The sequence below is a fragment of the Fundulus heteroclitus genome, chromosome 7 (assembly GCF_011125445.2).
Source record: "Fundulus heteroclitus isolate FHET01 chromosome 7, MU-UCD_Fhet_4.1, whole genome shotgun sequence".
Classification (NCBI taxonomy): Eukaryota; Metazoa; Chordata; class Actinopteri; order Cyprinodontiformes; family Fundulidae; genus Fundulus; species Fundulus heteroclitus.
The window spans coordinates 32,650,277-32,722,365 of record NC_046367.1 but is presented as its reverse complement, the minus strand read 5'-3'; the positions used below and the strand labels follow the sequence as shown (position 1 = coordinate 32,722,365).

Sequence of the window (72,089 nt, the reverse complement as noted above, 5' to 3'; positions counted from 1 at the left end):
CTGTATCATTTATTTTATTTATTCATTTTAATATATGAGACGTGACAGCGGGCTGTATTTTGTCTGTATTTCCTTTTCTTGAAATGAATGCAAAACAGAGTTGCTTATTCAGAGGGAACAAAAGATAATTTGGTAAATCTTGCAAGTTCTGTGTTTGTGTTTTCAACTTTATGCAGGATGGGGATTCTCTAGTAACCAAAGTTTGTAGAGTGCCACGGGTGGTTGGTTGGGTGAAGTTTCCCAGCATACTCAGCACAGTTTGTTTGTTTACGTGAGTTTGGGAGAACTGTTTGAAGTCCGTTGCAGGGTACACACTGTCACAGTTAACCAGCATGCTGTGCATAATATGCTATTTGCTCTCAGCAGTAATTTAGAATAGAACAGAAATACCTTTATTGTCACACAATGGGGAAAATTTGGATGTGACCGTGGCAAAAACATGTAGAAATGATACACCAGACTTACACACTAGATGCGAATCAAAAGCTAAATCCAAAGTTAAGTTGAAAAGCAGAAAAGATCCGAAAGGGAAAAATGCTGTGCAATTATTGATAGATAATATGGCATATTCAGGTAAATTTGTGATGTTTACGTTAAAATAAAAGCCAATAGAAGACAAAATATAAGCATTGAATGAGATCGGGCAGGGCCAGGAAGACAGAGTAAAGATGAGTATCAACAATACACCACAAAGAAAAAAACAAAGAACAGCAAGAAAGTAATAGATTACTGTTTTTCTTTAAGGACGTGTGTATCTGTATATCAGAAGAGCTTCAAACACTGTTTTGTTGACTTCACCTATAATGCAGCATTGCCAATAAGAAAACTATTTTAATTGTAGAGTATAAATTGCTTATAAGAAATCCCCCAGACCAATGACAACTTAGCTTCCAAAATTATGTGGTTTAATGGCAGTCCAAAGGTCAGTACATGGAGAATCAGTTCAAGAGGACAGAGGTATCCAAAAAAATAATAATAAAAACATTTGGCTGACGCAGAGTCAAAGCACAAAATATGTCCAAAAGTGACTAGAGGCTGAAAGCTTGAGAAAAAGTGCTAGAACGATCGCTGGAAGAAACAAAGACAAACTGGCATGGAAGGAAGGGAACAGACTGATTAAATACAGGCAGGGGGAGACGATTAAGAGCAGGTGTGTTCAATCAGGCTGGCTGGGGAAGTGCAGGCAGCAGAGGTGGAGCAAAACAAAGCTGCCACGTCACAACCCAGCCTCACTGAAACACGTGTAATATCCATGTTGGTCCACAGGGGGAAACCTAGTCTCGGCTCTTCAATGTGTCAGGCTTAGGTTTTATTGAGCCTTTTCAATTGGCTTGCATCCAGGTCACGTGACTATCAGGTTTTTCATAGCAAAAAAAAAAAGAACATGGCTGCCTTTGCCTGTGGAAAAGTAAACATTTTAGCAAGACAACTGTGTTTATATGCATTTTGATTACATTTCTAGCGAGAAGTATGTATACTATTTTCATAATCTTCGTTCAGGGAAGGTAGATAACCCTTCCTTTATTAGTTTTGCCGAAGATTTTCTCAGAAAGATGTGAAGAAGTAACGTTTCCTACCTACGTCAGCGAGTGTCACCGAGATTCCCGTACATATAAAAAACAACATGTAAGCAAAACATTTTCAGTTCTATGCATTTTGATGACATCTCTAACGAAAATGATGCATAATATGTTATAAGCTTCATTGAGGGAAGGTAGACAACCTTGGGTTGCAATAAACAGTAGATATACACACATTTTATTTAATATGAAAATGTTACGAAGCAAAGACATTAAACTAAACTTGAACGCATTCAGTTGAAACCAGATATTTAATTTTATTTAATTTCAAAGTTTATTTGGTAGGGACAGACACACATCGACATAGACAAACAACATGACAGCAGTCCCACATTTGCGTCATAGTGCAATAGCTACTGCTAATTCGCAGCACTTGTCCCTAGATGGCCTTTTTTAAAAACTGCCACTACTTATTGAAGTAATAATCATTTAAAATAACTCAACATAATATTGACAACATCTAAAAACATACAGTAAAATATAAAAACATCAGAAATGATTACAGTTCTGTTTTTGGCATAACCAGAGTTTAGTTTGTTTTTTAAACGTACTAAAACTGGTTACAGACTTTAAATCATCAGGAAGTGAGTTCCATATTACAGATGCTCTCACGGACAGAGCACTTTGAGCATTTTATACTATATAGGGAGCATATTTTCCTATATAGTATAAAAAGACAAATACCTTTTGATTAAATCAGAATCCATTTTTACAGTTTTAGATCAAAAACCAAAATTACTTTTACTTCTGAAATGCTAAAATAGCAACATTGATATTTTTTAAAACTTTCTTCAAATTTAGAAGTTTTTATCCACTCATATTATGATGCCTTTAAACAATTTATGACAGTGCAGATGACAATTTCATTGCTCTACTCTTACTGCACAGTACATTAATTAACTGGAGGCATGCCTGTTGAGGTATTTTAAGACGACTCAAACCGACTGCTTCATTGCCTGAGATCATGCAAAAATATATGAAGAAATTAAACAAGATGCCAGAAAGAGATCTGTGTACCTCGACAAATCTAGTTCAATCTAGGATACCACTTCCAGATGCTTGAAGGTGACACATTTACCTGTTCAAACAATTGTATGCACGTATAAACAGCATTTTCGGCAATTACTCCAGCTCTGGAAGGAGATGGGTTGTGTGTTTGAGAGAAGGATGTGTTTTGGTGCAAAACATGATAACTAACCTCAAAAGAAAAGCAAAACTCACTGATGAACAAGGAGTGGTTTGGTCTTCTCTAACAGCCGGGCAATCAAATTGCTGAAGAAGGTAGTACTGCTTTTGTTATAAATGTGTGAGAATGCACCATAAATCATAGCAAAGCTAAGGAGCAGTGAGGGTGGATGTGGTCTCTTTCAGTAAGAAAATCTGCTTGACCAAAAAGCAAAAATGGTTTAGGAATTGCTTGAGGAGCACAATCACAACTTTTAGGTGTTGAATTGAACTTGAAACTCCCCAGATCTCAATCCAATCAAAAATCTGTGGCATGTTCTGGACATCTTACAGGACTTAAAGGACATTTAATATCTCTAAAAGAGAAAATGGGACATTTTTTTTTGTGTGTGAGGCATTAACAGAGTTGGTTATTGGGGAATAGATTAAATGGGGGGAAAAAAAGAAATGGTGAGGTTATCTGGTTTGGCTAGCTAAAGTTCCCACTGTGTATCATGACATGTGTTTTCACTTATGCTTCATTTAGAGCTGTTTCTATACATATATTTATTTATATGAGCCAATTGGAGATGGGAGGAGAACATATGAAGGATGTATGCCAGCTTTTTCTTACAAGAAGCTTTCAGGGGAAAAAAAAGGGCTGAATAGTAAGAGAAATCCTGTTCACAATTGTAGATAAAGATAAAAAGCAAAAAGCTCAAGCTATCTAAGTCTACAATGACACCAAATGAAAGAGAAAAGCTGTCTGTAGTTTCTTCCAAATTAAAAGATAAAAAACAAATTTACCAAGGTGAATTAGGAAGTAAAAGATGGTAAAAAAAATACTTCCCTTGTTCCCTAATAAGAGAACAGAGCCTTCAAGACACAAGCAGATCCTTATCAACAAATTGTGTCCTGTCGCCATAATCACCGAAGATGTGATAACTGAATTATCTGTCTCCTTTGATCGTTCCTTCTGATAGAAAAACTACACTTCCTTCTCTTCAGGGCACAATTCAACTCCGGTAAACTGCCATCCTCTCCCTGCCACACATCTGCATCCCAGCTCCGATCGTATCTGCACAGTTCAGCAAGAGGACCATGTGAGATCACATGGAGTCAATTGCCTGTCATGATACATTGGTTGAGAGCCAGCCGTGAAGGCCGGTGGTTGTAATGTGCATCATGGCTCATAGGCAGCGCACGTTCGGAGTAACTCAGTGGTAAATGGTCTGAGGAGATCAAAGTAGAGACCATGAGAGGCATTAAACATGCTTTCAAGTCATTTCAGTAGATGAACAAAAATACACAAGGAATACTTTTCATGTGTTAACTGAGTCCACAATGTGTGGAAAGAGGCTTAAGCAATAAACAGATTATTATTACAGAGGTTTTCATTGAGTCACTTGAAAAAGTTGCAGTCATGTATACGCTGGCTGACAAAAGTACTCATACTCCTTGTTTGTTCTCTTTTTTTTTTACATTTTGTCACATTACAACTTTAAACTTCATTATCTTTAATACAGTTTTTTTTTTATGTGTGTGCTAGACCAACACAAGGTAATTAGCAGAAATATCAGTTGGAAGTAAGAGGATGGTTCCCAAATCAATTTACAAATAAAAATCTGAAAAGTGTGCCGTACCCATGTATTCAGCTCCCTTTATTCTCAAACCCCTAAAGGAAGTCCAGTGCGACCAGTTGCCTTCAAAAATCACCCAATTTTTAAATAGAGTCCACTTGCGCTTTCTAATAAGCTGACTGGCCAGGAAAAAGAGCACCAAATAGACAAGGCGGCAAAGAGAGTGACGGTAGCTCTGGAAGACCTTCAGTAAGCCGCAGCTCAGGAGGGAGATTTTCTCAAGGCCATAACTATTAGCAATGTATTCTATCAGTCTATCCTTTATTAGAGAGTAGTAAGAAGAAATAAACAGTTGAAAGAAAGGCATAAAAGTCCCATCATGCATGACACAGCAAATATGCTAAAGAAAGTCCTCAGTTATGTTACGGATTATGAGTTTAGAGATTGGGCTGCGAAAGGCAGTTAGTATGGAAACAACAGATAGAAAACAGACATTGGAGACACATAGCCTGACATACTTAGATTGGACAGAATGGCTGATTAGTGGAAGATGTGTCAGCTAGGACACGTCTGCATTATAGTATGATCTTCTCCGCCAATGTGATGAACTGGCCTGCTGATATCATACTGGGCACGCCACTGAATGGGTGTACACAATGGGTCCTACTTCATGTCTGTGTGAAGAATGAACGGGGCTCTCTCTGGCGTCCGGATATCTGCCCGTCGCGTTTGTCGTGTATGAGAGTCCAGTACTGAAGCTGTAAACATCCCTCTGCCTTTTAGATTAAATATGTTAAAATCTAATTTCTTTTTTAAGAGTCTTTTTATTACTACAGAAGTCTACAATAGAAACACCACATTATTCCATAAAAGAACCTGGAGTGACCGCAACCAGGTAAATTCCTTACCAGTTAAGAGAAGATCAGAATTAAACTTTTTGGCTTGCTTGCAAAACGGTGTGTGTGTGGCTGAAAATAATTACATGGCACACCGGCCCACGGTAACACAAGGTGGTGGGAGCGTCATGCTGGGGCGTTGATTTTCTACAGTAGTGACAGTAGTGGACTGGAAGATAGATGGAGCAAAATAAGATAAGATCAGGTAAGATTTTATTAATCCCTCAGTGGGGAAATGTAACATGAATGACAATCCTGGAGAAAAAAAAAACCTGTCTGCAAATGTGGAGAAGGGACTGTATGGTTGAAACTTGAGCATTGTTATCAACAAAGTTTTGTAACAAGACAATACATTATTCTCTCAGTGCATAATGTATAAACTAAATGCTATTGCAAAGACTTAGCTCATAACAACAAGACATAAGTATTTGACATTGTTAAAATTACTTTTAACCAAAACATTAATCAATGAGCTCAATGTTAGTACAGCTGCGACCTTTAATGAACCACTCACTATCAAAGAGATATGTTTCCTTGGAGCAAGAACGAAGAGTCAAATAATTCAAAAGAGAGAAAGAAAGTGACCACTGATTAAATAACCCCTTGAACGAATAGTTGGTGTGTTCTGCCAATCCTCTATTTAATTATGAAAAATTATTTAGAGAAGCCCGTCTGTTGCATTTAGGAGTGAAAATGCTTTCCTTAAGCACTGCAAAGTATCATGCATTGACAGACAATCAAATTTCTGTTTGGCCTTGATAACTTTTAAAGGGATTCCTGCTGCATGTTTTATGTTTTCATCATGTTTTTAGTATTTCTGTAGAAGTGTTGAAAATGTCTAGAAGTCATTCTCCACTTTGTCAAGTCATACACCCCTTTTGTAGAACACGTTCCTACTTTAATTTCAAAAGCAAACAATAGTTTTACACTCCAGCTCTAAATTCTCTTGTTCAATTTTTTTTTTTTTGTTTGATTTGATGGCATGGACGTAATTTGAAAAACTATACTATACTATTATAGAAATACTGACAGCTAATCATCCATTGGTTCAGAAAAAAATAATCTTTTTTCAAAGAGATGTCTTATAAGAATTCTGAGTTTCTGCGTTTCTAATTTCCTCGGACAAGTAGCTGTGCTGCAGTGCTAACACTAGCTTGTAACAAATTAAACAGATGGAGATTCATAATATTTTATTTGTGCTTGTTTTCTTTCTGTAAACAGTTCCATGTTTAATAGTTTTGTTAGCATCACCACTTGTGTAAAAACATGATTTTTTTTTTACTCATCTAAAGTGATCCACGGTGTGGACTGCAACCCTAGCCAGCCATACTTCTAAAGGCTAGATGTCTCACACAAAATAAATGCTAATATAACAACAGGATAAGTTTATCACCATAAAATATTTGTTGTTAAAGCATATCTGTGGTTAAAAGTCATATGGTTATATCATGAGCAACCTATGATCTGCTTTGATCTGGATTTTTATCACATGTTACTGATCTAGGCTAATATAAATGCCAGTCTTGTCTTACAGGAAAATTGATTATCGCCAAATAGACCTCCACCTCAACCCTTTAAAAGAGAGCTGCAAAAATAATAACAAATAGCCAGCTAATGAACCATGGATGATTAAAGAGCCCCATCCAGAGAGGTTGTCAGGCACTGCAGACAGTAAACCTTTCCCTCATCCTTTTTTCTTTGGTCACCCTCTTCACTTTTGGCTGCAGGCAGATGATATACACACACACCACAAAAAACAGGGAAGGAGGGGGGGTGTTGTCCTACGGAATGAACTTGAAGAATACATTAGAAAAAAATAGGATGAAATCAAGTAATGGGCATAATAATGTCTTTTTAACTGTAGTCCATAGGACCTCGGGAACTGATCAGTTCATACAATGCTGTGAAAAATATCAGCCATTACAGATTTATTTCTCACGCTCAAATGTTTCATATCAAATCAATTTTCAAATCAGAAAAAAAAGAGAATCTCAGTAAATACAAGATGATACAAGATACAGGATGCAGTTTTTGAAAGAGGATTTAATTTAACATGGCTGCACCAACCTTGTCTGCAACAACTGCCACCTAAGTGTTTGCAGTAAGTAGCAATGCGTCGTTTAGGGTTAAGTCTGGAGTTTGATGTGGCCACTCTTCATTTTGTTTTGGGTGTTTCTTAGCAATTCCCAAGTGGAGTTTATAGAAGTGCTTTAGATCACTTTCCAAAAGGTTCAACCTTTGTCTGATCAGTCCACAAAATATTTCCCTAAAAGTCTTGGTGATAAGTAGGATGTTTTTTTGGAAGATTTGAGGCAGACATTTGTATTCTTTTCAGTCAGCTGTGCTAATTATCTCTAAGTGCTCCCATGGACCTAAATACCATTCATTTTCTTTCTGTTGAACCATGAATATAAATACCTTAGCTGACAAGTGAGACCTGTAGGGTTTTGGATGTTGTTTTTGGTTCTTTTGTGTCCTCTTAGGCGAGTCATCAATGAACTCTTGGTAGGCCACAAACCCCAAATAAAGGTTCGCCACGGCTCTGTTTTCTCCATTTTTTCGGATTCTAGTCTTAGAAATTACTTTGTAACTATTATTTTTAAGTGTATTTGATGTTGTCAGACAGGTCATATTTAAGTGATTTCTTTATTCCATGTCTGACAGTCCCAAGTCCTGGGTGCGGCTGGTAAAATACATATAAATTTTAAAAAATTTGGTAAGTCATGGGCAATTCATGATTTATTACAGCATGGTAATTGTTTTGTCACATGAGGTCAGGTTGTTTTTAAAGTTGTTGTTTTTTCCCCTTAATAAATAAAATCTCAATTTAAAAGATACTTTTCTCTTTACTCAGGTTATCTTTGGATATTACAATTGTTTATCTGAAACATCCAAGTATGTCAAAGTACAAATAGAAAATATCGGTAAGGGGCAAATACTTTTTCCCCCAGAACTGTACATGAACTTAAAATTATTCAAACCCTCAGCAGATTATCATTTTCGGAACTTCTATGAACTATTAAACCCCAATTTTAAATGTGTCACCCAGAAGAATACACTATTAACCCGGCTGTCTCTTAAACACTCCTCCACTGACTCAGCTGTGCAACCTTTTCCTTTCTTTCATGCCTCCCCACGCAACACTCCTACTCTCCATCTTTCCTTTGATCAAGAACGCTCAGTAAACAGGGGCAGGATTTACATGAGTGACAGCGAGCTGCTCTCATCACTTTCCTTTGGCACAGCTTTTGTAGCAGCAAAACATTTGAAGCAACCAGCATTGAAGAGAATTACATCAGCTCTAGGATTGCAGGTTTTCTGTCAACCAGGCTATGACTGTGTCTCAGCGCTAGTAAATAATCCTTAAGTGCTCCTTATTTGACCTCAGATTGATTTGTTGGAAATAAATCTCGTAGCCGCATGCACAGAAAGTCAAACACCATAATGAAAGTGTGAAAACAGTCTGTTGCTGCATATTAAGTTGGTCTGCACCAACAAATCAAACATGAAAAACATAAGCATGAATCAAACATTAAAACAATGTACCACTCCATACGGCGTTGTCCATGTTTTGTTTTTTTTTCATTTAAGAAATGAATATAATCCTCCAGTGATGCCTAAAGATTTCCTCTCATGTTCCAGATCAAATTGTAAGGCTGCATTTACAGCACATCACGTTGGTGTAATTTAAAGCCTGCTTAATCCCATCAGTGTTTATGATCTTTTTCACTTTGAAAATTCATTAATTATGTAGAGTTGCAGATCAACTTCACAAGCCAGACTGTCTTTATAGACAGCACAGTTTTATGTCTTGTGCAAAATTTGAGCATTTTACCTTTTAAAAGAGTCTTAAGGTTTCAGTTTTGGCTTTCTATTTGTGCGTACAGTCGTTGTTTAGTTGTCATAGAAGCTAACCTGGACTCTCCATCTCTTAATGTTGTCTCTCTTCAAGACATAGCAATTGGCTCAGCTTTTAGCTCTTTCATGCAATATAAACTTGAAAACCGTCTTAGAGCTCATCTGTTCAGCTCCATTTCTTTCTTAGATGAGGCCACTGAAGGAGCTAAAACTGCCATTAACTCTTTGTTATAATTTAACATAGAACTGACTCCTATATCAGTCCTGTGACAAGGGGGAGTTTTCCTTTCCACTGTCGCCACATGCATTCTCATTATGAGGAGCTGCTGCAAAGTAATGACACAATGTAGGCGACCATCCACTGTCATTACATGCTCGTCCAGGAGGAGTGAATGGTGAATTCTGCAAATCAATGACGATGCAATTTGATGGGTATCCTTAGATAGAAAAGTTGGAAAGAAATTTCAGTTATAATCTGAATTCGACTGCATTGCTTGATAACAAGGAGCTTTTTTGAATATACAGTCATATTTAATAAATGAGATTATTGTGAAACTGTAAAATTGTTTCAGTAACCCTGTTAACTAAGGTAAACAGGTATACATTAACTACTCACAGACTGATCTTTTAAAGCCCTTATTTCTGTTAATAACAATGATGTTCTGCTTAGTTATAATGTAAACATCACTTGTAAGATTAGAATATTATATCAAACCAATAAAAAACAATTTTTAATGCGCAGAAATGTGGACTTAATGAAATGTATATTTAATACTTAAAGGTTGTGATTTTCAACTTTAATGTGACAAATGAGCCTTATTGGAACCTATATTCTCATGTATTGAATATGGCTGCATACTTGACTTGGAATCTGTCTATATATCATTGGTTTGAATTGACTGTTTTCTGTAAATTAACTTGTTGTCAACATGTGTTACTTTATAAATAAGATGAATATAATTTCAATAAACAATTTGTTTATACTGTGCCTTGCAAAAGTATTTGTACCCCGTGAACTTTGATGTTTTGTAACAACTTTGGTTTTTCTAAAAATAAAAAAAACTGACTGCCTTTAGATGACATGTGTTCTGAACTGGCACTAAATAAATAAAGTACTTAGAATCATGTGATGAAAAATTATGAGCCTGATGTTGTTCTTTTAATCATTACAGAAGCATCTTTATAAAAAGTTTTACAATATAAAACATTTTACTACACTACCATAATCTTTTTTGAAAATAAATCCAGAGTTCTGGGTCTTGTATCATGATCCCTTGTCTTCAGCTCACCTCGTGGCTTTTCTCTAAAATTTTGAAGAAGGGACTAAGATGGCCATAGAAGAAGATACATTTCCTGTCTGGCAAACCATTTCTTTGTTTTTTTTGGCCCTATATGTTGGATCCTTAAACTGCTGAAAGCTGCACAGCTGACCAATTAGAATTTTCCTGACAAAGGCCACCAGGTTTTTGTTTACGATCTCCTGATATTTCAAAGGGTTTATAATGTGACATACTAACAATTTGCCAAAGGCCTTTGGGAGATAAGGGTCTCAGATCCTTCATTATACTTAACAGCAGGTAGGATGTGCTTTTCCTCATATTTAGACTGTTTTAAAAGAAACCCACCTAACATTTCCCTGACTGAAACACAGGCTTCTGGTTCAGGTCACAGAAGAGTTTCCCAGGCTCCACATTAATGTTGGTGATGTTAGGACGGAAAACACTTTTTCCTGGCATGCTTCCTAAGCAACCTTGTGGTCTAATGGTTGCTATGGTGACTTGGTGCCCCCCCCCCCCTCCAAGATGCCACTCTTCGCTGCAGTACTCTAACATTGAGCTTTGGAGAGGTTTTTGTTACCTCTCTCATCATCCTGCACAATGTGTGTTGTTATAAGATAAATACTAGACAACCTACATCTGGCTCAGATTCTGACAAACTCTGTGATTTTAGAAAGTATACAAGACTTGGATGAGCCACACATTATGATCTCAATAAGTTAAAATCTAATTAGTAACTCCTGTCACTGCTGGTTGAAGGAATTTGCTAAACTGAATGGTTTGTTGCCCCAGCAGAATGACATCAGGCAGATTCAATGGTGATATCACTGCAGCCATGAATGGGCAGCAAATTTGGGGTATTTATCCCACTATCATTAGAGTCTGGAAAAAGGAGGAAAAAGAGACGGCTGAACACAAAAGAGGACAGGAATCCAAACCATTTTTTTTCAAAGGAGCTGATGACCTATGAGATGTTTTATATAGGTCATCTTTGGTTGTGAGAGCGGCTATATTCAGGGGTCAGTGCATGGGTCACAGAGGACGATTCAAGCTGACAGCCAGTGATTTCTTCAGAGTTTTTAGATGTTGTCCAAGACTGCAAATCATCACAAAGAGTTAACCCAGCTTCACCTGATTACTGGGCTCTGTTGTCTTTCCCATTTTGAAGAACGACTAAAAGTAATGGGCCTCTGTGTAATATTATTATTGACTCCCTTGGAAGAACATTATTTGAAACTTAAATAAGCAAGGTATATATCTAAAAAATGTTTAAGATACATATATTATGTTGGAATGGATGTTGGTATTCAACAACCAATCTACTGGTCATTATGTTAAAAAAAAAACGTTGTTTCCTTGGTAAAGGATTAACTTATTATTTTAAAGCTTTGTGCTCATTTTTTACAAACAAATTCCTCTGCTTCTGAAAATGTCACAAGAAAGCTAAAACGTTTTCATAGTAAAACTGCCAGTGTTGCCCAAACAACTTCAACCGAAAGAATAATGCATACTAAATTGTCATTGTCATTGTCAAGTCAAGGATAATTAACAGCTTCTTAATAAGAGTATTTATAGCTATACAACAAAAGAGCTTGTCTCCGAGTTTGAATATTCAATGTTCCCTACTTCATCAGGAATGTTCAGAATGTGCTCCTAGCGGAGCAGATGGTTGCAATTCTGGCCGTACTAACTGGTGCAGAGCGATTATGTGTGATGATAAGTTGCTTCCCAGTTGAAAGCCTACCATTAGAGCTTTAATTAAAGCAGTAGCCACGGCGGGTGACACGTCTGCCACCGATTTCTCGTACCCATGGGAGAAGAAAGAGGGGTGTCTCACACTCACTTTCTTTCTGTCAGGGCCACGTGGTGCACATGTGTGCCACATGAATCTCTTTTTCATTTTTTTTTTTTCTAAGTAGCTTGGAAAAACAGATTAAGCTGTATGAACACACGCACATGGAAATGTCTAAGCTGAGGACAACCAGTGTCGCCCTGTGTGGTCAAACGTCTAGACTACTGTAAGTGGTATTTATAAAGGCGATGTTTGGGGGGGGGGGGACACAGCACAACACAGTCATGTGGACTGAAGCCACTTCTTAGCTTCGATTGGATGCAAGAACCCCTCAGACTGCTTTTATAGTTTTTTTTATGTATCACTGTTGAAAACACCATAATCGCACTGATTTCACACAACAGAAACCTGTGAACCCGTCTCTGGGCCTTTTTCTTACCAGCAGATCTTGTTTGTGACAAAAAACTGAAACCCATATATTTTACTAAAGGATAAAAAACATATAAATTATATCTGTTGAAGGACAAGCCTGTAGACTGAGTCGTTTGTGACTAGCCTAGTTTTGGACGATGCATAAAGATTAATAAAACATGCCTGGGAATCATGCCCTGGACCTGATTGAAGAGTCAGATGAGGACAAAAGCACCCACAGAGACCTTTAACGTTTTGGCTAAAGAGTCCATAAATAAATTGTATCAAACTTTGAGGACTTATTCAGTTTAAGCTTTAGTTTATTTAGTAAATTATTATCACTGTGACAACGTCCAAAATCTGTTTGCCCAGTAATAGAAGCCAAAATCTTAAATTATTTTAAAACTTTGATTGTAGCCTTTGTTGGGTCTCCAAGTCTGCAACAATCACATAAAAAGCTGTGGAAGCACCAGGTATTAGAAAAAAAAATGTTGTAAAAGGAATATTGTGTTGAACTAACAGTGATGTGTGTTTGTGCTTTACATTTAGGAATTTGTTATTTTTGTTAGTTTTAATGGGAATTAATGTGGTAGAACATCCAGAAATCCAGGTGTGTTAGGAAAGGGACGCATCGAATATTCACTGGACAGCAGTTCTCAGGGCTTACAGTTGGAGACCCTTGTGATAAACCAGCAATATCATAAACATTTTACATGGAAAGAAAACAATACAAGGTTTGATTAAAAGTATAACATGCACATAGATTCAGCCCCCACTCTGCTACCCCTAAATAAAATCCACAACAGCTAGCTCCCTTCAGAAGTTAACTATTCAGTAAACGTGTGCGTGATTTAATCTTGGTATGAATACAAGTCGTCTGTTAAGGCCTCGAAGGTTTAAGTGGGGGTTAAGGTAAAGAACGTTATCGCAAAACATTATGTGGAACAAAAAAAAATGAACATATCCCTGAACACACAGCAAAACGTGGCGGTGGAAGCGTGATGGTGGGGATGCTATTCCTCTGCAGGGACGAGGATGTTGGTCAGAGTTAATGTGTGGAAGCGTATAACAGCAAAAGAAAAGTAGAGCTATACAGTATGACGTTAAAACACGACTTTTTGTGATTATATCACAATCTGACTACATACATATTTATGATGTTATTGAAATGTATTATTTATACTGCATGAATGATATGTATTGTCCAAAATCAAAAAGATATTGTTATAACTATATATTTTATTGCTGTGAATATAAAACACTTCACTTTCGGAAATACATAACTACAGGTCATACATATTCTAAACAGCTTCCAGTTTGTCATAGAAGTCAACAAGCTGTCATGGTTTTGGACCATGTTGTGCTTTTGTCCACTCTGCATAAGCTGCAGGACTAGTATCCTTGGCTGAGTGTTGCAGTCATACCTGACTGCCGCCAACTAATCCACCTCTAGATACTTAAGGATGTCCTTTCTTTCCCTGATGTTCAACCAATACTGGAAGTGAGTCAAGCGGAATTAAATTTTCCTTGATAATCCCTGCTTTCTGTTTGTTTATTGTCTCAATGCACTTTACCAATCGGACAAAAAACTTACCTGATCAAACCTCCTCCAGTGATTGCTTTACCAGTTTCCTCCTTTGAGCCAGACTCTCACCCTCTTTAGGCTCCTCTGGAACGTTCATCAGCCTCCTCAGTAGCCACACTCGACTCCGTTCCCCTCAAGTTCTCTGCCTGCCTGTTCTCCAAATGACCACCAGCACTTCCTGGAGCCCTCGTTCTCTGGAGCACGCCAAGCATATCATTTACAAGCTGTGCTTAAGCTTCCCTCCTCATAGCAAACTTTGTCCACAAAAACAGTAAGAAAACTCAATCAGATACATTTTCCAACGTCATTACCACCAATCACTTTCCAGTTGTAATCCCTGTCCTTCCTCTTCCAGATACCGGAGTCCGCCAGTTTCTGTTACAATAAACCTTCTAAAATATTATGGTCTCTGAGGTTTTTTTCTGCATGTTGGTCAGGAAACTGAGACAGGACATTAAGCCACATTAATTCGGGCCAATTTTGTCTTTGCATTATGGTTGCAGATGTATCTGTAAATGTCTCCTGGTACTCTGCCTAACAACACAGCCTGCCTGAATGCAGTTCAGGTGGCGTACTTTCTATCCAGTTGATCAGTGAGAAACACTGCCGCTTCCATCAGATCAGAGTCATTCTTCCTGCTGTCCAAGCTGTTATATAACTGTAAAAAGAAAAGAAAAAAAAAAAAAAAAAAAAAAGACGCCTTCATGGCTCAGTTCAAGCATGAACTAGAACTTGATTTGTTCCTCTGAATGAAACGTTTTCTCTGCCACTTATCTGCACCCTAATGAACGTTATAACGATATTAGGTAAACATATTTTCAAAAGGTTATGTTTTAATGTAAAAGTTGTATTGTTAGAAAATATCATTTTCATGCTTGTACAAAATATTATCATGTTACTACAATATAAATACTGTAAGAATGTGAACAGATTTTTGTTACAATGTCATATCGTGATATACAAGTATGTTACATTAGCATGGTAGTATACTGCACAAATAATAATTCATTTTCTTTTGCCTAGGTGGCAGCTCTACGCATCCTTAGAATCCAGGAGAGTCGTAGGAGAAAACCTGTCAGAACAGAAGTCTAAAAACAGCAGGCCTTGGGCGGCCGGTGTGCTGATTCTTTTAGATTTGTATCTTCTACCACAAAGCCAAATCAACAAGTCATTTGCAAGACTCTGTAAAACATGACCACGCTGAGGAGGTAATTGAGCCATCTGATTCAGGGCTGTCAGACCAGAGATGCATCTCAAAGTTGAAGGACCTTCGAGGACTGGAGTTCGAGAAACAAGCTTAGACACGGCAAAATAATTCACTGGGTTGAAGGTTAGCCTTCAGCAGGTCAACAACCTTAAATATGCAGCCAAAGGGACAAGCATGCTTTAGAGCCTGGTCCAAGATCAAAATCCAAATGAGAATCTGAGACAAGGCTTGCAAGTATTGTCCTTCAGAAACACTCTACATTGAATCTGAGCTTGTGCTCAATACTCTAAATGAAATAAAAGGTGAAGGTATCGAAAGGTCTTCTATGTTTCACAGTCAAGCTCTACTTTGTGTTGGTCGAGCTAATAAAATCCTAATAAATTACACTGTAGTTTATGGATAGTCTATTTTCCCATAGACCTACTAAAATACTGCCCTACCAATTAACACAATTACATGGAAATGTTACGGCTAGAAATAAAGAAAAATACAAAAGGGAATAATTCTAGCTATTATACATTGTTTTTCTTGAACTGCAATTACCTAATTGGAGTTTCCACATAAAATTCAATGGGTCGAGTGTCTCATGATACAGAAAAAAAAAAACCTGTCTGTCCTCCATTCAGTGAAAGGCTGGGAATGTGGTTTTCCCTGAAAGTTAAATCGCAATAAGTGATAACGTAAGTTAACATGATCCCTTATCGAAACAAAGTCTGACTGATGGATGTCATTTCAGACAACCAGGGTGTGTTTAGTTTGACTGGAGTGAGCTATCCAAACACCTCGAGCTGTTTGAATTAATGTTGTATAGCACAATAACCACCAGGAGTAAATGAAGATGGATGAGGGAGCCTTGGAAAACATTCTTCTGTCAGAGGTCACATGTCACCCCACAAGCAGCCTCCGACTCAGACAACCCCGTGTTATAATGCCACGTTAAGTTTAAGGACTTTTTCCACCAGTAATACGATACTGTATGGGACCAGAAGTCAAAGTGTCAAACACAGCTGCACATGTTCAACCTGCGGTTAAACCGTCTTCTGTGCCCCGAAGCCAAAGGACACGTTTATTTGTTTGCATCTCTAGGGAAGTAAGCAAAATATCCAAGAACGGTTTAAATCCCAAAAAAACTTATTGCAGCCATGATTTGTTTCCGGCTGTTTACAGCTGCTACTCCTGAAATGCCTTAGCTATGCTTCAGATGACAGCCTAGAGAGGATCCCAAAGCTTGCGCTTCCCTCTTTATTGATACGCTGAAATAATTCCTCAACATAATCACAAAGGACTGAAAAATCTGTTTTAAAGTGCACTTTTTTTTCCACTGCAAGTCAGTCTCTTGCAAATGTATTCGTATGCCTTGAACCCTTTCAGATTTTCTCACTTGACAAGCTCAAACATGTATGCGTTTTATGTGACTGACCAACACAAAGTAGTATTTCATTGAGAAGTGAAAGGAAACTGATGCATGGCTGATTTTTTTTTTCCAGATAAAAATCTAAAAGGTGCGCCATACCTTTGTATTCAGACATGTACGCCATCTATCCTCCCATCAACTCTGACTGGCTTCCCTGTTTCTGCTGGAAAAAAGAGAATGCCCCCCAGTATTATACTGCCACCACCATGCTTCATAGTGGGTATGAGGGTGTGTTCTCTGCTGGTTTTTAGTATGTAGGATAGAAAGTTACATATTGGTCTCATGTGACCGTTTTTGCTGTTTCCCCTACTTGGCCTTTTTGCAAACTGTAAACAGGACTTCTGTCCTACCAGAATATTGTCATATCTGAGCTGTGGACCTCTGCAGCTCCTTCACACGTACCATGGAGTTGTGATTACTTTACTAAATAATGCTCTCCTTGCCCAGCCTATCAGTTTAGGTGGATGGCCATGTCTTGGTAGGTTGGCTGTTGTGCCCACAGTCTGTTCTTTTTTGGAGCATCATTTCAACAGTGCTCTGTGAGATGTTTAAAGCTTGGAAATTTGTTTTAGAATCTAACCCTGAATCAGACTTCTTCACGACTTTAACTATAACTCCTCTACTGTGTTATGTGGTCTTCAGAAAGATTTGTAATGTTCTCCGACTAGCCTCTAAAGTCTTCACAGAGTCAGACCTTTATATTGAGATTAAAGTGGTTTAAACGAGTCTATATTCTATATAGTTCATTTCATTTGGAGATGTCAGAAGGGAAAGTGCTTAACACAAGGGCACAGTACCCTTTTTGGATTGTTATTTGCTATTTCCACTTCACAATACCTCACTACTCTTTTTATCTATTGCATGAGATCCCAATGAAAGACATTAACGTTTGTGGTTTTAACATTACAACAGCAGTGTTCACTTTTGCTCTTGCAAATCATTATGATTGTCTAGTAATATATTGGCTTATAACACCAAGTTTAGGTTTAGATAAATCAAAACTGCTCAGTTTTGCATGAATGTTGGTTCTTGGTTTGCCCCATTTTAAAAGGCCCTGTTGTTCCTTTTAAACCTGGGTTTATACTGTATGTATCTGTATTTGCTCTTTGATGTCAGCTTCCCTTGAAGGATTTTATAGGGTCATTTTTTTCCCTTTTGGCAAAGAGGAGACTTTTAAAACATGTCTTTATAGTGGAAGCATCACATTTTCCCTCTCTACCTCCACTCACACAGATAAAACTAAATAATTCATATAGGGCACATTTGTATTTAAAGTGTATAATCCTATGAAACGGTCAGTTTACTCTCCAAAGCGACTAAAACGGTTTTGTCAGCACAGCCAGGTTGGACGAGAATTGCTTATGCATGCTCACATAGCTCCACCCGGCAGAGAGCTCCCCCTCTGGAACTAAACAAACGCTCCTCCACGTGTCTGTTCATCATCACAAATGCCTCACCGCCACAAGATCGGGAGCACATTGTGAGGAGCTTGAGTGATGACCTACAGTGCAAATGCAGAAAAAGACAGCGCGCTGCAATGGATATTCAGTGGAAAGAAATAATAACAAAATGGAGACTGTTTTGCTGACACATCTGCAGCGGGTTACACAGGCTGCCAACTGGCAGCTATGACGATGATGACATATTGACAGTGGCTCTGCGGGGAAACTCCCAGCTCCATCACTTTTGCGGAGCTAGGGGCAAGAAATTTCTTCTGTGGGGTTTCGTCGGGGGAAATTTAGACAGTCTTGATGATGCCTGCGGGCCTCTTGGATGAGGATGGATGAGGACATTTGGCTGTCAGTATTGAGGATCCCTATCTGGCTCTGTCAGAAGCCCACGGGGGAATAAGAAAACACCAGAGGCCTGGTCTCAACAGGCATATGTATCCACGCTCTCATGCATTTTTACTCATCCTCCTTATCTTTCATGGGATGTAATTTCTGCTGCTTCTCACGTGTCTGTGAGATGCCTTCTTAATGCACAAATGCTTATATTTTGAGAGAATTTAATCTTCTTCAGTCACTGTTTGTTACTTGAGTGCAGAGGAGCATATGAAAGAACACTCTGTGGAGCTGAAGGGCTCGTAATGAATCAAGCTTCTTTCCCCCCCCCCAGTAGAAGTAAGTGCAAATAGAGGTGCCAAGAGAGCCACTTTAGATGATTGGGAAGAACCTACAAGAGCCATTTTGTGAGACAGCCATTGATTTCACTGTCTTTCTCTCCCTGCCTGCATTGTTCACGGCCTTCAGGCAACTGTCTGGTATCCCACAACAAACATGCTTTGGGGACTGAGCAAGTCACAGCACAATCCACGGGATACTTGATTATCAATCAATATGACCTTCTGAAGCACAACCTTTTTTTTTGTCACTCTCCTGCATCTCTAGGCCTACAGCTTTTTTCTGCCCACTGGGTAATGAAGACTTTAAGCACCCACAGAGCGAAGCAATCTGTGCTCACCATCATGTTGTCCTTTAGAAAAGATCAAACCAGGTAAATGTGGTGCCTTGTAAAAAAGTATTCACAGCCATTGAAATTTTACACATTTTGTCTGACTGCAACCGCAGAAATGCTTTAATTAGGATGTTACGTGACAGACCTACGTTGGACACCGCACAATGGTCTATATTACCTAATCTCAGTTCAAATACAGCTGTTTTGTAAAGGCCTCAGAGATTGGAAGAGGATAAGATCCAGTACGGTGAGGAAATTAATAAACTGAGTCCACCTAAGTAGAATTTAATCTTAATGTAAATGCAGCTGCTCTGTGATGGCCTCAATGGGTTTTCAAAGATGTTGTGCTTAATGTCCTGCATAACCTTATAAGGGATAAGGTTATACAAAAGTTTACAACCAGGCTGAAATCTAAAACAATATCCAAAGCTATAAACCTCCAAGTGAGCCCTGATAAAAAAAAAATAATGATTTGGCACAACTGCAAATCAAGGCTTGTTTTTTTTTTTTTTACCTAAACTGATAGGCTGGACAAAGAAAACATTAATTAGAGAAGTAACCTAAAGTATGTTGTTAACTCTGAACTCACTCAGAGGGGGGACCTGTTGACTGGAAAACTATTAGCGCTCCACAAATCCACCCATACGAAGTTCCATTTGAAGTTTGCTACAAGCCAGGGGACACAGCAAACACATAAATGAATGTGATCTGGTCAGATGAGACCAAAACTGAACTTTGTGGCCAACATGAAAAGTTCTGTGGGTGGTAGAGAAAAAACACAGCAAATCACCCAAAACACACCTTCCACTCGGTGACACATGGCGGTGGGAGCCTTCATGCTGTCACCAGGCATTCCTTCAGCAGAAGGAAACATGTTATAGTCTGCAAAAGATCTAAAACCAGGTTGGCATCCAGTCCAATTGTGAATCTGAGACAGCACTTTAAATTTGGTCTTCACAGATGCTCTCCATCCACCATGAGGGAGCGTCAGCTCTTTTGCAATGAAAATGGGGGACAGAAAATCCATCTTTAGAGGTTTTAAAGCTGGTTGAAATATAACCCCAAAAGACTGGCAACTGCAAAAGGCGGTGATACAAAGTATTGACTCGAGGTGTGAGTGAATACAAATGCATGGCACACTTTTCTGATACTTGCTTGTAAAACACGTTTAAAAGCATTCATCACTTTCCTTCAACTGCAAAATTTATGCAGTTGTTTATCGGTCTTTCACATAAAATCCCAATAAGACATTTAAGGTTGTGGTTGTAAAGTTGCAAAAACTGTATGTATGTATGTATGTATGTAGGTATGTATGTATGTATGTATGTATGTATGTATCTATCTATCTATCTATCTATCTATCTATCTATCTATCTATCTATCTATCTATCTCTCTCTCTCTCTCTCTCTCTATATATATATATATATATATATATTGAGCTGATATGACATGTGAATTTCCAATGTGAGATCAATAAAGCTTATCTTATCTTATATATATATATATATATATATATATATATATATATATATATATATATATATATATATATATATATATATACACACATACAGTTTTGTGTCTTATTGGGATTTTATGTGAAAGACTGATAACCTACTGCATATATATATCCCTGTTACATGTTGATGTGCCCTGGGCAAGGCACTTAACCCAAGTTGTCTACCGGTCTGCGTATCGGTGTACGAATGTGTGTGCGTTAGTGAGTGCGGTTCGGTGACTGTGGCTGTAGTGTACAGTGCTTTGAGTGGTCAGTATGATTGGAAAAGTGCTACATAAGTTCAGTCCATTTACCATTCAGTCCATTTACAATCCTTTAATATGATTCATTGTAACCATATATATGCCTATGTATGCGTAGCCCATTAGTATTCTATTAAGTTCTTGGGTAACTCCTTGGTGAACCACTTAGTTCAGTCCACAAAATCTCAGGAAGTGTGTGAAAAAAAAAAAAAAAAAAAGAATTTGTGTTTAATAAACAATTACTGCCGCCCTGGGAAATTGAGACCGGAATGTTTTCATTTTCTCCAACTCAAGGCCCGCTTCCCTAATTAGGTCACGTGGGCTCAGCAAGGAAGTTGTCAGGCTTCAGAGGCTTTTATGTGTGCCTGGCCGCCACATCACAGTCCAGGGCAGCGACCCTCACAGTGATGCCCCCTCGAGGCCTTTTACGGTACAGCTGTTTGACAACTCAATCCAGAAGCCCCTCTTTCCCAGAGTACCCCAATCGCCGAGGTGAAAAGGTGACAGACGGCAAGGGGCTGCATAGCTGGGAGTTAAGGCAACGTTTTACAGCTCTCTATAGAGCTCCTTAGCGGCTGCCGAGGAGTAGCCATTTGGTATATCGTTTTGAAAATGATTTAAATAAAGACTAACTGATAACAGTGCTGGAGATTAAATGTGCCGTCGTACTGAAACGTGCACCTGCATGCAGCGACATATTATGGAACATGGTTAAGTTATGAGTTTTTGGTAAATTGTGCCTGAGCGGCATGTCCTAATTACCTTGACTGGCTGCACCTGCGAAGGTGTGGATATAAGGCGACGTTTGCAAAGAATTTCACAACTCTGGAGAACTGTGCCCGTGGGTTTTTATAGCATTCCTCACTTTTTAATTATTCAGTACAATCCTTAGGCTTTTGAATTCATATCCACTTGTATGTACCCCATGTGCTGGCGTGTTACAGACATGCATTCCAGCTCTGACTGTTTAAAGTTTCTGCTGGATCTATTTCAGATAAACACGTTGACTCTTGTTAGGTGAAATTATGGAAATGCTGTATCATAAGCTGTTTATGCCACACACACAATAACTTATTGTTAGCATATGAGTTAAAAAAAAACAAAATGTAATGAGGTGAGATTTTTTTTTTCTTCTGTCCTCGCAATATTGAACCCAATATACGAAGTTTATGAGGCCAGGCCACCAGGTCCAGATGTTGGGAGTTTACAGAATGGGCTCCACCTGCTGGGATGCTGATTAATCATGAGTAGCAGCATGGAATGTACAATTCTGGAGGTGTCCAGAATGAAACAGGTATCATGCCCTGCAAAACTATTCATGCACCTTGAGTTACAACGACAAACTCTAACGTTGCTTAGTGATATTTTCTATATCGTCTAACACAGAGTAGAGCATAATTGAGAAGTGAAAGGAGGATTATGCATGATATCCATGGGGTATTCTACCAGCTTGATAAATTTAGTTCATATTTATTTGTAAATTAGCAAGCTCACTTATTTCACTTTTCACTTTTTGTCACCGATTCTTAGCTGTATTTATTTCTGGATGTGGAGTGGGCCATGTTGAGTTGCCATGCTGCAGGGTGAACCTCCACCCCAGTGTCAGGCCTGTTGTAATGTCTAACAGATGATCTTCCAGGATAGTCGTGCGTCTGGTTCCTTGTATCTCTCTATTAACTCTAAACAGGTCCTCCGCCCCTGCTGAAAGGCCTCCACACAGCATGACACTGCCATCATATTTCACTGTGGGGACGGCGTGTTCAGGGTGTGGTAGTCACATCCTGTGGGGCATGTGCTAGTTGTCATTTTTTACCCTTTGAACAGAACTTTTTTTTTAAAATAGCACTCTTTATGCCACTCTTCCATGAAGGCAAAACTAATTGTTGGCCTAATGGCAGACTCTCCCTCCTTTGTTGTTGAGCTCTGCAGCTCCTCCAAAGTTACCAAGGACCTTTTGGCTGCTTCTCTTATTATTGCTCTCTTTGCTAGACCTGCCAGTTAGGGTGGAAGGCCATGTCTTAGTTGCTTTGCATTTGTGCTGTACTGTTTCCATTTTGGATGACTGATTGAACAGTGCTCCGTGAGGTCTTCATAGACATTATGTTATGTCAATTTTTAATATTATGTTAAAGATATCGTTTCACAACCCAACGCTGTTTTAATCTACACCACAACTTTATTCCAGACTTATCTGTTGTATCCCTTGGTCTTCATGATCCTATTTCTTCACTTATGTCCTTAATTTATGTCACTTAACTGTCACGTTCTGGTTTATGTTTAAGGTATTTTGCCCTCCTTCCTTAGGTTCTCTGGTTGCTTTGAGTTTTGTCTTGTCTAGGTTCTTGTTTACTGTTAGTTTATCCTGTTTTGTCATCAGTTTTAGTCTTAGCTTTATTTTCTGTTTTAGGTTTGTATTTCAGGGTTGTTTTGTTCTTTATTAGATCGTGTGTGTGTAGTTTGTTTCTGTCCACTTGTCTTGTCAGCTATTTATATTTGTCTGATCTGTTCTTGTTTTGAGCCTCAGCACTGATGTCTGGTCTAATTACTTATTCTGCACACCTGCCTAACTCCACCCCTGCTGCAATCACTTCTCACCAGTTTCACCTGCTTCCACCTCCATATAAACTGTTGAGACCAGACATCAGTGCCAGGTCGTCTGTTTGAGTATGGGTGAGTCTCCTCCTGCAAGTTTCTGTTTATTGGTTTACTTTTGGATTTTTGATCCCTTGTCCCCAGAGATCTGAGCCACCCTGTTTCTGTCTGTTCCTGCCTTGTCTGCCCAACTGGACTGTTTGTTTCTCTGCCCTTTTTGGATTTTGTTAATAAATATTATTTTACTGAACCTCTGCTGGTCTAGTTGAATTCTGGGTCCTCTGCTCCGATTCATGACATTAACCCTGTGGCCTTGACAAAGAGCAGCTGGATTTATAGCCAATCCAATCTAACTTTATTTCTAAAGCACTTCAAATTACCAAAGAGACCAAGGTGCTGTACAAAATACAAAAAAACAAAAAAAAAACAAAGACACATTTAAAACATTAACACAGTTAAGTGATGATTTGGGGTCACATAATTCTGCTAGTAGTGGTTCACTGGGTTATCTGAATGGTTAATGAATGTACAGAAATGGACATCCTTTCCTGAAGCCTGACATTTCTTTTCAAAATATGTTTTATGGCTGTTGTGTAACATTAAAATTTTCTGAGACACTGAACTTGGGCTTTTATTTGTAAACCCTTATCATTAAAAGTACAAGACATAAAGGCTTTGAATATTTCAATCTATGTGTAACGACTCTATATAAAATGAGTTTCACTTTCTAAAATAGATGTTCTATTTTTTTTCACCGCTGTACCTATACTTTTGCTAAGCAATTAAGCTGTTTGTTCACATAGTTCCTACAATTGGAGGTGATTTTGTGTCCTGTCAGTTGACTGGATTTACTTTTTTACATAAGCAAAGGACAGAAAAATGTGTACAGTAAAACGTGAGTTTTAATTTTCGACATTCGACACCAAATATGCGTCATTTACTAAATATAAGTTGTCACAACTTGCTAACTTAAACTACAATGTAATCGGAATAGGACATTTTGGAAATATTTCAGCAATGAACTTAGAGAAGAAAAACGGAAATCACCTTTTCCACTCAGTCAAGCTGCTGTCAACATGTGGATGCAACATCACACAGCTGTAAGTTAGGGGAAAAGGGGTTCCATCTGTTTTCAAACCTCTTTTCTAACCTGCCAGTTTCAGATTCCTCCTCATCGCTCTGCTTTGCAGGTCAAAGTTAACCCTTCTCTTTCTGCTCTTAGCATAGACGCACGCATACGCGAAAGAGCCTCACGGCAGCTCCAGTGGCGGTGGCTTCCAGGGGAATTGAAATTAATGACTGTAATCAGAAGCAAACAGCGAGCCATGCAAGGGCAATTAATACGAGCAAAGTGAGCAGAGCTGGTGGTTCGGTCAGCCAGGCATGGCTGGAGCTGGAGAGATGGAGGATTAAGATGCAACCGCAGACAAATCCCACGGCTTTTTTCTACACGCAGCAGATGTCCGTGGAAGGGAAGGCAGTGGGGGCCTGGCACGGACACGCATCCACCACTCCGGCCACTCGGTCGGCCCGGCCCAATCCGAGCTGACAACCTCCTGGCAGCTCTCAGATAACACCATCTTCACTGTTTAGTTTGAGAGCCAAGGGACGGAACTCACAGGGGCCCCTGCGCTGCATACGAAAGGGACTCATTGCAAGGCTTCACAGTGGAGCCACAATGTGTGAAAGAGAGAGATAGAGGGGTAAATAAAGAGATGAAGAGAAGGGGGGGTTGTGTGGAAGCTCTTCTCAAGTACATCTCAATGTGAGGGACGTTTTTGTAACCCCACGTTGTTGCATCCATGTTTTCCGGCGGAAGCATCCCTGTACGCATGCAGTCCCTATAATACTACTACTACTAATAATAATAATAACTTGATCCAGCTGATCCTCCCAAAAAGAAGGGCTTAGCTTGTTGTTTTCTTAAATTGACACTAAACGAGAGTGTCACCGCCCAGGATCTTTTCAATCAGGCCTGTCTTTGTTGCTTTGAGTGGCGTCCGCTCCCCCGGCAGTCTCGTGTTTCCAGTGTTTACGTGAGATAATGACGCATGTGTAAGGAATACACCGGCAGGCACAGGAGAGGGGAGAGAGGCTGATTTCAGCTGCAGCGGATGCCTCACCGGTCCAAAACAATTTGCATTTAAAGCGGCGCGATGATGTCAGCTCAGACAAAGGGAAGCGTAAGAAAAACAGATGCTGCGGGGTGAGTCTGTGACGCTCGCTCCGTAATGTATGCCCATGCACGGCTGAACCAAGTGACAAGAAGTGGAAACTGTCAAACAAACACAGCATTCTGTCATGACGGCAGCAAACGCTCGATAAAGAGGAAGGGTTTTCTTTTGCCCTCCTTCTGTAGCCAAAAGGCTATTTTTTTTAATAAAATATCCTTCATATGTGGGATGATTGATTTGTGTCGAAGCGCAGCCATGATTAGGTTCAAATAAAGACCTCACAGCATGCCACAGATGTTTGTCAGCCCCACGTTCTGATGAAATACCCAAAGAAAGCAGATAAAGTGTTCGGCCGGGGCAGCTTTAACACCGAACACCGTTGACCTCGTTTCCTCTTCAGTGGAGTTTCACTGCGTACAGGTTTATGAAACACTGCTGGGTTGGAGGGCAAGACGAACAAAATGACAAAACAACTCCGTCAAACTTTGATTGAATTGTCCTATAACGCTTTTTTTTTTTCCTGGCAGGAGAAATATCACAACCTATACTGACTGAACTGCTTCCCACCTATAAATCCCGCTCTTTGTTGTCCAGATAATGCAGCGTCTGGAGAATGTTGTGCAGAAGCTGCCTCTCACACCCTCGGCAACGCAGATAAATTACTGACACTTTGGTAACTTGTGAAATGCGCACTCTCTTGCTTACGGAAGCCAACAGTTTAACATGTCCCTCTTTAAGAACTCCCATTACTTTAATGGAGGACAATTCAAGCATGAAAAATTTACAGTTTTCCTCACAGACGTGGCCGGATGGAAATTGCCTGCTAACATCAGCTCACCGAGATCCCTCTTATAAATTGATGGGTTTCCTCAATAGTGTTAAAAGGTTTTTCTTTTTTTTTCTGTCTCTTTTTTCTTCATGAAAAGGGATCAACCAAGTTGCCGTCTATGGTGCAGCTTGTCTGCCCTCTCCTGGTGTCATGTTGTCAAATGGTCACACCATGCTTACTCACAATTAAAAAGACACTGAAATAAAACATGTATGTCTGTTTTCTTAACGTTACACATCACATTGTTAACATTAGATTAATTGTGTAAATGTCTATACAAGAAATAATAGTCAGAAAATCCTATACAGAGATACGGTATCTATCCAAAATTTATACATTTGCCATTATAAGAATACAAGATTTGAAATAGACTCAATCTATGAAATCTGTTAAATTATGACTGAGTTGAGGATTGCCTAATTCAACGTAATTAGTTAAAATGCTCACATAAATTAGTTTGGTTCTAGCGATTCTGTTTTATGTTGACTTAAACGGTCTATCTATCTATCTATCTATCTATTTTTATTTTATTTTTATTTTTATTTTATGTAAAAAAAAAAAATTATCTACAGCAGCTTTTGAACAAAGAATTTGACAAATGAACCAAGTGTTGTATTGCAGACTAGACTTTATGGGATATATGTCCAAAATTAAACTTTAATCTAAAAAGGCTTAAATTCATATTAACACAACTTTGTTATGATTTATTTTTCTGTCTTTCCTTTGATCTCCTATAATGTAATTGGATTGCCTTGTACATGAATGGTGCTGTAGAAGAAAAAAAAACTGTCTTCGCCTTGCATTGTCTATTAATAATAAAAGGAAAGAACAAAATATTTGCCTCGCCAACAGATGAAAAGAACAAAAAAAATCTATTTCTTTTGCGGCTGAGGCATCAAGCATAGAGATAGTCATTAAGTTCTTAAATCAAACAAAGTGGAATGTAATTTTTTCCCCCTGACAAACAGGCAAGAACAAAGTAGGATTTAGAGCCTCCGAGGCCCCTTAAGATCAAGGCCACTGTTACTCACACAATGTTTTTATTACAGGTGCATGCACTAACAATGGGAAACCATGAGACATAAAATCTATCAGATGGTAATCGATGTCATTACCAACAACTAAATAGTCAGCTAATTGAATCAAAGAAGATTCAACGTATTTACAAAGCACTGATACCTTCGTTATACTACTGTGTATCTGTTTTTTTTTAACGAAAAGCTTTTATTTAAAAAAAAACTTCATACGTTTTAATCTGAAATGTTAAAATTATTCCTTTCTTTGTTTTTATTTACTTTTGGAAAAATAACCACTGAGGTTGTGGTTTCACTGCAAAGCTTTTGGTCATTCTGGTTCACCTAAAATGTAAATCTATGCTTCTGGATCGAATAGAACTCTATTCAGATTTGTCTTACTGTATTCACACACATATTCGTGTTTATCTCAGGTCTATGCATTTACTTATTTTGATGTATTTTATTCTAATGTATTTCATCTAGATACATTCATAGCACTCCGTACAAATCAAAGTTCTATCCAAGCATATCATTAAAACTTCAAATAGAAACGAACATGCAGTACTCCACTTCACTTTTCATAAAGAAAAGTGAAGCTGCATGGCAAGCAGATTGCTGCTCTGGCTGTACACTGCAAAAAGGGAACTAAAAGTAAGTAAAGTTTTCTTTGAATTAATGTATTTGTCATTGATTTGAGGAGGTACGTTTAAGTGATCTGCCAGTGGAAGAAGACTTTTTGCACTTCAAACAGGAACAACTCATCTCCATCATCTTATTTCAAGTGTAGTTTATCTGATTATTTTTATTTCAGGGGTCAAAATACCAATTCCACTGACAGATAATCGTATTTACCTGCTCAAATCAAGGACAAATCTACTAATTTCAAGACATTTTTACTTACTTTTACCTCCTATATTGCGGTGTAGTAGCTGTGCCACATACGTTTGCTTTACCAAGGGAGGCTTGATACCTATAAAGATAGCAACGGACACATGCAAAGAGACAAAAAGAAAAAAACACTCCCGGAGAAGTTAAATAGCGTTCAAATACTCATTAGCAAAAATTCAAATGTTTGTCTTGTTTGTCTGGTTATATTTAGAGTCATGCTAAAATAAAAACAAAGTCAACGCCTTTAAAGGGATTTACAAGTGTCATACCATATTGTATGTATCAGTAATTTTTGGGATGTGCTCTTTTTTTCTTCTTTTTTTTTTTTTTTTTTTTTTTTTACAAACTTTCTTTTACTTAATAGGATTATTTTTTTTGCATGGCTCTGTTCTCTGATACCCCCCAAACTGATTTTTAGAGTATACTTGGAGCCAGACACAAATAGTAGAGGCATTACTTAAACAAAAGTTATAACCTTTTTTCTACAGCTGAAAGACAGATTTTTTTAATTACTGTTCCAGAAAATACATAAAGCTATCAGATTGTCAGCATAAAGTGTTTAATAAAGTCCACCCTGATCACTAATGCAGATTTTTTTTGGGGGGGGGCCCAACCAACATCTGATCAGTCTACAACAAAGTAAAAAGTAGAAAAATATGGATTTTAAAATTAAACCCAGCCCCTATCCACGGTTCAACACCCACAAGGTATTTCACAGAGACATGAGTGTAAGTTTTTAGCATGTTTCTTTATGAGAAACACACTTCCCTATTACAGAGAAGGGGGGGAAAAGGGGGAAAAAAAGTCCTCTGAAGACAAAACCATGACCAGACGCCACTGCCGGGGTATTTTCGTACCCGTGCGTCAGCGCTGTGCCCGTGCTCCAAACCGCTTATTAAAACTCTGAGAAGCCAAGTGCCATGAAGACAGAATGCAAGCAGCATGTTATTCTTCCGAAGAGGTGAACAGGCTGAGATCAATGGCGGCAGCGGTTTCCTCTCACCACAACTATGGTGCTGTAAAGCACAAGGAGGCGTGTGGCTCCAACCCACACAGTCACAGAAATTAACTATTCCAGGGTCCTTTGAATTAGGCTGCCAAGAATAATTTCCCACATGTAACAGTCCCCACAAAAGCCACAGAGTTAAACTGGCACACTGTATTCTCCACTAGACCCTGCATGCCCTCCCTGGGATGACTCAAGAGAATCAATAAAAGTTCAGCCCTGCTACATCAATAAGAAGTGATGATGAAGCTTGTGGAACAAAGATGAGTGTTTTCCTTTGTCACATTTTTGGTGCATTTGTATTGTCTTGCAAAAAGATCAATAAAAAAAATACAGTTTAGTCAACTGCCTTCGGAATTCACCTAAATAATAAATAGACTGCACCTGTGTAATTCAATCTCTGGACCTGTAAATACAGCCTCTCCGTCTGTGAAGACATCCGTCAAACATGGATGTGGCAGCATCATTCTGTGGCGATGCTTTTCTTCTGCAGGAAAAGAGATGCTGGTCGGCATTGATGGGGAGAGGGAAGGAGCTAAACACAGAGCAATCCTGGAAGAAAACAAATCATAGGCACCAAGAGATGTGAGACAAAGGCAGAGGTTTATGTTCCAGTAGGACAACAACACTCAATATAAAACCAGCACTTCAACGGGTGGTATAAGATCAAAACATATTACTGGCATAAAATGTCCCAGGCAAAGTCCAGACCTACTGTAAAAAAAGTCACATGTGACGGCCGCCATAGTCGGACTTTCCCGTCAGAAAGTCGGAAAACTTTTTTAAGACCAATTCTCGAGTCCAACATGTTAATTTTACAAGACACAGTTGTACGAGTGCATCTAAAATCAATGTTACATCTAGCGGTGTCATGATCTCGGCACTGATGCCTGGTTTGATTACTCTTGTCACACACCTGCTTAGCTCCGCCTATTCCTCATCACCTTAGATCTGTTCCACCTGCTCCCACTAGTATATTACCAGCTTTCAAACCAGACATCAGTGCCAGATTATTTCGAGCTTTTGTGAGACTTATTCCAGCGTTTGTTCTGATTACCTGATCCCAACCTATCTGCCTCTCGACTTCTGAGCCTGCCTGTTCCCGTCTGTTTTCTGATTTACCTGATCTGTGTTCCGACTCTGCCTGACCTGACTACCTGGCTGATCTCTGGCCACTGTGTACCGACCGGATTAGTTCCTGACCACCGAGCATGCCTGTCCCTGCATTGTCAAGATCGCCTCCAATAAACCTTATTTAATCATACCTCCTGTTTGTCTGGCTGAATAACTGGGCCCATCTGTCCCCGATTCATGACAAGCGGAACTGAACAAATAAAAACTGGTACTTGCATGTGGAAAGTACATCTTTAAAAGTTAGTAATAATGAACAAAACAACAGCTTTCCTGGCCATCGCTATATTGGAATCCTAACCTTTAGTTTTATTGTTTTCATTTTGGAATCCCGACTTCTCCGACTATATTAACTGGAACGCTTTGGAACGCAACATCAATCCCCTTGGGTATCCAATGTTTAAAAAATGCTTTTCATCTAATTTGACTGTCTTTAAAATACTATTTGGGGAAAACTTAATTTCTAGATGTGCAAAGCTCACCCCCAAAAGTTCTAATCATATGACTGAAGCAAATGTAGGCCATGTTTTGAATGTTTTATTTGAAAAAAAAAAAAAAATACTGTAACACTATCCCTTAACTTTATCAATCATACGCTACAATGGGTTGTCGTAAAATCCTTATAAAACTCATTGAAGTTTCTGGTTGTAATGTAGAAAAATGTGAAAAAGAAAGGGTTGTGCAGTTTTACAAGGTACTGCAAATGTTGTGTGATGCAACAAAATAACAGTAAAAGAGGTGTTATGGGGATAACCTTTTTATTTCCAAAACAAATTGTTTCACCTCAAATCTGGTGATTACTCCTAAAAGTATAACGATGATGCTGAGGCTGAAACATGCCCTGCCTCCTCCACCATCTTTAATCCATTGATATCAGGTTCATGTGCAATGTCTATTGCACCATGTATGTTCACAACTGAATCAACCCAAAATAACAAATTATCATATTGGGATCTCAGTTATTAGCAGCCTCTGCACCAACAGATAATTATGATACCAGGTGTAAAAGGCTTTAATCCTCATATTCCTGATATTTCCCTTAGGTGTGAACATATATGTTATTTCCAGAATTTGTCCAATCTCTACCTGTCTGTAACTGGGCTTCTTTCTTTTATATGGATGTTGCACGGCATTATCTGGGAGAAAGCAGCTTCTCTTCCCAAGCACAGTGATTTAATGCTTTGGTCAATAAAGTTGTCTTGCTTTTACATTAGATGGTCTGCCTAGCAGAAGAAAGTTTTCCAACACAGCGGGGCAGACTGCTCCTGTACTGGCAACTACATTAATTCACAAAGGAAAAAAATTACATTCTAAATAAATTACCTTTGGTCTCAAGACTGTTGCTCATATTCCTTCTGAAAACCATAAACCACGAAAGAAAATTGCCTACTTCTGTAACTGCTTGGGTCCATGAGACCAGACCTGTGCTTTACTCATGAAGAATTAGCAAAACATCTAACTTGAAGCATCTATAGAGATAACCTGTTTAAGGAGAAAAGCTGTTTAAAGGAGGTCCAAAAACAAGACATTTAGAAGAAAAACACGTCTCACACATCTCCTTGACTAAGACTATGGGGTTGAGGAAAGACGGTACCAAGATTATATCTCGGAAAAATACATTGTGCGATAGGAAGTATTCTGACAGATAAGTTAAAGTTCTTAAATAGTCATTATTCTTTCACAAACTTGATATTATTTAACCTGTAGACTCCAGTCACATGTAAATCCTACCCATTGTGGCCATTTCAATGACAAATGTAAACAAAATAAGATGTTTTTGGTTGTCAAAGTTCTCTTTATTTATACAGTGTCTTGCAAATATATTCAAAAACGTTGAACTTCTACACATTTTTTTCATTAAAACAATCTTTTTTATACTGTATATTTTATCTCCATGTTTTTGTGACAGAACAAGGCCAACTAATGCAAAAAAAAAGGTGAGTTAGATGAATATTATACATGATTTTCAAAAAAGTGTGTTGTGCATTTGTATTTAGCCTGCTGATTAAATAGCTTTTACAATCAACCGTTGGCAGGAATTATGGCTGGAAGCCTTTTGGCGGGCATGTTTCTATCAGCTTTGCACATCTGGAGATGGAAATGTATGCCCATTCTTTATTACAAAATGTCTCAAGCACAATCAGACTGAGGAGAGCATCGGTTAAAAGCAATTTTCCAATATTGCAAAAAATAAAAGAAAAAAAAGAAAGAAAATGATCAGCTGTATTTAGATCTAGGCCAGTCCAACACATGAATATGATTTAAAACATTCAGATATAGTTCTGGCCGTATTCTTTGGGTTCTTTTTATGCTTGAGGGTGAACCTCTAACCCTGATCCCAGGCCTTTTGCAGTAGTTGATAGGATTTTTATCCAGTATTATTTTTCTGTATACTGAAAATAGTTGCTCTAAAATTAATGAAATGAATTAAAAATGAATGAATGAATGAATTAAAATAAAAAAACTAAAATTCTTGAAAAAAAAAAGAGTTATTTAAATAATGTAATTCATTAGATGATGCTTTACAGAGCAACACTTGAATAGTTTCCGTTTATGCTTGTCTGCATGTGTGACATACCTACTACATACATTTGAATGGGTGCACTTACTTTATTAGTGTGTTTATAGGTATAATAACACAGGATCGGTATTAATGGGATCCCCTTTGCTCTTCAAAAGAAAGCAGCGGGAACTTTGATTACATTAAAACCAGTTTTATCCAGCATTTTATGGCCTTAGAGACAAAATACCAACCCGATTTCCAAGATCTACTTGTAATTACTGTATAAACAGACACAAGTCAACTCTATATAACACATATTTACAAATGCATTCAGGACTGCATCCACCGAATATATTAGATAAGGCACAAGCTGTCAAAGAACAACATACTTTGCAGCAACGCAACATTTTATTTAGTAAAACTTTCTAAGAGAGGAGCAACCAAACAGCTGCATTTGTAAAATAAAAATATAAAGATATTCAAAAGGTATAAAACAAAATAGCCATGCATCAATTTTCATGAACAGGGCAAAGGTTTGCCTAAACTGAAACACTGTCCCAATGCAGCTTCTGATCTGAACTGTCTTTGTGAAGTGTTTAGGCGTAAATAAAATAGTGTAAAAGATAACCAGCTGTATCTTGGCTGTCATCAGCTGCAAAGAAGCTGCAGTTCACTGGAGTTGTAGCTCAAAGCAGGCGCTGCTACCTCTGTCCCTCCGATGGCATCCTGCCCCTTGATCTTCAGGTTGACAAACTTTATCTTCCAACTGTTTTCATTCAGGGGGGAGCGAATGAGGCCGAAGATTTGCTCGAAGATGCCAAGACAGGTCTGTTCTCTGTGGATGGTCCCGGCCACACCCACCAGCACTAGGCCATGGGGCGAGGCCAGGGCCCTGAGGCCATGAGGATCCAGGTTGGGACTGAAGAGGAGGCGCTCTCCGCTGGTCAAGGCCAAGAGACGGAGGCTGACCAGTTCAGCCCCCAGGAACTCCTCCATCTGCTCCGTCGTAGCTCTGAGAAACACACATTTTCCTTTTAAAACACACCAACTTCCTTTTAAAACATAATTTTTTCCCCCCATTGGTTTGATTATCCTACCTGGAGAGAAGGCGTAATCTCACATCTGGCCAGAAATGCTGCGGCCCCCATTCTTGAGGCTGTTGGCCCAGTGAGGGGTTCTGACTGTTCAGTATCTGAAAGAACCACTGGCAGAACTGCTGTCCCAGGACCAGCGGATCGAAGCCAGCCGTGGTTCTTATGTCATTGGAATCAGATGCTGTGGGCTGTTGCTGCTTGGCTTCGTCCACCTTTAATGAGTAACAGAGTTTTGTTACACACACACACACCGAACTTTACGCAACAACGCATCTGTCAGCTGTCTGAGAGTATAAACAGTATAAACATTAAATATCAAAATAGCATTAATAACTTTCTGTGACTATAAGGATTTTTTCAAAATAAAACAGAGTTTCTAATCATATTATAGTTACAATTATTATACAGTAAAACTACTTGTTTATACTTGTATGATTTCACAGGTCACAACTGGTACAGTATGTATCAACAAATCAACAGATAAAATATAAGAATAAACACTTAAAGCGCTTTTTTTTTTCACGACTCTTGTCAGCTTAAGGCGATTGCACAAGTATTCATACCCCTTAAACTTTTTTATCTTGTCACGGTACAACCACAGACTCTACTGTAAATTGTATTTTATTGACTAGACCAGGGGTCTGCAACCTTTACAGTCTGAAGAGCCATTTTTCCTACAGTCCACTTGAATTAAAGTAATTCGGAGCCGCAAATGTTGCCTGGCCTTTTTAAAAAAGACAAGTTATAATTTTTGATAAAGATCTACTGTAGGAAATATGTTGTCATCATTAAAGAAACGCCCTTTTATGTGTATTTTGAGGTTTTTAAAAAAAAAGACGGACGGGATGTTGATATTTGTGGATAATGATGTAAAACAAATCAGTTTCCAACATAATGAAAAAGTATTGATTTGAAATTTAAAAAACTGCATTTATTATCATTATTACATTTAAATACCATAATAAAAATATAATTTGTAGCCAAAGTTATTAAGAGTCACTATGGAAGGTCCAAAGAGCCACTTGCAGCTCCAGAGCCACAGGTTGCAGACCCCTGGACTAGACCAACACAAAGTAGCGCATATTGTACAATGGAAGAAAAAATTTTTTTTAGAATTAAAAATATAAAGATGTGGTGTTAATTTGTATTCTTTACTGTACATTCTCCAAATGTAAAATCTCCACACACACACACACACACACACACACACACACACACACACACACACACACACACACACACACACACACTCTGCTCAAAGGGAGCATTCAGACAAACTAGTGCGATTGATGTATCAGCTGGGGTGGGGGGGCTGTTTGCTTGATGGTGTGCTCTAATTGGAGAATATGAATTAGGTAGAAAGATAAACCGTATTCTGATCTGACCATTTTTGAGCAAAGAAACAAAGCGACCGCCCATGAGCAGGTTCGTTGGTACCCACTCTTGACATTCACATGGCCTCATCAGTGCACAACAGATCATATTATACCCCCAAAACCACTGAAAAATGAAATCTGTTGTTATGGCCCCTTTACAGCAGGGTTAGGTTACAGAAATAAAAAAAAAATATCCTAGCTGTGGATCTCTAATGAAGCCCATTTCAACTCATTAACATTGTGGCACGAATGGAAACCTACCAAGACATGGCTGTCCAACTAAAATGCCAGGCTGGGCAGGGAGAGCATAAATCAGAGAAGGAACCAAAGCCCCAGTTCCACTGGCCTGTAATGGCCGCGCACCGCACGGCTCCGCTCGCTTTTGAGTGTTTCTGGAGCTTTTGAGTTTTTTTCAGGGCCAGCCCAGGTTTTTGTGGCTTTGCTTCAGAGCAGGGTCAAACTGTGCTGGCTCCAGAGGAGTTTTGAGTGAACGCACCTTTTCAATGATTGGCCGTGGGGCAACGAGAAATGAGGTTTGCTCTGAGGAAGTCCCGAAAAACTGAAGAGTAACAACATTAATATTAAGGCCCACTATGAAGAGAGTGGGTCAAACCGAAATATAATTTTAGTATTTTCCAACCATGAACCACACCTGAAGGCTAAAAAATGTGTAATATTTACCAATAGACAGAAGGCAGAAGTTTAACTAAAGTCAGTGATTAAAGAGGGACAAATTCTTGAACACTAATAGAACAGATTTTTTGGTCATCCAGACCAGGAGAGGCAGGGTGCACCCTGGGCAGGTTGATCATATCATCATCATCATCATCATCATCATCATCATCATCATCATCATCATTGGGCAGCACAGACACACAGGACAATAAAATCATGCACACACTCACACCTAAGGGCAATTTGGAGAGAACATTTAACCTAACAACGATGTGTTTGGGGCATGGGAGAAAGGTGAAGTAGCCAGAGAGAACCCAAGCATGCACAGGGAGAACATGCAAACTATGCAAAAAGATCTCAGGCTGGAATTTGAATCTAGAGCCTTCTCGCTGCAAGATCAAGATCTATCTATCTATCTATCTATCTATCTATCTATCTATCTATCTATCTATCTATCTATCTATCTATCTATCTATCTATTTGATACGTGTTTATTGTTGCAACCATAATGATTGTGATAACATTTATTCTTTGCCATTTTTGCAGATCTTAAAAAAAAAATGCCCAATGTGCTGATTGTACAGGATATTAAGCCTTTGTGTTGCTTTGCTCTTTATGGAGTAACACAGATATAACCAGCTGATATTACCTAATTAATTAGTCAGGCTATTTGCGGCTGTAGAAACTGCAGTTGGTCACCCAACATAATGTGCCTGTACCTCACAGCTTGCCAAATTGTGGTTTAGGAACTGCAGTACTCCAGTGGGACTCATGCAGCATTTTCCATTTAGCTTTCGAGCCTCGGTAGTCCATATTGTTTCACAACAATAAAACTTTCCAATTGGATAATTATGTCTGTTCTGTAAGCCAGGTAGAAATGTCAGAGGCTTTTTTTTTTTTTCAGCTAGCTGATCAGTAGCATGTAGCAACAGGTAGGGAACAGGAATCCTATGAATTGATGCGGTCACTCAGGGACTTTCTCTGGCGTTTAATTCGAACAGCTTTAAACCTTATAATAGTATGACAGATGTTCCATCTTGAAACAGCATACTTTACGTGACTCCAAATTCTTTTGATGTTTTTCAGTAATTTCCCTAAAATTCTGGACATATGATTACAACACATTTGCCTTGAAACTGCTTGTATAGCAGGCAAACATCTATTTTATTTATCATTGGGTTTTACAAAGCGATTTTAAGAGCAAAATGAGCACAATGTTTAAAAGCAGATCGGGCTAACTAGTTAAAGCACATCACCGGCTCTGTGTTTTCGCCATCTTTGTTAACCATGGTAACCAGTAACTGTCACATGGTTCCCCAGCCCCTTACCGTCACCGATGACCAGAGCTCCAGGGTCCTCTTCACCAGCTGGTGTTTCTCGCTGGCTGGGGGCATTGTCACCCCTTCTTTGGCCAGGTATTTAAATATGAGGTCACGGTGAACCTTCCGCCTTCTAAGGAGCTCCTCGGCGTTTTTGGAGAAGCTCAGAATCGTTTCAATTGCCTCTGTATGAAAGAATTACGCAAAGCTATTGATTCAATGAATTACATGACAGCAGTAATGATTGTTTTCTTCTTCTCTGGTGTATCGTCATGCTAAAAAAATATATTCTAGCGGTTTAAGTGAAAGTAGGTATTAATTACACCACCTTATGATTTTTTGTTATTATTATTATGGAGACTTTGAAGACATGTTAGCATCGTATAAGAGACTTCCTGTTAAGTACGAAGTCTTACCTGCGACGTTCTCCACAACAATCATCTTGTTTGTAACCGTGTCACAGAGAGACCTTATATCGCCTTCTGTCATTGAGCCCAATATCTTTTTAAAGCCAACACGCTCCGTTTCTGAAAGTCCTGACATATTCTCAAAACAAATATTAAGGGCTTTTCGCCCATCTGTGTCCCGCATGGAAATGCATCCGTCTAGAAACACGTATACGAGCGTAACTGTCCCCCCCTGAACAAATGTTTTTTTTTTTTTTTTTTTTTCTGGGGGGACAGATCTGTACCAGAGTGTCCTTAATCCTAAAACGAAAGAAGAAATGTTTCCCATTTTTACATGCTATGTGAGCGCGGGTGTTATGTGTTGTTTTTGCAAAGACTTTGATAATCTGAGCTCAAGAGAATGCATCACGCAGGTTAATTTGCTTCCCTACCTGGGGAGGTTTTAGCATCTCCCATCTTATTTTATTATCCGATTATCTATATTATTGTCACGTTTTTTATTCAGAATCAACACATAGTAAATATGATAAAACGCATACAGTTACACATTTTATTTGAATCATTCATCGAATTTTTTTTTTTTTTTTTTATTGGCTTGTTGTTACAAAAGAACATTTGCAACCCCATTAACCCGAACAAATCTGTTTGGCTGCGATTAACATTATATTTAGAAGGCAGACGGTAAAACTTAAAAGGGAATGTACAGAAATACCAGTTTTACAACGAGCTTCTGAAGGCATCACCAGAAGGCAGGGGAAAAGGGAAAGGACGAATCCAGCGGGTCCGGTGCGTACGTCACCGCCATATTGTGAGTGTCAAATTTCGTTAAAACAGATGCAAAAAGATTTTGCATTCTCGTATAGTACCTTCTACAGTTTTCAGATAGCAAACTTACATGGGAAATATAGCCATAATCCTTTAAATAGGATCTTGGCGACTTTACTTTCAAAGTCCTTTGTCACCCATATGCATAACGCAGGGCAAACTTATTACTTATTCTTCAGTTGTTTTACAACAACTAAAAAAAATATATATTGTTAATAATACTTGTACTAATTTGTTATTGTTCTTAAAGTGTGTTATGTGTCAACATATTTAGAGCTATATTGCTGGAACTTAAGAGCACTGCTCCAGGGGGAAAAACATTGGCTTTTTTAAAGCCTACATGACTAGTGTACACAATACTTATTTGTGGATTTGCAACAGAGACCTGTAGAACGATCTGGGAGGAAACACATTTGAGTATAAAGATCGAATGATGCTGCAATTTAAGATGGACCAGCGCAAGCCTAATGTTTGCGTTGCGGAGGGTACTGCTAAGTACAGTGGTGTAGATTTATGGTCTACACATAGCCTACAATTAATCAGTTCACCTTTATGCATTGTTGTAACATTGTGAATTAAATGTTTACTTTTTTTCTGTGCACCTAAGTGTTTTGGATGAAATCTGCTTATAATAATAATAATAATAATAATAATAATAATAATAATAATAATAATAATAATAATAATAGATAGATAGATAGGCACCAGCAACCCCCGCGACCCCATGAGGGATTAAGCGGTTTGGAAAATGGATGGATGGATAATAATAATAATAATAATAATAATAATAATAATAATAATAATAATAATAATAATAATTATTATTATTATTATTATTATTATTATTATTGATTTTATTATTGTCATGAAAAATTAATCTTAAAAATAAATGGCCTATCATCAAAGACTTTTTAAGGGTTTTTAATTTGGCCTAAGTAGATATGTACAGTTCATAAGTGGTGTTTCTTTTTTTTCCATAGGTAAATCATGCTACGTCTAAATGCACTTGAATCACATGTTGTGTAGAATTGGCTGTACATTGTCTCTTTTTTCATTAAGAGTTGAACGTAAATATCCCTGGTTATTTTTCTCAGCAAACCCAGTTTCCAATCATCAGTTAAGTTGGCTTCGAGGAGAACATGCCACTCACAATATGGCGCATGCGCTGACGTACTGTTTCCACGGGGCAACGTAGCCAATGCGGCGTCCGCTCGAGAACTAGCAAGCAAATAGCCTGTGCAAAGGGCGATGCGCCGTCCGGGCAGGGAGAAAGCGTCCCAGTTTGCGTTGCGAATACTTTCTACTTAGAATGGTTTAGCTGACGTTGATAAATAAGGAGTATTCATGCAATTTTATATCATACTCCGGTGTCGATCATAGCCGGGAAACCAGACAAGGTAACGCACTTTTCTTGTTTGCTAGTAAGTCATCATGGTTGTCATTCAAAAATGTAACTCAGCAAGTTATAAGCAAAGAACAATTATACAGGCTAGGATTTGAGATTAACATTTTAATTTTGCAATGCAGGTTTTGTAGGTTACATACTAACGCCCACACACTGTAAACCACTGTCACAGTGACTTAATTAAAAAACGATTTTTATATAACGTTACGCCCATCTTTTCACGGTTTTAATATTAGTAATATTTTTTATGTAAACCGTTTATTTTATGTATGCTTCCTCCATTGACGGCTGTTTTTTTTTCAGCGTTGTAACACAACAATTTAGATAATAATTTTTATATATATATATATATATATATATATATATATATATATATATATATATATATATATATATTAATGTGGGTGTTGTTCGTTATTGGTATCCTGGTTTATTTGGACATTGGATACAAAGTCGAATATTTAGCCTGTTTTTCTAAATCAAACATCAGATTTCTTTAACAAACATGGTCTTTGCCAAAATCAATAAGGAACTAGTAAATTGCCTAATAATCTGCAATCTTTGTGAAATCACTTGTTTTGTTGTTTTTTATGAATTTGTAACACTGTCCTGACACAAGGAAGTGTTGAGGAATAAACAGTGAATAAACTGTGCCAATGACTTCCCGTGTAAGAAGCAGTTCCTCAACAAAACAAGCTTTTGCAAAAAATATTTAGGCTTTGTCTCATTAAAACCTCAGTTTGGGGTTTTATTGTAGTAGAGCAACATAATTCTGAAGTGATATATGCTTTTTTTAATTTTTTTGCCAAAAATAACCTTTGCTCATACATCCTCTAAACCTTAAATAAAATCAATAGAAATAAATTGCCTTATGAAGCTAATCTGTAAGTAGACTCCATTTAATTTCTGTATAAATAATGTTCTCTGAAGGTCTCAAGGCTACATTCACAGTAGTGAACTAACAGTATCGTGGAGACCAAGGAACACCGGGGATAAAGTTGTGCAGTTGTGACCTTTTTGTCCTGCACGCACAATGCTATGACTGTTGGGCAAATTATCCAAGCCCACCCTCCCCGCAATGAAACACGGTGGTGGCCCTATCATGCTGGTTACTTTTCTTTAGCTAGGACAGGGGGGAAGCTGGTCAGAGTTGAGCAATTTCACAAGGAAATATGGCAAAAAAAAATGTGAGGCTGCTAGGAGCATATCGCCAAAAGCCTTGCAGCTGTAATTGCAGCAAAAGAAAGTATTGATTGTAGAGCTAATAACATATGCTCAACAAACTTTTCAAATATTGATTTGCAAAAAAAAAAAAAAAAACATGCATCAATTTCCCTCCACATCACAATTATATGCTGCTTTGTTCTGGTCTATCACAAGAAATCCCAATAAAATATAGTGCAGTTTGTTGTTGTGATGCAACAAAAAGTTTAAAACAATTCTTAGATACGTAAAAAGTAACAAAGTTACATGGAGTTTATATGGAATTAAGAAACCACCTTCCTGAATTAGAGCTTTATTTAGGGCCAGATGTGTACATTGTAGATGTTATGTCCTATAAGGAGGCCCTGAATCTTTTACTCTGTGTCCCAGAACTGTACAACAGACAACCAGCATGAACTGCTTTTTGCACCGATCTCTCCAATTGCAAATCTTCCCGTTTCTGCTGCAGATGGGGGAGTTTGAGAGCGCTTCCCTTGGCCGGGTAACGGTGTACTCCATCCAGGGCTGCCCGCATTGTGTGCAGGCCAAAGCTACCCTCAGGGCCTTGGGGGTACCCGTATGCGATGTGGATGTCGGCGTTCACTCAGAGCTAACGGGAAAACTGAAGGAGCTGACCGGACGCAGCACCGTACCTCAAATCTTCTTCAACAGCATCCATGTGGGGGGCAACGAAGAGCTCCAGAAACTGGTAAGTAGAACAAATATCTAGCGGTTCTAAAAGCGAAATCTATGCAACAAAAAAAGTCAAATTTATGTCATTTCATGCGTTTTTTTTTTTTTTTTTTTTTTTTTTTTTTTATAATCTCAGGCTCCTGGAGAGCTACAAAGACTGGTGAGCCTGGTGAAAGAAGAGCCTCTCTCAGGAGACGCTCTGCCGTTACCAGAAGCGAATCCATTTGAGGTTCCAGGTGGGGAGACGGATGGAGGTAAGCAAATTTTTTTTTTTTTTTTTTTGTGTTTTCTTTTTGGATTATCACAAAACCAAAACGACATTCTTCTGCAAGCATTTTTTCTTTCTTAATGCACATCTAAAATGATGTTTCACAATTAAATTTTTTGTCCTCCCTCCCCAGAAGTGTAAAGACCTGGTTTGGGACCAACATATGTTGGGTTTAAAACACGCAGCTAACTGTTTCAGGGGACAGATTTTGCCGAGTCACCTCTGTTTGAGGATGAGTCTAAATCAGCCAGTGGTTATGAAACGGTGCTGGCCGATGTGGACATGGTGGTATCTTTACGTAACAGCAGGAGCGTACGTGTGAGGGCTTTTTTCGGAGGGCAAACTCCTTCTTCTGATTATTGATTACTGAGCCGATGTGACAAGAGAATATCTCCAATGTGAGATCAATAAAGCCTATCTTATCTTATCTTATCTTAAACTGAGCTCTGGTTGCAAGCGGCAGCACAGGGAGGGCGATGCAGGAAATGTGACTCTACAAATGCAGCCCCTGGCTGCTGGAATTAGGGGTCCGACACTGTAAATTGTCTTTTCATTCACCGTCACCACAGTTGCTTTCACAGTAACATTTGTAAATGTTCTAATACCTTCTTTGAAATAGCTTTTTTAACATCTTTTCTTGTCATCTCCTTAGAATTTAAAACCAAACGCGCGACGAATCGACCCAGTTGCGATGGTTTATCTTTCTTACCAACTAAGCTGAGCTCGTTCACAGGAAGCCTGCCGTCTTTACAACATCTAGCTTCAGACATCTGCGACTCTGTGCGTTTGTAAGTGGCTCTGGGATGTCGCCATTCACAGAGCTCAAGTGTGAGAGAGATGAGTGCGCAGACTTGGTAGAGGACCTCAAGCGGGCTGGTGTGATTGGCCGTCAGAGGAAGGGACTGACCGTGCACAAAAAGAGCTTCACAGGCATGCAGCTGGTTGACTGGCTGCAGAAGGAGAAGGGCATGGGTAAGTAGGGCGGTAGAGCTTTCCGACATGAACACTATCAGCGTCGAGTCGAAACACGTGGTCGGCTCGAGCTCTGCCGGCTCTTCACTGTGGACGTGTCTGTGCTAGACAGGGCTGTGGCCTGCAGTACAGGCCAGGCGCTGCTGCAGAGGAAGTACATGGTCAGTGTGCGAGGCAGCGGGCAGAAGGATGGGTGCTTTGGAGAAGGAAAGGAAACCATGGACACGCTGTACAGGCTGCTGGAGGATGACTTCCATTCACCTCTGAATGGAGGACAGACCGCCGCCTGTAGTCCGATACAGGGTAGGTCAGGAGAGGGCCAGGATATCCGAGCATACAACGCTTTGCTTTCCGTGTCGGTGCGCCGTACTGACCCTAAGATTTCCCTAACAATACTCGTTTTTTGCTGCTGGCTTTGGTGAATGATTCCTTTCTTTTTGGGTTTACTTGGCTTTGTGTGCTATGCATTTGATGTTTGAGTAAGGGTCTGCCAGACAAACGATCACCCTGTGACTTTATTCAGCGGTGAAACGGTTTTCGTGAAGCCATGCGAAGATTTGCGGAGCTGTGTAAGACTTTTATGCGACTTTTTTTTTTTTTTTTTTTTTTTTTACAGAACTAGATGGCAAATTAAAAAACACATAAAGATTTAATCACAAATGCCAGCCCAGTAACAACTGCTTTGCTACATGTTGGCAAGTGAAAAAAATACCACTTTGGGATTAATCTTAATTTAATCTTTATTTAAATATAGATTTTTTTTTTGTGACTGTGCAATGAAATGTGGGATTTGGGTGCTGCTTTGTAGTTATTTATGTGTATGTCGCAAGCTTATGGTGTGTTCACGTCAAACGCGATTTTGGCGACAGTATTGCCACTTTTGCATGCGATTGCACAGCGGGCGACAAGCTAGAAACCATGGCGCCATCTAATGACATCTTCACTTAACTGCCATTCCAGTCCCCTCACTCACTTTTCTCCAGGTTTGCTCCTTTCTGGACTCGTCTCGGTAGTAATAATTGGTTGAGTCACACAATTCAATTCCATTTTCAATAAAATTGTATTTATATACCGCCAATTCATTAACCATTTCATTTCAAGGCACTTTACAAAATCTAAATCAATCAGATTATACAAATTGGTCAAAAAATGTCCTATATAAGGGAACCAGTTGATTGCATCAAAGTCCTGACATTCACTTCTGGAGAAGCGTAGAGCTACAGGAAGAGTCGTCTGCATTGTCCATGGCTTTGCAACAATCCCTCATACTGAGTAAGCATAAAGCGACAGTGGGAAAAAAAACTCCCCATTAACGGGAAGGAAAACCTCCAGCAGAACCGGGCTCAGTATGAACGGTCATCTGCCTCGACAACTCAGGCCGACTGCAGACCGCCACTATTAGCCTGTCTTCCTTGTTGAATGAAAAAAGCTTCGTCTCCGCCGCAGTCCTTTTCCCCACGCCACAGCCACATCCATTACCTGATTGGTTGTCGCGGCGCAACAAGACACAAAAGTTCAGATTTTTCAACTCCAGCATCTGTTGCTTCGCATCCATTGCAGGTGTCGCGTCGCTCTGGCTTCACTTTATTCGGCAAAATCGCACCATTTGCATTGCAGGAAACGCGCCTGTTGCCTCGCTTTGCGTCGCATCACTCCTGCGCCGCACCTGCACCTAGTAGGGATATCATGTAAATCTGTCGCTCGGGCCGCCACATTCTCGTTCGGTGTGAACGCACCTTTACAGCTATGGGTTTCTCATGGTGTTCTGCACAGAAAAGATTTTAATCGTGGTGTTGCTGGTTTTTAATAATCTAACCTGTGCCAGACAAAGCCTTGCATGACACCAATCAGTTTGCTGCTAAAACATGGGCTCCAGCTTCTATAAAGTGATGTCTCTTGTTACGCAACACTATATAACTGTTTAGGATAGTTTCGTGACATTATTTAAAACTACTGTTAATCTGAACAGCACGATATTGGCAGTGCAGATTCTTTTATGTTTTAACCAACACCCTTGCCAGTGGTTTTTTTTACTTTGTCCTAAAGGGACAAAGTAAAAAACACGAACATCACAAATTAACAATCTCTCTTCTTCCTTTTGCCTCCTAGCTTCTGAGCTTTCGCTGCTTTTACGAGAGCTGATTCTGAAATTGTTCTCGGAGCATCTCTCTGCTGATGGCAAGGTAATGTTCTCCGTGATCCGAGGCTTTATGCTCGTAATGTGTCGTCATCTGTGCTTTTGGCTGCTTTCTAAATCCCGTGCATGGACCCGTGTCATGCACTGTTACAGCAACATAAACACACCAGATGCTATTGCACACCAATCTATTGTGTATGCGTCATTTTTTTTTAAAACCCTTTTATAGTATATATTTTTTTTTTTTTTTTCAATCGTTCTGAATTTGCATTTGTACTCTGTGTTGCTCCACAGTCCGTGGATTACAAAGGGATGTCTGTGGACCCAGCTTTTGAACGTTACTGTGAGCTGGCCATTCAGCTGCAGAGGGTGGAGCTGCTGTCGCTGAGCCGGGAGGAGAAGCTGGCCTTCTTCATCAACGTCTACAACGCCTTAGTCATCCATGGCTACCTGCGCCTCGGGGCTCCTACCAACATGTGGCAGAGATACAAAGTAGGATTACCCAGATGCACTTAAAGAAAATGTGCCTTAAACCACTACTCCTGTATAAATGTTTTAGATGTTATATTTATTAACACTGTCCCTTTGTTGGTTGTATTCTAACACTGTATCCTGTTTTAATTTTAAGCGTCAGCATCTCTGAGGGTGAGGGAGACGGGAATTTTAAGACTGAAATGTAGAAATGCACTCTTTTTCAGCTTTCATGGAATAATGCAATAAATGTTATGCTTTAACCTGCCAACTGTGCAGATCAGAGGTGTCCAAGTAGCCACAAAAATGACAGTTTGGGGTTTTATTGTTGTAGAGCAACATAATTCAGGGTCGTGCACCAAATTTGTGTCGTTCTGGAATTACTCTGGATACAATATACTTAAAAAAATCCCCAATTAACATTTAAACAAAAAAAATTAAGGTTAATATAAAGGATTGTGCAGTTATTTTTACACAGCATGGTATCCTTTGGTTTTTAAGCTGTACCATGTTAACTTGAGTTACAGGCACTATGCATAAATATATGCCTATTTCCAATTTTATCAGATTTGATTCAGTGTTACAAAGTCTCATATTTAATGCATAAAGCATGAATATTTTTTACTTTGTTTTACAAATTCATAAATACTTGGTGTATTTGTCTATTTTCACATGGCATTACATTTGATGCTAACTGAAATAAACGTTGTTCTTTTTTTTTTATTGATTCGGTAGTTTTTCAACTATGTTAGCTACCTTATTGGAGGCGAGGTCTTCACACTACAGGACATTGAAAACGGCGTCCTTCGGGGGAACAGAAAGGGAGTCGCTCAGCTCCTAAAGCCCTTCTCCAAAACAGATCCTCGCCTGCAGGTCTCCACACACATCCTGTGAAAATCCAGAGTAAAATCTCACTCACGCTCTCACAAGGTATTCATTGGCGTAACCAAATGTCACTCCTGTTGTCATCCACAAGGTGGCGCTTCCAGACGCTGAGCCCCTCATTCACTTTGCTCTGAACTGTGGCGCAAAGGGCTGCCCTCCGATTAAGACGTACACACCCCAGGCACGTAGATCTTGGCTTTTGCTAGTTTCCCTCGCAGTGCGAAGTGATCGTGATCTGCAAGCGTTCTGATGCTGGTGGTGAAATAAGGAAACATTTCTGATCTATTTAATATTTAAACGCAGGATATAGACAGCCAGCTCCTCACCGCCGCCGAGGCCTTCCTGGAGAACGATGACGCCTGCACGGTTGACTCTGGCAAAAACGAAGTGCGTCTCAGTCAGATATTTAAGTGGTATAAGGCTGACTTTGGAGGCACCGACGAAAAGGTACCTACACATACTTTACAGAGACACACGTTTTGCGCCTTGATTTTGTCTTTTTCACATCTACCTTCGCTTACAGCTGCTGAAGTGGGTGCTGGACCATATGGGGGACTCTCCAAAGAAGAGCAGCCTGCAGGACGTTCTTTCTGCCGGGAAAACTAAAGTCAGCTTCCTACCATACGACTGGAGCTCCAACAGCGCCCACTGAGCGTCCCCCGCTCTCCCTGCGCTTCTCTGGATTCTCTATTTTTCTACTCAGCAACACGTGCTTTAATCCACCAGAACGGGGACGGGGAATTTGCACCAAAATAAGATACGGACATTTTAGCTGTAAGAAGGGCACGTTTGCACTGTACATCTGAAGCATACTTACATTGTAGCCCTATTCTAACTTTAAGGTTTTACCGATAGTTCCAACCCTTGATTATAGATGTCCTATAATTATATGCAACGCATTAGGTTGTGTGGGCTAACTCAAAATTTGCACACTCAACACTTTGTACTCCAGCGGGTTCATAATTAGCTGGAATGACACATTAAACACATTTTACCAACATACATCCTTACAGAACAAGGGTTACCTGTCTGCATTGGCAACTCAGGAGTAAAATATTACGACTATGCTGATTCCAGTTTAACACCATTTAAGTTCATAACGTGGCTCATTGATTTAATGCAGATGCTGCCTTGACAAGCCATATCCAGCAACAGTCTTTCTACTGGCAGAGGAGATGGTTTAGGTGTAGCAGGTTCTTAGATTTCTCACACCGTGTTCTGCGTTTAAAGCTATAGATATCAAAATATTTATGCATTTTTTTATGCTTACTTAAAATCGATTCTAATGTTTCCTGCATACAATGGGTACTAGTATAAACCAAGACTGTATTTTTGCAGTCTTGGTTTAAGCTTAATTTAAAAACTTAGCTCAGATGCTGCTGTCAGTTTTTTTTCTTTGATCAGTTGACTGGCTCAAGGTTTGCAGCAAAATGTTTTTTTTTTTTAAAACTCTATCGAGAATAAATAGTGCGTTCAGTTTTTAATCAAAAGTCGGAATTCCTAAACTCGATGTACGAAAAAACCAAGTAGAAGGCCCGTCGAAGTATCTCAGAGGTCAATTTACAAAATGGCCGCTACGTGCCTCAACCGTCGTCAGAGTTGCCGGAATCTTCTTTAAACACTCGGGTTGGACGTTGCCAGCTTGTGTTGCTAATAATCGTTAGCATCTCAACAATCAGCAAACCCCACAGCTTTACCGCTCTTTCCGACTCGCAGCCGGAACACACTCGACTCTAGTACGACATTATTCCTAGATCCGAGTTCTGACTTAGAAGACAAGTCGAACACAACATAATCTTCTTCTTCTCCTCACACACGCCTTTATGAGTAACCTTCTCCTTGATCCAGGTCTTCCTCTGAAAATTGTAAGAGCTACTACTTTGTTTTTTTAACAATAGTGACAGAACTACTGCTGTTTGGAATGCACTCTGACACTTTGCATGTGAATTGCTAACGTTCTATGCCGTTAAGATGTGTTTGCTATTTTTCCACAAAGCTGATTAAGTGATTTTTCTGCACGAGAATATTTAGCCCTTTTTTTTTTAATATATATATTTTTGCTGAAACACCAACATTGTCGGTAAAACTTCCAATACAGCTTTTGATCTTAAGTTGGTGTGTACAGATTTATTTTCAGTAATTTGAGTTTTTAGATTATTTATTCTGCAAACTTGCCACATTAAGATTTAATGTATTTTCTCTCACATTACTTTTCGTAAACTTTTGTGTCATAGTTAATTTTTTTCAGTGGTACATGCAGACAGTTGTGTTCAAAATGGTAGCAGTTTGTTTAAAGAAGTAGGTCAAGTTCGAAGCTGTTAAAATAACTTATTTCATGAACACAAATGCAAATTCTAAACATCTACTTGGTATCTTGGTTCTCTTTTGATCCAAATATATTGGTACTACTCAATTCTTCCACATTTTTAAGCATTTTAGATAATTTTGGCTAAATAGCCTCTATTTTTATGCACTTTTTTGTTTTCCCTTCGCTAACTTTTTAGTCAAAGTGTAGCGTTCTATTGAACAATATCTGGAACAGCTTCTTTTATTCTGATTTTGGAGTGGAATACAGTAACATCCAGCTGTTTGCATTCTTTTTGCACCGGTTTAAACTCCACATTGCTTTTATTTTGCACACGTTGCTTAATTATTGACTCATTTACTCAGAATCAGCAGGATGCTTGTCACCACTACTGGATCTGTAGTTTTTTTTTTATTTTTTATTATTGTTCTACTTCAACTACTACTGCATCTGCTACTTTGCCTTGGAGAAACATAATTTCTTCCAAAACCAGCGATCAATCTGGTTGGTGATGTTGGACTATTATGAACACAACTGTATTGTACAGATGTTAAGTTTCGTGATTTTATTTATCCGTGTATTTAATTCCTTGAAGGTTAAAAAACACCAAAGCTCAAACTGTATGTGGGCTATCATTAGTGCAACTAATGCTGCTTGTGTTAGTCTTAAGTCATCTCAGTTTCTCTTGGTTTTCAGAGTGTCTGTAACACAAAAAAGTAATGTTTGTTACTCTTTTTTTTATTATTATTTGGAACAGTAAGCAGAGCCAAAGAAAATGGTTATTATTGCATGTTTCAGATCTGGAATGCCTTTATTGCATGGGATAATGAAAACCCCTCTGATCTTAAACGTTGGCTCACGGCAGAACTGCTTCTGATTTGTTGACAGCCTGTCTGCTCAACACCAAAAAGTTGTGTTCCTCTGATATCAGATAAAATATTGAACCTGTCCATCAATGTTAAAGTTGTCACTATCAACCTGGTTGATGGATAATTCTTGAGGAATAAGCAGATCTAAGGACTTCGGGGACAAAGTGGACCTCTGGTCACCGAGGCTACAGGCTGCTTACAGAGCACACGACATTTGGCAAAGGCAACAAGACAAGAGTGTTTTTTTTTGTTTGTTTTTTTTTCCCTCTTTCTCTTAAAATTACCTCATATGTACCAGGACAATGCGATGCAAAAAATCTTTTTAAGTAATCTTAATTAAACAAAAATAAAAAAATAAATCTTCCTTTGGTAACTTTTTTCCAAGCAATATGTTCAAATATGCAATGCTGAATTAAAAATGTTTATCAGACTCTTTGATCGCATGTAATTTGCTCCAATGTAAAATGTGTATCCTAAAAACACTGTGTGATGTGATTTTATCTATTTACACAAGCAATACTTAGTCAAAGAATATTAAGAGGGACAATTACTGAAATCGCTATGCTAATGCACCACCCGGCATTAAGAGTTGCTGTAGTGACCCCTGAATAAGGGAGTATATCTTGCATTTGTCTTATTCTTTTAAAATACCGTTTTGTTTTATTTACTCAATAATTAAGGTTATACAAATCTCATACTTCATGATCGCATCACTCACTTTATGAGTGAATCAGTTTCTCACTTCACAGAAAATTACAATTTTAATATAAATCCACCAGATTATTTCCATTTCACCATTTGTTTATTCAAAGCAATTTAACCACACCTTTAGGAAAAATATATGAGTCAATATTACATTTACAAAACAGCTATTAACATTTTTTACATATAAATAAGGTTTAAGCACAGTCCTGTTGAAACAAACCGTAAACAAACGCGTTTAAAAAACTTTTAAAGTGAAGTGCACAGTTAAGGATCCGGAGCCTCACTTTCTACAGTTCAAACACCGATTCCGTCTTGGCAAACAAGAAAAACGGCTATTTATACATCACAAACCTCGTGATTGATTCCCATCAACAGATTTTTCAACAAAGGGAAATCTCAACCTCAGAAACACTGTAGGTCTTCGAAGTTTGCTGTATTTGGCAACAGTTTGAAGGATTTATTCATTCATGGTCGTTTCAGCTCGCCAGTACGTCAGAAGGCGACACACGGGACAATCATGCATGCACACACCCATACCTAAGGACAGTTGTAGAGAATTAACCAAACAGTCATGGTTATGGATTGTAGGGGGAAGCTGGAGAACCCGGAGGGAACCCACATGCGTGGGAAGAACATGCAAGAAAGAGCCTCGATGGGGATTCAAACATGAGACCCTCGTTCTTCAAGGCAACAGTGCTGACAATTAAGTTTGGAATTGTGAAATTTATACATCGGTAAATCTTAAATGTCTGAATGGCTAATGTTCAGTGTGGGAATTTTTTTTTTGGAAGACGTTTTCTTGGCAGAGATCTAATATCTACTCGTTGCCATAAAGTTGTAATTAGTCTGAGACACAGGTGATTCTTCAATACATCTGAATATCACTGAAAGGTTCATTCAACTCATTAACTCAAAAATAAAACAAAAATAATCAACTTTTAAAAATAGAGCTACATTTCCAGAATTCTTCCCGCTCCGTCTCTGTTGTCGTGTCCTTGAGCACTTCACCCGAATTGTCTGCTGGCGGTGGCGCTGATGTATGGCAGCCTCGCCTCTGTCAGTCTGCCCCAGGGCAGCTGTGGCTAATAACATAGCTCACCACCGTCAGGGTGTGAATGGGTGAATGACTGACTGTAGTGTGCTGGTGAAGATTCTCAGTCATCCAAGGTCATTGTCATTCCAAAAAAGTAAAAAAAAAAAAAAAAAAAGGCTGTGAAGGAGGCCATCTACGTTAGGAGAGAAAAAACAACCTTAAACAGAGGAGGACTTAGGTTCCAACTCTCAAAAACTTACAATACAGCTATAGGATTGATTCCGGCCAATTATCACCTCAATCATCACCCCCATACGGGTGACCAAAACATCGCTCTTGTAAGCCAGGCCAATAACGACCCTAACAACTCATTATTGCAGAGGCGTTGACCAGTTTCAGTTCAATTTGCAGGCCTACAATGACCTTAACGACTCCCCCTTACTAAGGGGGTGGACCTGTTTCGGTTCAATTTGCATGTTATCTAAGCCATTATCTAAGGCCTTTGTTGGGCAGTACTATAAAGCTTGCAACTCCACACTACTCCAGACATTTTGAATTGAGAAAGCTTTCTGGATAGGAAGCAAAACGTCTTCAAACTTCAGAAAAAAAAGTTTAGTTGTTTTGTTTTTTAACTTTTTTGGAATGACTGTAGTGTAAAGCGCTTTGGGGTCGTTGGACTAGTTAAAGTGTTATACACTATACCATTTACCATAAATCCAGCACAGATAATCCATGCAGTTTTGTCAAGAGGGACATGAGACCAGAACATAGGCGAACTGAAGGCCACTATTCGAGGAACCTTGGGTTGCATTACACCTCAGCAGGTGGAATCGAATTTTCTGAGAAACGCAGCTGTGCGTTCATTAACCGCAGGCCATCATGATGAAAATCACAGCTTGAAATACAGCATATCACTTTACTTCAGGAATCTGAACGAGTCTCACCGATTATTCAAAGTCGCTAAACTCTACCTGTCATTTTGAACAACTCCACGGACGTGGGCACCTTCCCTGCGAGTAACAGCCTCTACCTTTTAAAACCCTCGCAGGCAGGGCCTTCATCCTCTTGAGACAAATGTACACCGTTTACACAATTATTATGCAAGTGATTATTTTGACTATTTCATTTTTGCATGCATGTTTCCCCAACTCCAAGCTGCATTAATTTGAATGCTTATTGGCTTTTTAAGCACATCAGGTGACGCATTTGTGTATTAAGGGCCTGGGGAGATAAAGGCCCGACAACAAAGAGCAGAATTATTAGGCAACTTCTATTCCTCAAACTCAGACAAAATTAAATAGTTCTGAGAGGGGGGGGGAAAGAAAGTAACTGTCTGGGATTTGAGAAGAATCAAAGTGATCTTCCAGGGTTGTCTACCTGGAGTGCCCCGTAGTTAAGTGCTCAGAGACATGGCCGAGGTAAGGAAGACCAGTGAAGAAGACTGCTCGCTATCCAGGCCAATGCTCTATTGCATTCATCAAGAATAATGCACATGGTTTACCGAAAAAGGCCTCAAAGACGAAGGAATAAGGACACGGCCGCCTTCCTCACCTCAATTAAACCCTATTGACAACTTGAGGGTCCTTCTCAAGGCGAAGCCTGTTTTATGTCAAGCAATTTTATTTTTAATAAAAAATGTATAAGAAAATATAAATTTTGATGACATTCTGGACACCAAAAGTTGCCCAATAATTTTGCACAGATGCTCTAAGAAATTAAAGACCTTTTGTTTTCTGAAATATCAGGTTTTGTGGTTGTTCAATACTGACAATAATTATCAAAATAGAACTTGCTTAATAATTGTAAACAGCGTGTATTAATTTAAATCAGATTTAAACCAAAATCTGTTACTTAATTTCACTTTGATAAAAAAAAAAAAAAAAAATCAATCTAAAATTATTGCTTGATTTAGAATGAACAACAACTCAAACATTTTGGTGCTGAACTCCTACTGCATTATGCAAGTAAGGCAAATGAAAATGACTCCACCGCCCGTCTGCACACAGAACACACACACTACCTGTTCATGAATGGAGTTAGAGGTTTAAAGCCATAATGCTTTAATAAGTGAACCCATTACATTAACTTTCATCGTCCGAATCAAAACCAAAGAGGGAGGAGCAGGTGTTGCGCGCTTCGTGTGACTGCAGTTCCTCCGACGTGCCGAAGGAAGACAGACATTTGCTGCAGCGATGTCGCACCTTCTCCGGTACCCCCGCTTTGTTGCCGCTCCCCTTCTCTGCAGCCAGTTCTTTCTTCTTCTTAGTGTTGGTATATTGTTTGAGGGGCGGCTGGTCGGGGGACCTCCTCTTGCGCATGGAGAGCAAAGACTCGTTCAGGTAGGTGGAGGGCGGCGGCCGGACGAAGGGGGTTTTCACGAACGGGGCGTAGGCGGGATCTTCGGGTTTGAAGGTCTTGTGCTCGGTGATGTGCGGCTCGGCTATGTTTTTCTGGATTCCCTCGGCCAGCGTGGACATTTCCTGCCACTCTTTGACGTTGATGACGTCCCAGCTGGAGGGGCTCTTTTGAGGTCTCTTTTTGGGGGATTTAGCAGTGTGAGGGGTGGAACTGGAAACCTCCGGGATCCCTTTAGTCACGTCCTCGAATCCGTTGACGGCGGGCTTATCGTCCGTTGGTCCGTGGCTAACTTCTGTTGTCGGACAGGTATACTCACACACAATCTGGCTGTGGTCCGTCGTAGACGTTTCCTGATCTTCCGTTTTGCTTTTATCAGGAGTGGGACTCCTTTGGGCAGTTTTATTCTGAAGCCAAATTTCTTCAATTTTCACTCTCTGCTTCCAAGGAGCTTCTTCGCTCGGCTTGTTTTTCGTGCTGGCTCCGAGGTCCACCTCCTTCCTCTGTGGCACTGGGATGTAGTGCCTCCACTCGTGGTCGGCGAGAGTCTGGAAGTTTGAGAACAGCGTCTCGCAGTCTGGGTATGTGCACTGAGGTCTGAAGGGCTGGTGGGTGTTGATGTGCTCCTTTAATTCTGGCTGCGTTGCGAAGCGCAGCTTACACTCCGTATGGTAGCAGAAGAATGGCAGAGGGTCGTTGTGGAGCTTCATGTGCTGCTTATACTGCTCCAAATAATTGATATGCCTGCCAGAGGAAAGCAGCCAAAAGATGCAGTTAGGAAAAAAATAAATAAATACAGAGCCGGACAAAAGGTGAACATTTTCGGCGCTTAAACATAGCAGCGAGATCTCCAAACATGTTCATGTTTGACATCTAAAAGATGAAAAAGTAATTCAGTTTACTTAAGAGGAATGACTGCATTTTTCACCGACACATTGCTGTGAAAATTACGTATACTCCTTATATGTTTCCTGTTTGTACAATTTCCTACATCAAAGGAATTTTAATATCAGAGATAAGCTGAGCATTAACTTTTTTTTTTCCCCAAACAATGCTTTCATTAAAGGGGAAACACTACGCCACCCGAGGGAGCAACAACTAACCATAAGAGCCTAATCTAATGCGTCTTTTACACTGATGCGGGTTAATTGTGGTCCACTCTTTGTAGAATTGTTTTAGTTCAATTAAACTGAATGAGGAAAATTACATTTCTGGAATGGTCTGGCCAGAGTTCACATCTAAATCTGACGGTAAAATCTGTAGTGTGGCCTGAAGAGGACAAGACAAGTCCAAACAAATTCTCATCTATAGGATGTCAAGATGCTAAGAGGGCAATGCTGAAATTAAATCAGGCGTTTCTACAAAGGCTCAGTTTAAAGGTTTACACATTTCATGTGAGACAAAGTTGTTGCAGCTCTCCTCTTTCACCCTAACAGCTTAGTTGAACTATACAAGACGTGTGTCTCATTGAAGGTGGAAAGACATTTGGAACTTATTCAGTGTGGTCTCCATGTTTTAAGCCTGGAAACTTGAACCTTTTGACTCCAGTGTTTACCTTAAATCAGGCCAATTGCAACTGAATAGTTAGAACTCCTCCATTTACCTGGCAACATTTTAGTTTTGTGAGATCCTGCCGTGTGAGACGTCAATACACCTGTACTAAACATATACACATGGAGTTATTGGATATTTAACTTATGTAGGAGCTACTTCGGTTAATTCTACAAAACATTTCTATGTTTTTATTAAATAGCATTTCGGTTCTTACCTGACGCAGAAGTAGCACTTGTGCTTGGACCAAACGTAGGTTTTCTCTAGCACCTTCTCCTCACCGAGATGGCATTTGATGGCATGCCTCGTCAGCGAACTGTTCATTTTCAAGAAGACCCGATCGCAGACCTCTGACGGACACAGGGGGTACGTGGAGTCCACACTGCAGCCGTTTTCCTCCACGGGGGTCTCCGTGGCCTCCTCCTCTGTCTTTTTCAAAGACGCGTTCTTTATTATCACCAGGCCGTCGGCAATGACCACTTGCTCGTCGCTGAACTCTACCATGTTTATGATGTCCACGCTTGGGTTTTTGCTCTTTTTGTGGATCAAAGCCGTCTTTTTAAGCAGGATGCGGATATTCCTGATGATCCGCTCTTCCCTCTTGAGGTTCAAAAGCTTATTTTTGGATTTGGGTTTCTTTTTCGGTTTGTTCTCAGTGACAGACGGTAGATTTTCCTCCTCAGACCGGTGCTCGTTTTCCATGACCCCGTTAGCAGGCGGACTTTCCTGCGTTTGCTCCTCGTTTGGTTTGTGGTTGGACATTTCATTTATGTGGTCGAGAATATGCTTTTTGGCCAAAGGCAGATTCTTGAAGTGTTTCCCACAGAGAATGCATCTTAGTCTCCTTTTCTTTAAATGTGAGAATGCGTGCCTCATCACATTCAAACCCTTGAAGGTTTTATGGCAGATCTTGCAGGTAAAGCTTAAGTGACCATATTGTTGAGTCCGGAGCGATCTCTCTCTCCATGTTTTTATCGGTTTAGGCTAGACAGAGAGATAAAGAAACAAAATATAGCTCAACACGATATATAACTTCACACAAAACAGGATAAGAAACTGCTATGTCGCCAAAACTTTATTTTTTCTGATTTTACCCAATTCAATGAAATTAAATTTTATTTATATAGCGCCAATTCATGAAACATGTCATCTCAAGGCACTTTACAAAGTCAAATTCAATCAGATTATACAGATTGGGTCAGATTCTCCCAACTATGGCTGGACAATATGGCCAAAACCTATATTACAACATACTTCTTGATTTTGGTTGATACAATATAATTACGATATCGATACAACCAAAACAAAAGCCTCAGAAAGACTGCCAGGAAAGCCCACAACAAGATGCCTGTACAAACTTATGACAATTATTTTACCGTATTTATAAAAACTCCTCCAATATAACATTTTAGAAATATTTGGAAATGTCATATCATCATTGAATAGTTACATTGCAATATATATAAACAAAAAAAAAACATTTCCTCACAGAAAATATAAGTCCTGCCAAGATACAGTATTGATACTTAATGCTGTTGCAGCTTTCCATATGATAAACAATTTGACAAAATGTTTGGTGGGGAGATTACTGCATCGACACCTCAATTTCTTAACCGTTCTTATTTATTTCATCCCTACATCTTATACCTGAAAACTAACCACTAAGATAACGTCCTTAAACATTATTTCATATTTTCTTTGCATTTCAGTACAAATTTCAGTCTTGGAAATTCTCAAATTGAAGTTCTTTATTTAATTTATAAATTAAATATCGTTTGTGACTGTATACAATAAAAATTGTTTCACTATAACTTCTTGTATGTATTTAACTAAATTCCTAAGAACATAGGTTTACATAATAATCAAGATATAAGAAGGTTTCAAGTTTCTATGAAGTCAATTCATAGTTTTATTTCCAAACTTAATAGGTAATTATTTTAAATATTCATGATTTCAATACTGACTAAATTAAAACAACTTTATAAACAAGCAGCTCCATTTTAAACTTAGGGAAAAAAATATCTATTTAAAATGGAAAAAAATATACCACAAGATAAACCAGTCAAAATTCCTTGCTGTTTAAACTAAAACCAATCATGTCTCGCTAACTGGCATATCACATATTTTTCCTTTCTCACAACACTAAAAATGGTTGTTAGATAAAAGTACTAGTTTTGAATTGAATAAAAGCTACTAGATCATCCGTATGGATGCATAAATGCATCTGTTCCTAAGCTTTATCTGATTTTATTAAATTACGTTATATTTATCAAATATTAATTGATCCATTTGTAATCAGAAAATAGTGGGAGATCCTGAAAAACCCAAATCTGACTTGCCTTTCACCAATCAGAGCCAATCAAGGTGGACATATTGGCCGACATATTGGTGCATCTCTATCAAAGTTAATTAGATTTTCAAAATTGGCAGCAGTGCTGTGTGATGTAGTGTCATGGTAACCATATCCTAATACGAGAAATAAAAAAACAAAAAGCACTGACCTTAACTTCTTGGTCTTCTGTTTCCACTTCTGACTTGGACTCCTGCTTTATGTTACCATTAACCTCTTCAGATGTCTTTGATTCTGGGGACTTTGGTTCATCGCCATCAGACGTTCTAGGAAGAAGGGAGTAATTGTGTAGCAACTCTACTGGATTAACCAGTAATTCAATGACAGGACCGTCAACCTCGGGGTTAGCTTGGACAGGAACAGCACCTTGGGGCTCACTCGGCAGATCATCACAAAGCTTCGACACCAGAGGTGCCTCTTCAGACTGTTCGCCAAGACGGTAACCAGCGACCACACTGGCGTCCGCGCTGTTTTCCTTGTTAGGCTCGTTTAGCAGCTCAACTTCATCCTCTGTCTGCTTACCAATGCTTTGTGGTTCAAAATCCAAATCAGGTAAAGCTTGCTCTTTGCCTTCTGCGTCCACCTCCACACCGCAGGCTTCCTCTGTGACGGGAATTTCATTTTCGGGGAAAGACAACTCCAGTCTCGGTAAAGGCTTTCTTCCTCGCTTTTCGCCACCCACTTTGAACTTTTTCGCTGAAACCGGCTGCGCTTGCTCCACGTTTGGAAGACCCTGCAGCCATCTCTTCTTCCGACCCCTTCTTTTAAAAATCTGGTTTTTAACGCCTTGGGGAAAGTATTCTCCGCTGTGGTTCGAGGGCAGCCTTACAGGACCAGTATAGCCGACTTTAATGTGGTTGTTTCTTAGTGAGTACATGGGCTTACTGCTCAAAGAATGGGGTTTGAGATTGTACTTAAATTCAGGATCGTCAACAAAGTCCAGCTTTGCCAAAGGTTTTCTCCATTTCCTCCTCCTTAGGTGTACACGACTCTGTGCAAGACACTTGGTTTCTGGAGCCACCACAACTAGGTTCTCTGGAAGGTCTTTGCTCTCAACTGCCGCTTGAGTCCTGAGGCATGAATCAAGGGACGGAGCGCACGACTCATTCACACAGTTATTGGGTAAGAGACCTTCTCTGTATTCCTTTTCTTCCTCCTCCTTCATCTCACTGAGTACAGCATCCTTCACGACATTATCGCTCATCAACTCCAAGCAGCGAGTCCTGAGAGTCAGGAGGTTCCAAAACTCAGGGTCAAAGCACAGCCGCTCTTTTAACATCTGGAAAGGGGGAAAAAAATAGCCACAAATGACTTACGTTATGTTTTGTGCTTTGAAATTATTTCATTTATTTAAAAAAAAGTAAAAGACCCCGATTAAAGCAAACCTGGCCCTGTGGGAAGTCAACATTGTTCTCTAAACCTTAGAATTGGTTGTTCCACGAGAGTGGGCCAAAGCATTTGTAGCAACTTGCCACAGAAAACTTTAATTCAAACTGTTTTTTTTTTTTTAACATGTGCCATCTCCTAAAGGTTTACATTTGAGACCAGACCTGGTCATGACACTCCAAAGTCAGGATATGTTTAAGTCCTTTAGGGCTAGATTTGAGCTTTGGATCGCTGACCTGCAGCAAAACCCAAGTGCGTTTTGGCTAATGCTGGTTCCGACTCAGAAGAGCTCTGAATTAGGAATAACATTATACCCAAGTTGAGAGCATTCTTCCTAAAAGTTGTGTTTAAACACAACAGGAACATATTCACAACTCTATATTTTACAGCACCATGTGTGCCACTGATTTACTGAGATACAAACTTATATCTCAGTTTACATCAGCAACTACTAAGTTCCAGGGAATTGTTTTTCTTTTTTTTTTCTTTTTTTTCTGAACTAGAAAAATAAGATTTCTTATTATGAGAGTAAGTGAACGGCTAATTAAGGTCTTCACAAACCAATGGCTGAAAATGTTTTCTCCCAAGATCAGAATCTTCTGGTAGAGATCAGAATTTACAGATCCAGAAAGTTCTCCAGCTCCTGAGGGAGCAAAACAGCCCCAGACCATTACACTATTACAGAATTACAAAAGATTTAACAGGATGCAAATCTTCTATTTTTGCCTTTTCAATAAAAAAAAAAACAAACATTTTCTCACAGGTTTTGGGGATAAGCCATACTTTTTGGTCAGTGGTTTTAACTTTCGATTCCGCTAATGTGTGCAATATCTGCCCAGTCCTTGCTGAAGCTAACATGAACACTGACTTTGAGCTTAACTGAAGCCTACAGGGCTTTGGATGTTGTTCTACCGTCTGGATAAGTTGATGTGCTCTCTCTCTCATTAGGCTCAAAAGACCAGCAGCTCCAAAGTTCTCCACCATTTAATGTTTTCCCCATTGCAGAAAATGTTTCTCGTTGTCGATCACTGGAACCCAAAAGCTTTAGAGATGTGTTTGCAATTTAATTTTGATCCATTCAAGATTTATTCTGGATTTTTGTTCATATCAGGGCATGATGTGTTGCTTTTGTAGATATTTTATAGTGTTGCATTGTCAGACAGGTTTTATTGCAGTGGCGTTCTAGTAATCACATCTGGGTGTGATTTGGGAAATTGAACCATGGAAATATGGGTAATCAGTCAAATTAAGATTAACAAGGGCAGATATTACTTTTTCCACATAGAGCCAGGTTGTTTTTCATGTTTTATTTCTTTTAATAAATTATGTAATCATTTTTAAATACATTCTGGCTATTGTTGATTAAAGTCTCTCTTACGTTTCTGAAACATTTGTGTTTCAGATCAAAAACAAAACAATAAGGGACCAGACACTCTGTCACAGCAATGTAGACGCACATGTCAAAATCATTGGAATATCATGAAAAAGTTCCATATTTTATCACTCATTCCAGAAACTGAAACTCGTATCTTACTGGCGCAAACTACTACATTACACAAAAATTTCAAGCCTTCATTTTTTGTAATTCTGCTGATTATGCCTTAGAAATAATGAAAACCCAAAAACGCCAGCGTGTTTTTTTCTTTGCACTCAGTATTTGGTTTGGCCTCCTTTTGCATGAACTACTGCATCAATGCGGCGCGGCATGGAGACACAACCAGCCTGTGGCACTGCACAGGTGTAATGGAGGCCCAGGTTGCTCTGGTAGCTGCTGTCAGGTCATCTGGATTGTTTGGTCTGGACTCCCATTCTCAGATTCTCTATGGGGTTGAGGTCAGGTGGGTTTGCTGGCCAAGTTCTGCTGGAAAATTAAATCAGCATCTCCACAATGCTTGTACGCAAAAAGATGCATGAAGCAGGCTGCTATCTCCTGTTTGACCACCACCAGTTGCTGACATGGCACCACAAATCATCACTGGCTGTGGAAACATCACACTGGACCTCAAGCAATGTGGATTCTGTGCCTCTCTACTCTTCCTCCACCCTCTGGGGCCCATATTTCCAAATGAAATCCAAACTTTAAATCTATCTCGAAAGAACACTTTGGTCCACTGAGTTCTCTTTCTCCCTAGCCTAACTAAGCTTGGGATGTTCTCTATGGTTCAGGAGTGGCTTCTGACTCCAGCCTCAGTCCACTCCTTGTAAAACTCTCCTATAATCTTTATTTATTTTTTGAGGTTTTTACGGCACTATTGGCCCGTTTTTCACACAGTGGGCTGAAAGGAAAGGGGGTACGAGAGAGGGGCCGTGTGGCAAAGGACCACGATCAAACCCGGGTTAGCCTTGTCAAGGACTAACGTACATGGGTCGTGCGTGTTAACCATTGCGCCCCCTTTTTCCGTGTTAGTACAACCTTTCCTACCGCATGTTGTCCACTTAACTTTCTATGAATATGCTTTGATACAGCATTCTGTTAACCGGCTTCTTTAGCAATGACATATTGTAGTCATTGCTATTATCTTCCAATTTTTCAAGACACTGTTTGCCATAGCCATCTAGATTACAAGAAATAAAGACTTGAGATACTTTATTGCATGTGTAGTAGTGTTGTATAACATAAGGGTTTCACTTTCTGCAACGAATAAAAAAACAAAAATGGATTTGTTTTCATAAGACTCTAATTTTAGGAGATGTACCCGTGTGTCTGTTTTTACAAATCTTTTAGATAATGACCTGCATAATTACGAAGCGAACGTTGGTCCTGAGAGGGTTGTTGTGAGGATGTTGCTCCTGATCCGGATGCCTGTAAAGAAGACACACAGTTCGGTACGCCTCCAGGCTTCGCTCCTGGCAAAAGACCAGCAGGGAACACGCTCGACAGATCTCTAGGTCATGAGGCAGCAGGAAGGCGATGGTCTTGCAGACAAGTGAGCGGGTTACAGTGTCACCCTGCATATCACAGAGCTGCAACGCCCTGGCACAGAGCTCAACAGCAACCTCAACTCCTTTACCTCCAAGCTATACAAATAAAAAGAAATATCAGTGGAAAAAAAAGGCAAGTCAAAACAGACATAACAGAGTTAAATGAGTAAGGCCGAGATGGAGGAGTGTCACAATTTGGTGTGAAAGCGTGATGATGTTTGAAAAGACTGGGGAAAAAGTTACTTTTTCCTCTGCCTAGGATGTCGCTGTGTGTGCAGTCTTACCTCAGTAAGCAGTTTGATGAAGGGGAAGATGGCTCTGACATTGGTAGCAGATGAAGCTAGTTCCAAACACTCAGCCAGGAAGCCTTGTCGGGATGGAGAGGCCCTTAGATGCAATCTACTCCAGATGAAGACAAGATCCCTGCAAGAAAGTCACCATATTCACCTATATCACTCCTCCAGGTATGCAAGAGTCCGCCACTGACAGGTGAATCGTATTGACCGTATTTTTCGGACTAAAAGTCGCACCGGGATATAAATTGCATCAGTCAAAAAATTTATCATAAAGAGGAAAAAAAAAAACACATAAGACGCACCGGACTATAAGTCACATTTGTTTAAACTTATTCCACACAATCCAAGACTAAAAACTGATATTTAACGTGGTAAGGCAACTTTTTCAATTACACAGCTCCATCCAAAATCGGCTGAATAATAAGGAACATACCTGGGAGGTTGAATGGGATAAATTAGCGCAACAAGCCACCAATTCCAACCGGCAATTTCGGTCTAATTACACTGAAATTAGACCGTGAGCGTAACGGTGCTACGTGCTAAGCTAATAGTACGACATGGATGTTTGAGAGCAACATAAAGCTGATGCACATCAGTGAAGTAGTAAAAACGCCCGGACAATAGACCTGTAAGCTAGCGCTAGCTGTTATTAGCCTCATGGACAGCCCAATAACGGGGTTATGCACCACGCATCTCTCCGCGGCATGAATACATACTGAAAGAGTGAACCAACATATGTACATGTGTTCAGTGTTTATTGTTTATAAATGTTAATGTTATTAATTTTGTAGTGGTGCAAGAGCAGTATATAGTTTATATAGTACATAGTTTTCACAGGCCTAGAGCGCCCTCTTGCGGCTATAGACGGTAATGTTTACTGCTTGGTTAATCTTCGTCAGCGTGAGTTAGCATTTAAAATCGCACCTGACTATAAGTAGCAAGATCGGCCAAACTATGAAAAAAAAGTGCAACTTATTGTCTGAAAAATACGGTACTTTCACATCATGTGTACTGCTAGGTGCCAGTGCAAACTTTCAGAGGATTGCTGAAAGATCTACTGCAGGTGACCGAACTTATGGAGCGTAATGCTCAGAGATGTCCTGGAAAAGTCTAATCCCACCATTTCTACTCCTGGATGAGAGTACAAATTAGCCTCATCTTCAAGCTCTTTTGACTTTTGGGATTTGATGCTGAAGTGATGGCACCCAAAGAACTTGTTTAATGGTGTGTAAGCTCAGTGTGTACCGAGAAACAGAGATGATCCATGCACTGAAGCTGCCATGTTGGTAGGCAAGCGCAGCGCTACGCAACCATGATCATCATGGCTTCCAGACAAACAAGAGGAAAATATATTGATACTCTTGACCAATGTGCAAGAGAACGATACAGCCACAAAATCTCTGCTGTGTGGATCGACTCGTATGAGGTAGAGGAAGGAAAAAATGTCAGACAACGTGGATAAACTGCCTCCAACAGCTTACTATGATATAGTTAATTATTTAGTGAATCTAAATCTAAATGGATTGTATTGAATATAAATTAATTAATCAATGGTTAACTCAAAGTAATGAAGGCTACGTTCCCACTGCAGGTCTTAAATGCTCAATTCCGATTTTTTTCTGGAATCTGATCCTTTTGCGAGGCCGTTCCCATTGCTTTTCAAATTCTGACGTCAGCGTAATCCGTTTGTGGCTCCAAAATGATGCAAAAGAAGAGGTCTGTTTGGCTGTGGAGATGCAGCCAGGGGCAGAGATTTTAAAAGCTTCACAGAGACCGAGTTCATTCATAACTTTAGGAAGTCGAGGTTAACTTTTAATAATATCAGTGCCTCTCATCTCAACTCTAAAGACAGGACACTTGTTAGAGTAATTACCTTTTATATTTGCACCGATACGATACAGATACCTGGGAATCGATACCGGTGCTAAACGGTACCTGTGTTCAGTACCTTTGTGTGCTTCTGTAGTGATAAATGTTAGTTTATAAAAAATAATAATTCTATTTAACATTTATTTCTCATATATAAACGTGTTTGGGTCTACAAGTGAACCTTGTTAAATAAATTAGGAATTTTAATACATTGCCTGAATAATAATTAGGACAATGCAATAATAAAACAGAGGCACATAGAGAACGAGGTGAATACGGGATAGAAGCTGTGTGTGAATAAAGTTCAGAGAACTGTTTTAGTGCAACAGTTTCAGAGAAGAACTTTTTTTTTTATTAAAAACATTATTTTATCCAGCTTTGTAAATCAGGGTGGGATACATTTACAACAAGGGAGCAAAGAGGCTTCCTCTCTGCTCTGACTGCAGGCAAGCTTCTGGACGAGGCAGCTGTCTGTGGTTGGAGAAGCTTATAGAAGTTCCCAAGACAGTAACTCCAGAACAATTGTTGTTTTCACGGGAAGTCACCGATAACAGAAGAAAGTCGCTAGATTTTTTGTTAGTCGCTTTTTTAAGAAAAGGTCGCTAGATGGGTCTGAAAAGCCGCTAAATATAGCGAGAAAATCACAATATTGGCAGCAGTGACCAGGTGCTTCCTCAGACTAGAAATATTCCCACCGCTGGTCTTGCACTTCGCCTCACAAATATTGCAGCTAGCAGAATCTGTGGCGCCTTTCGAAAAGCAGAGCTAGCGCTTTCTATCAGCCATGCTTTGCTTACTGGACCAGCAGAACACAGTGATGTGTTTAGGTACCAAAAGATGGTGCCATTTGATTTTAAGTGAATCGGTACCCGGTAATACCGACAGGATTCAGTCGGTGCCAATAAAAGTGCAGAATTCAGTACCCATTCCTATCTGAGCGTTTCCACTGGTTCTAAAATGTCTTACCAGGTCACTTGACCTGTGACAAATAAATAAATATATTATTTGGGCCCCTTTCACCTGCAGTGGGAAAGCTGTGCATTGCATTTCTAGAAATGTCGCACTTACCAGATGTAATACATGTCCCCTTCATGCAGCTGCCGAGTGAGAAAAGCTTTACACAGGGACAACAAAAGCTCGTCTTTCTCCACGCTCTCAGTGTTACAGATTATTTCGACTGCATCACGGCCGTCTATTTCTGCCATCTGGGGAACAAGATTATGACGAGATAAAAAAAAAATTAAAATACGCCAAAATGTGTTATTGGTAATGTGCATCACATAAAAAAAAATAAGAGTATATTTTGCTTTTACAATTTCTTTGGATAACAAAAAAAAAAAAAAGTTCAAATCAACTCTGCGGCTTGCTCTTGTTCCACATCTACAGAGGTATAGGTCAACAATGTCCTCACCTCTTTCTGGAGGCTTTCATACAGGGAGGCCTTATAAAGGCAGGTCAGGTAGGCTTGATGGAAGTACAGATGCTTTCCAGTCTCCTGGTTTTCCAGGCAGCTTTTACAAAGAGCCATGGCCTCTTGTATCCGCTCACAGGCCTGCAGATATCGAACCCGTAGCTCCAGAAAGATCGGCAATTCTGTCCTCAAGTAGTCATCGACTGCATAAAAGGAGAGCGTGACGGTTAGATTGGAGAAACATTTGCATACAAGCATGACTGCAAGTGACGTACTGTTTCTGCCATCACTTTCTGTTATCAGCAAGTCATAAACATTAACTGAACTGACACCTGTTCAGGTTAAAATCTAACTAATTATTTCAGTTCACTTGATTTATATATGGCCAGCTCAAAAGAAAAATACTCTAATCCTCTGAGGGCACTTTAAGATATGGTCAAAGGTCTAATTCATGATATCCAACTTAAAATATGATATTGGAAAATGACAACTGTCCCTCAGTTCAATACAGTCGTTTTGCAATCAAGCCAATTAGTCATAGTTCAGGTCAACACATATATTTAATGCAGTCAGGTTTTCAGACAACCCAAACGCGACAAAACAAGTTTTGCTGTAAAAAGAAACACAGAGAAGACGATGAACTATGAGTGAATGAGTTGAGGGGGACATGATCAATATTAATGTAGACATTATTAAGCAAATATTGCATGTTATGTTGCTGCACTTCAAAGCAACACTTTGAGCATTTAAAGTGCATAGATTATAATGACTAACGTAGAACTGGGACCTGGAATCAGGAAATGCCTTAACTTAAATGATTGTGAAGGAAATTAAGGATAAAACAATCTTGACGGACACATCCCTGATTATAGCGGCATCTTTTCCAGTGCCTCGTCAACCGAGGAAATCAATCAACTTCAGTCAGTTTTTCCAGCAACGCAGCACCTTCTAATGCAACACATGCCTACCTTCACTTTGTGACATTTCTGCCTCTTTCAGAATTCTTTGCAACGCTGGATTCTCCCACGGACCTCCACCTTTGATAACCTGCTTCACGTGATGAAGATAGATGTTCCTGTGTCTCAGAAGTTTGGAATGGCATTCCTGCAAAAACAATTTAAATAAAATATTCTCAAATCAATGTTATTTAAAAAGGTCAACTGAGCTAAAACAAAGCTTTAGGAAAACTGACTTTAAACATCATTGGTATTTGATGCTTGAAAATAATTTACTATTCAGAAGTGGCTGAGTTAGAGTTGGATGCTCTGGTTGTGAATAATGAAATCAGAAGTTGTTTAGTTACCTGAAAACAATCAAGGATGTTTTTTAAAGGCTCCTCTAAAAACTCCTCCTTGCTAAAGAACAGCATCAGTTCAAAGAAGCTCCTGCAAGAGAAAAGGGCGGTCGTAAGTCTAACAATCAAACAATCTCAGTTTATTTGGTTCCTTTTTAAGAGGTACGTCACAAAGAAAGAGATTAAAAATGAAATCTGATGACAAGAACAGCTTGTTTCCAACTTAATCATCTGCGACCCACCGACTTGTTGGTCAGAAACAACAATTTTTTTTTTTTACAAATCAGGTCTTTTACCGGTCAGTGAACCCATCATCCCTGCGCGCTACCCGGTTGTGCCAAGAACAAGTGGTGAGACCATGGTTACAGATTAAAAAGACTCAAAGTTTCTAAGTATTTTCAGCATCAGAACAGAGATAAAAATGGTTTAAAAGGAAACTTGATTCTCAACAACATACAGCCTCTAAAGATGTGCATGACCCATTCTCTCTCCAGGACGTCCAACAGGTAAAGTTCACCAATTTATCCTTTTAAGCTTTTCAACTCAGTCAGGATGGAACATGCTGGATTTGGAAAACCTCACAGTAAAGGTAATTGTCTAGATTCTAAAGGAAATTAACCCCAACCGATGTTATAGTGATGCTAGCCACGCTACTATAAACACTATTGTCTTTGTTTTAAAATATTAGTAAAATCATGTTTTACTATTCTCCGACTCATACTCACAGTATGAAGTTCCATCTGCTCTTGAGTCACAGCAGATGTGTATATTGGGACGTATGAAGAGCAAAATGTCAAAAGATGTGTAATATTTTGTGCAATAAGCCCTGTTAAAAAATGCTAATTATTATATTATTTTGTAAAGTCTATATGCCCAATGCAAAACGACAACGGATAGGTACGTAAACTATTAATGTAATTAAATAAAAAAATGTATTGGGTCTCGTCTTTTTAAATAACAGCCATTTCAGGATTTTCTAAATTTTGCTGTCAATACTGCAAAACCATGCTACATTTTCTTCATCATCCTACAATTAGAACCCACCCATGTGTAAACCCTTAAAGGTGAGCTGAAATCAAATCTGCAAATACGGACATCGCTGGATTATTTAGCAAGGCACTTCCACAAAACATTTAACAGAGCGATTTTTCTAACCTCAAACTTCAATAACTTGTTTTTAGCATGTTTGTCAATAAGTCCAGCTACACCAGAACGTTGGAGAGCCAAGTGCTCCATTACTTTCCAGCTGTTTACTTGTAGCTTTGGAAGTCGAAGCCTTCTTTAATGCCGGCAGATTTTGTGGGTTTTCAACCACACCAGGATGAACCTGAGCTGACAGCAGAATCCCTGGAATGAAGTGAAGACTTTTCTTCTTTTTTTTATCTGATGCTCTGTGGCGACATCCTCCTCTCCATCTGCCTTTCTTTTAAAAATTAAAAATAGTCCCATAATCTCCTGAACCTGCCAATAGCTCCTGCTGCTAATGGCTAGTTATCATGGTGGCGACGCTTTGCCAAAAAGTGCGCATTTCATGTCGGAACTTAGTTGGCCGAAGTTTTTTTGTCCTTCCGGAAAGTAAAAAGAAAACAAGACCCTCAAGTGGTATTTTCAGGCCAGTTTGAACAATTAATTACAATGAATTGTGATGAACCTGTACGCATCCAATCGCTGTAGCACGCCTAAAGCTTTTTCCCCCCAATATTTTTATATATATATATATATATATATATATATATATATATATATATATAGATAGATAGATAGATAGATAGATAGATAGATAGATAGATAGATAGATAGATAGATAGATAGATAGATAGATAGATAGATAGATAGATAGATAGATAGATAGATTGATAGATAGAGAATTAAAAACTAGTTAGTACAGTTGACTTTTATGAGACAACTCTTGCACCGCTGTCGCAATACTTAGAGAGTCCTATAACTGGCAGGTTGCCAGTTCGATCCCCCACTCCGACCATTTTAGTTGTTCACCCACATTGCCTGCTGGTGGTGGTTAGCCGGTTGCGCCAATGTATGGCAGCCTCGCTTCTGTCAGTCTGCCCCAGGGCAGCTGTGGCTACTAACATAGCTCACCACCGTCAGGGTGTGAATGAGTGAATGACTGACTGTAGCATAAAGCTCTTTGGGGTTATCGGACTTAATAAAGCACCAAACAAGTACAAGAATTTACCATTTTAATCCTTGTCTTTTTACAAGTAAATTCAGTGCTTTTATTTTTAAATGATGTTAACGCCTGTCAGCTCGCCCTTTAAAAAGGGCCGGGATGTTCTCTGCGCTGGACTTGACATGCGACATTTTGTGGTGACAGTAACTAAGACAGGCTGAATAAAAATACTCACAGGGCCAGACTGCTGAGGACATACTGGACGTGCTGACAGTCGTCAGGAAAGGCAGCTGTGGCTTTGGTAAAGTTGCAGAGAGCAGTCCGCAGCACCTTGAGTTGAGGAAGAGGAACATGCCACTGGCCGGTGTACTCCTGAACCAACTGCAGGAAGAACAAAGGGAATCAGACCACCTCAAAAAAACAAAAACAACAACAACACAGAAATACCTCACAAGTGGACTCTAGCAATTACCTCTTTGGCCTTACACTTCCAGAGAAAACGTCTTGCAAAAGATAAATATACGTTTACATCTACAGGACTGTCTCAGAAAATTAGAATATTGTGATAAAGTTCTTTATTTTCTGTAATGCAAATAAAAAACATGAAATGTCATACATTCTGGATTCATTACAAATCAACTGAAATATCGCAAGCCTTTTATTGTTTTAATATCGCTGATTATGGCTTACAGCTGAAGAAACCCAAATATCCTATCGCAAAATATTAGAATATTGTGAAAAAGTATACTAGTAGGCTATTCAACTAATCACTTGAATCGTCTAATTAACTCGAAACACTGCAGGGTTTCCTGAGCCTTGAAAAACACTCAGCTTGGTTCAGTAAACTAAATCACAAGTATGGTAGTGGTTAAGAGACGACATAAGATTCTCACAGTAACTGGTGTACTGACCATGGCATTACTGTCCTTGATTGGCCTGCCAATTCCCCTGACCTGAACCCCATAGAGAATTTGTGGGGTATTGTGAAGAAGAAGCTGAAAGACACCAGAGCCAACAATGCAAATGAGCTAAAGGCCGCTATTGAAGCATCCTGGGCATCCATAACACCTCAGCAATGCCACAGGCTGATTGCCTCCATGCCACGCCGCATTGATGCAGTAATCTGTGCAAAAGGATTCCCAACCAAGTACTGAGTGCATTAATGGACATTTTCAAATGTTTGATTTTGTTTTGCTGTTATAATTTCTTTTTTTTTTTTACTTGGTCTGAGGAAATATTCTAATATTTTGAGATATGATTTTTGAGTTTTCTTCAGCTGTGCGCCATAATCAGCGATATTAAAACAATAAAAGGCTTGCGATATTTCAGTTGATTTGTAATGAATCCAGAAAATAAAGAACTTTATCACAATATTCAAATTTTCTGAGACAGTCCTGTAAGCACACGCGTAAGATTTATCCTAAGTACATGGTGCACCACTAATGCAATGATACCCTAATGGGAAAAAAATGGTATTAAGTACATCTTATAATGCAACTTCAAAGTTTAGTTTTGTGTTTTTGTTTTTTTTTCTAACGTAAGGCGGTGGACTACTGTAGTGAACACAGTCACAAAGGACAACACATTTGCGCTATTCACTGACCGTAAAGGGGAACGTATCTGTTTCTTTAAAGACCCTAAACGTCTCGTTGTCGTTGATATTGAATTAATAAAGCGTCCATGGTGGAGCTTCTTGAGTTTATTTGTCACCATGACAGTTAACGTCAACCCGTAACACACACACACACACATGCACACAAAAACCTTGTTTCGCCTCTCACTGTTCTGCTAGCTTAGCTTAACCGCAGAGCCACAGTCAAACACGTCCACGGGCGAGATAATTAAAGCCGTCTGCGTGAAGCTGTGAAGCCCCAGTTGTGGTTTTATCCATCAAAGGATTCGCGAGAGTTTCTGGCTCCCCGTGCCGACGCAGCCGCATAAATGGAGCTAGTCTGAAAGGCTAACAGGAGCTACAAAAGCTAGGAGGGTTAGCACAAAACAAACTCCGTTTCTGACTAAACAGTTTGTCCCAACGCACCTCGCAGAAGTCGGAGCAGTAGTCCTTGCTGTTCAGGGACGATTCGTCCATGCAGTGTCTCAGACACAGCGAGTCCAGAGCCAATTCGAGCCCGTCGGTTTCCAAATCACTTTCGTTGTCCGCCATACTGTATGCTGTATCCAGCGCATAGACCCGGTTGCCAGGTTTGTCCCGAGGTATCCACCGCACGAGCCCCTCCTCTCAACGACAGTCCGTCAATCTGGCAACCGCGTTCATTGTGACACGGCATGTAAGCGCTAAAATGTTTACTACTCTGTTACACTTAGATCCTCTCATTTTCTACGTTTTGATAGAAAATTTACTTTTAGAAACTGCCTAGTTTTTGTATAAGTAAATAAACCAGAATGTTGAGATTGCATCTGACACAATGCAGTATAACAAAAGGCCTTGCATTGCTTGTGTATCCCATGAATCTATTTTACATTAATTCATGTTTAAGCCACACACTTTAAACCATCTTAAAGGATTTTACGTGATAGACCAATACAAAGCTCAATGGAATCACTAAGTGGAGGGAGACAACATTTATTTTCCCCTTGGGATTAATAATAAGGTATGTTAGTCTATGTCTTTCACATTAAAATAAATAAATCCATTTATTTATTTTTTTATATTAGAAGATACTTGTGGTAGCTCCAGAGGAGCTAGAAAAACCCACAGAATCTGCTGACAGGGCAACCCTGTGGAAAAAGATGTCCGTCTGT

At 39.3% G+C, this 72,089-nt stretch overlaps 3 protein-coding genes across 4 annotated transcripts; 1 reads left to right on the top strand and 2 right to left on the bottom strand.

Moving 5' to 3' along the window:
* Window positions 1–33,095: 33,095 nt before the first annotated feature.
* Window positions 33,096–38,218, bottom strand: c7h3orf38 (chromosome 7 C3orf38 homolog). Its single transcript, XM_021323727.2, has 4 exons — window positions 38,003–38,218; window positions 37,596–37,771; window positions 34,220–34,428; window positions 33,096–34,134 (listed from the first exon to the last, which is right to left on the bottom strand). The coding sequence occupies exons 1-4, from the start codon at window positions 38,175–38,177 to the stop codon at window positions 33,771–33,773; spliced, it is 924 nt and encodes a 307-aa protein (XP_021179402.2). The 5' UTR covers window positions 38,178–38,218; the 3' UTR covers window positions 33,096–33,770.
* Window positions 37,596–50,459, top strand: zgc:152951 (Thioredoxin_like and DUF547 domain-containing protein). 2 transcript variants are annotated; one of them, XM_036139512.1, is made up of 11 exons: window positions 37,596–37,682; window positions 41,896–42,135; window positions 42,256–42,373; window positions 43,207–43,359; window positions 43,468–43,662; window positions 45,469–45,542; window positions 45,791–45,988; window positions 46,703–46,840; window positions 46,944–47,033; window positions 47,156–47,299; window positions 47,376–50,459. In XM_036139512.1, exons 2-11 carry the CDS (start codon window positions 41,896–41,898, stop codon window positions 47,502–47,504), a joined length of 1,479 nt encoding a protein of 492 aa, XP_035995405.1. In that variant the 5' UTR covers window positions 37,596–37,682; the 3' UTR covers window positions 47,505–50,459. The 2 variants fall into 2 exon arrangements, with proteins under 2 accessions (XP_035995405.1, XP_012732286.2); XM_012876832.3 differs by lacking the exon at window positions 37,596–37,682 and adding an exon at window positions 40,016–40,215.
* A 3,181-nt stretch (window positions 50,460–53,640) lies between these two features.
* On the bottom strand, window positions 53,641–71,536 carry LOC105936160 (zinc finger protein 292). The gene is made up of 11 exons (XM_036139511.1): window positions 71,365–71,536; window positions 69,562–69,707; window positions 67,208–67,289; window positions 66,873–67,008; window positions 65,905–66,107; window positions 65,562–65,698; window positions 62,613–62,751; window positions 62,140–62,424; window positions 58,172–59,299; window positions 55,888–56,654; window positions 53,641–54,863 (listed from the first exon to the last, which is right to left on the bottom strand). Exons 1-11 carry the CDS (start codon window positions 71,488–71,490, stop codon window positions 53,846–53,848), a joined length of 4,167 nt encoding a protein of 1,388 aa, XP_035995404.1. The 5' UTR covers window positions 71,491–71,536; the 3' UTR covers window positions 53,641–53,845.
* Between the last annotated feature and the right edge of the window lie 553 nt (window positions 71,537–72,089).

Bases quoted from the DNA above. Each gene is read 5' to 3' on its own strand.
- c7h3orf38 (XM_021323727.2), bottom strand. From the start codon at position 38,177: ATGCGGGACACAGATGGGCGAAAAGCCCTTAATATTTGTTTTGAGAAT. The intron at 37,772-38,002 runs GTAAGACTTCGT...TCTTTCATACAG, and splicing joins TGTTGTGGAGAACGTCGCAG to AGGCAATTGAAACGATTCTG. The intron at 34,429-37,595 runs GTAAGGGGCTGG...TACTCATTAAAG, and splicing joins AGCTCTGGTCATCGGTGACG to GTGGACGAAGCCAAGCAGCA.
- zgc:152951 (XM_036139512.1), top strand. From the start codon at position 41,896: ATGGGGGAGTTTGAGAGCGCTTCCCTTGGCCGGGTAACGGTGTACTCC. The intron at 45,543-45,790 runs GTAATGTTCTCC...GTTGCTCCACAG, and splicing joins ATCTCTCTGCTGATGGCAAG to TCCGTGGATTACAAAGGGAT. The intron at 47,300-47,375 runs GTACCTACACAT...CTTCGCTTACAG, and splicing joins TTGGAGGCACCGACGAAAAG to CTGCTGAAGTGGGTGCTGGA.
- LOC105936160 (XM_036139511.1), bottom strand. From the start codon at position 71,490: ATGGCGGACAACGAAAGTGATTTGGAAACCGACGGGCTCGAATTGGCT. The intron at 67,290-69,561 runs GTGAGTATTTTT...TTTCTCTTGCAG, and splicing joins GTCCTCAGCAGTCTGGCCCT to GAGCTTCTTTGAACTGATGC. The intron at 65,699-65,904 runs GTGAGGACATTG...CTTGTTCCCCAG, and splicing joins ATGAAAGCCTCCAGAAAGAG to ATGGCAGAAATAGACGGCCG.